Genomic DNA, 72,089 nt, shown 5'->3' with positions numbered 1-72,089 from the left:
GTTCCCAAATGCTAGATCCTCAGATGGTGACAATTTGGGAATTGGATCCTTCTGGAGGGAGTATATTGCTGGGGCCAGGCTTATGAGTGTTATAGCCAGCTCCCCATTGCGAGTGTTTAGCATACTCTCTTATTGGTGTTGTCCATCTGATGTTGGCCAGGATGTGATGTCTACCCTCTGCTCATGTCACTATTTTTTCTCTACCATCATGGAGCTTCCTCTCAAGTCTATAAGCCAGAATAAACTTTTTTCTCCCACTAGGTGCTCTTGGTCTGGTGTTTTCTGGCAGCAATATAAAGCTAACTGCAACAATAGTTATAAAGGTAGATACAGTTGTTAAAGTCATGAAGTACTTATGCATTCTACTACTGGTAAAATAACTTCAATACTGTAATTCTAGTATTACAAAAGCAGAGTGGTCCTTTTGGCTAGAATATCAGACAGTTGACAATCTAGAGATCTTAGTATAACAATAAAGGTTGTATTAAGGTGCATGAAAGCAATTGTCTATTTTTATTGTCTCCTGTTTTATATAAAGTACGAGACATGCCAATCTTCAAAAGGAGCAGGGATTGTATTTGTAAGAGGAAAGCTAAGAAGAGCAGGGATGTGGGAGGGGATTAGGACAAACTGATAAGATAAACCCTGTTCATTTTTTGTTTTTGCAAAGTTTCAATGACATTCATGTCATTTAAAATAAGCTGCATGAACTGATATGCTGCGTTGATTAGATTATGGATAAAATGAAACTCTTAGAAGTGAAGATTCAACTTGAAGGGAAACAAATTGGCAGATGAATAAATCGTGGTCTGTTTGACAATAGCTTCTTGTGTGTCCTCATTGTTTTTGCTAGGGATAATTCAGGCTGCTCTGCAGCGGTCCCCTTCTTCACAGGAGAAGCTTTGGCGCCCTGTCTTACTTCCATTTAGAGTACTGAATGTTGTCTTTAATTGGAGAGGGAAATGGGAAAAATGCTTTTCCTCCATCTTCACTGGCATGTTTTCAGTAGTACTTTTTAAAGTTAGCATTTCCTCAATGCGGAATACCAGCATATCAGAGTGTGGTAGAAGAAATTTAACAACAACAACAATGACAAAAAAAAAAAACAAAAACAAAAACAAAAAAACAAAAACAGATACAGATGATACTTTAAACAGTTTCTATTGTACAAGCCTTTACCAGCACAAACACCCCTGAACAAATGCCTTTCTATTTTACATTTGTACTTTCTTATCACTGATTTATTGTTAAAGTATTTTCTGTTTGTGCCCCAAATCATGTAACTTTAGAAACTTGTAACCCACCAATAGTGTAAAGAACTCAAGATAATGTCAGAATGCCTACCATACTGTCTATAAAACCTATGAGCTATCAAAGCTCAGGATTCAGGCTTTGGAAGTTTTTCCCCTGAGTCTATATTGATGTAAATATATTTTATGATTCTCCTGTGGAGCTGGGTAGATCTGTGTGCCTGTGTTGTTGTCATGGCTACTGTAGATTATGTGACTTCAATAATAAGTATTTTTCACAGCTCTAGACATTGGAAATCTGAGGTTAAGTTATCATCAATGAAGGAGTTTTGATTTACAAAGAATTGTCTTCCTGCTGTTCCCTCACTTGGTGAAGAGATAGCACAAGAAAAGAAGGAGAGAGGACGAATTCTCTGGTCTTTGCTCTGAAAGAGAACAATTCTGGTGCTGGGAAAATAGCTCAGCAGTTCAAGGAGCTTGCTTGCTTGTAAAGCCTGCCAACCCATTTTCAATTTCCAAGCTACCTAAGTAACCCAGAGGCAAAAAAGTGGCACAAATGTCTGGCATTCATTTGCAGAGGTATGGGCCTGGTCTGTCCCCCTGCCCCCACTCCACCAAGCACAAACATGTGCAAATAAATAAATAAAAATTAAAAAATAGAACACATTCCATTATGAGGAATCTACCCTTGGGTGATCTCACCCAAGCCTAAATAACTCCTGAAGGCTCCATATCCACATATCATCACTTATGAATTAGGGCTTCTGCATATAAATTTTAGGACATAAGCATCCAGTCCATTAATAGTTCCCTTTAGTAAAGCTGTCTTCAAATTCATTAGCTATAGGATGAAACTGTTCAGTAAATTACTTAGAGGGTTGTTTTGAGAATTATAAATGATACAGATAAAATTGCTGCTTGAGTACATGAAACCTTTACTATAATTACTAATTGTAAGTTTACTGACATTGTTTTACAACAATAAGGATTGGAAAGTATTCCTGTACTCTCTGGTCCTTTGATTCAATTTGGCTTTGGCAAATACTAAAGAGTATTTTATTATCCCTAGGAAGGCATTGCTTCTTGGGGAGGGCAATCAGGACATTGTAGACTCTGGAGCAGAAGTCAGCAGTCTTACTCTATGCCTTTACAGATGATTAATATTTTAGGTTTTGAAGACTCAGTGTCTGTGGCCTCCTCTCATCTCTGTCACTGCAACATATATGCCATCAGAGACTACATGCAAAGGGAATGGCTAGGCTCCAATGAAACGGACAAAACAAACACAGGCCAGACTTGCCAATGGCTTATGCTTTCTGATCCCTCAAGATCCTATCAGTTTCAGTATTAGATGATACCTTTCAATATGTTGTCTACCTCATAAAATTTTCTTTTAATGATTTAATGCTATGGATAAATCTGCTAATATTTATTATTTTTTATTAACAACTTCCATGACTGTAGACAATATCCCATGGTAATGCCCTCCATCCCCCCACTTTCCTCTTTGAAACTCCATTCTCCATCATATCCCCTCCCTCTCTCAATCAGTCTCTCTTTTATTTTGATGTCATCATCTTTTCTTCCTATTATGATGGTCTTGTATAGGTGGTTTCAGGCACTGTGAGGTCATGGATATCCAGGCCATTTTGTGTTTGGGGGGAGCACATTTTAAGAAGTCCTACCCTTCCTTTGGCTCTTACCTTCTTTCTGTCACCTCTTCCGCAATGGACCCTGAGCTTTGAGGCACTTAAAGCTATAAATTTCCCTCTTAGGACTGCCTTCATTGTGTCTGAAATGTTTTGGTATGTTGTGTTCTCATTATCATTTGACTCTGAATTTTTTGATTTCCTTCTTGATTTCTTCATTGACCCATTCATCATTTAGTAGTGTATTGTTTAGTTTCCATGATTTTGTGTATGCTCTATAGCTTTTCTTGCTATTGATTTGTAGTTTGATTCCATTGTGGTCAGATAGAATGCAAGGAATTATTTCAAATTTCCTGTATTTGTTAAGATTTTCTTTGTGTCCTAATATATGGTCTATTTTAGGGAATGATCCATGTGTTGCTGAAAAGAATGTGTATTCTGCAGCATTTGGATGCAAAGTCCTGTATATATCTGTTAGGTCCATTTCTTCTATGACCTAATTTAATCAAGATGCCTCTCTGTTTATTTTTTGTCAGGATGACCTGTCAATTGATGAGAGTGGGATGTTGAAGTCACCTACTACAACTGTGGTTGGGTTCCAAGTCAGCTTGTGACCAAATGAGACCCTTCCCTCATGAACAACAGAAAAGGAAACAAAGCCACTATAAATCAGGAAGCAACAAATAAGAAGCCCAAAATATAGCTTATTTAAGAATGGCAAATCTGACCATCCACCAGATTTAACATATAATTTATCCTGATATGGAAGGTGCAATTAGCACTTCTGGTTCAGGGCTAGATACCAGGTTTATTAGGTGGGTACTGACCTGGTGTAATCCCAGTTACCTTTTGGGATGATTTTGGTCTCAGTTATGCTACGCTCCTGCTTGGGTCCCTCTTTGGTGCACTGTGGGTTCAAATAGGCTGGCTGGATCATTGGATCACTGCTCTGGTCGCTGGTGCTGGGTGCTGTGAGCTCCCTTCCCTGGGTCTCTGGTGCTTGCTGGCAATTGCGCTGGTGGTGGGGATGGGGAGACTGTGGATGGTGGCTCTAGTTTTCCCACTGGTTCACGACCTCTTTGTTGGTCGCTGCAGTCCTTCCTTCATTGCTAATAATTTTTTTTATTTTAAAATATTATAAAATAATGGTCTATGAGTAATAGCTCTGCAAAAAGTTGTGTATAGGCCTGGGGAGATGGCTGAATGGTTAAGAAACTTGCCTTCAAAGCCAAAGGACTCAGGTTCTATTCCCCAGGATCCATGTAAGACAGATGTACAAGATAGCATGTGTCTGGAATTTTATTTTTTCAAGGTAGGGTCTCACTCTAGACCAGGCTGACCTGGAATTCACTATGTTATCTCAAGGTGGCCTTGAACTCATGGCAATCCTCCTACCTCTGCCTCCCAATTGTTGGGATTAAAGGCATATGCCACCACATCCAGCCACGTGTCTAGAATTTGTTTGCAGTGGCTAGAGGCCTTGGTGTGCCCATTCTCTCTTACTCTTCCTATCTGCCTCTCTCTCTCTGTCTCTCAAATAAATAAATTTTTAAAAAATCATTTAAAAAAGTTGTGTTTATATGAAATAGTGCATACATTTAAGTGTATATAGGCATTTAAGATTTTTCTCTCTTTAAGGATCATTAAGAGAGTTATTACTTTTTATAATGAAGGGTTTTTTATTTTTCTTTTTTAATATTTTATTTTTACTGATTTATTTATTTGACAGAGAAAGAGTGAGAGAATGATAGAGAGAGAGAAAGAGTGAGAGAATGAGTGCACCAGGGCCTCCAGCCCCTGCAAATGAATTCCAGATGTGTGTGCCCCCTTGTGCATCTGGCTAATGTGGCTCCTTAGGAATTGAACCTGGGTCCTTTGGCTTTGCAGGCAAACACCTTAACTACTAAGCCATCCCTCCAGCTCACTTATTACTTTTTAAATGAATGTTGGAGTTTTAATTTTATTTGTGTTAACCTGAGTCTTGAAAGTAGATTAGTGGCAGCTGAGGTGAGGTGAGGTGAGGTGAGGTGATGTAGTAGCCAGAGGCTATGACCAGCCCTGTCTGGCATCTCTAATTCCTTGAATTTCAGAAATTCTGGAAGATATGAATAGAATCCATAGTCAATCTGTCACCTTGTAGGATAGGCAGTCACTAAGAGACATTCATGAATAAGTGATGAGGGGGAATAATGACAAAGCTACACAGGAAGTAAGTGATGAAGGAGAATGATGACAAAGATACACAGGAATACCTTGTGTAGGCTATTGCTCTTTCCCCACAGTGATTCAATGATCAGTTTATTCCTTAGACAGTTGTGATTATTATACTGCTTATAATGAAATGCCCTTTAGGGCTTCCCTTTCATCATAGGATGATGAAAGTAAACAAACAGGTCCATGTGTTGGGTTGGTCAGGTTGGATTGTATAGATTGTCACCAACAGCTTTGTACAGTCACAGAAACCAACACTTGTCACTCCTCTTCCTTTGCATAGATTACCCAAGATTATGTCCTGTAATGGGTTTCTAAGGTTTATTTAGCTGAAGTGTCATTTATATCCTTTAATATAAAATTTGCTACTTGAATAGATATTTTTGTGTTCTCTTAGCAATTACTATAGTGTTGTGCAACCAATAGATCCTCCTGGTCTAATAATCTTTTTTTAATTTTTTTTAAATTTATTTGAGAGTGACAGACACAGAGAGAAAGACAGATAGAGAGAGAGAGAATGGGCACGCCAGGGCTTCCAGCCTCTGCAAACGAACTCCAGACGCGTGCACCCCCTTGTGCATCTGGCTAACGTGGGACCTGGGGAACCGAGCCTCGAACCGGGGTCCTTAGGCTTCACAGGCAAGCGCTTAACTGCTAAACCATCTCTCCAGCCCCTGGTCTAATAATCTTTAGGTCAAGATGACTAATGCTTAAATTGGACCTTGTGCTAACCTGTGTATTCAGTAGACTATCACTGACTTTAACATATGTCAGGTAAAAATCAAAGCTATTTATATAAAACTGTTGGTATATATTTTATGCACACACATATTGATGGTGACAACCATAAGACTCTGGTGAAAATATTTGTACAATAGTCACATGGGTGGTTTTATATTTATTTATTTATCTGACACACAGAGAGATTGAGAGTGATCATGGGCATTCTAGGGCCTCTTGCTACTGCAAACAAACTCCAGACACATGTGCCATGTTGTGCATCCTGGCTTTATGTGAGTACTGGGTACTTGAACTCAGGCCAGCAGGCTTTGAAAGCTAGCATCTTTAACTGTTGAGCCATCTCCCCAGCCTACAAGGGTAATTTTAATGTACCTTAAGCTTTCAAGATGTAGGTAGTGATTCCCAGGACAAGAAAATGTAGTTATTGATTTATTGGTGATGAAAACTGCAGGGGAGGCTGGGCCTTCTCAAGTTAGTATTAGGGGAGTAAGGGAGAGCAGGCACAGGGGCAAATGTCCCTTAAGTAAAGTCAGTTCTCTCCATATGTGTTCACATATCTTTTGTGTGCCAGCAGTGCAGTATTTGCTAGAGTTTGTGATCAAGACAGAAAACCAAGTTGTTGGCCCTCACGGAGCCCATGATCTTGTACGTGTGGTAGTGAGTGCCTGGGCGACTGAAGCACATGGGCAGCTGGCCTCATGGGGACAGGGAGGAACAAACAGTATGGAGAGAAAGTAATATTTAAGCTAGGATACAGATTTACAATCTCATGAAAATAAAATAAAAGATCTGAGGCAATCGTTGGAAACTGAATGAAAGCATAAATCCAGAGGATTAGACCTCGTATAAATAAACGGTGAGGTTTTCCTGTACTTTGGTCACTTTGCTATGTGTTTTACATCAGTTAGCCACTTACTCTTCACAAAATGCTCTGCAGAATGTCTGTTTATTCATATTTTATAGGTGAGGAAGCAGGCTGAGAGGCTGAGTAATTCAACACTCAAGTAACAGCTAGGACTGTAAGCAAATCTGCCTACCTCCAGCTGTGGTCACGAGCAGTCTGCAGCCAGGGGAGACATCCAAAGGAATAAATGCCTTTGTTTCAAACCAGACTGTTGAGTTCAGACTTTTAAAGGGGAACATATGCAACTAAAAGGATGCCAAGTCTGAGGGATACAGAGAAGATGAACTTTAATGAGATCCTGACCTTAATCCTCCAAGAAAGGCTAGTAAACAGAATGAACTGATGATTATATAAAAGGCCAGACTTTAGGTGCCATTAGAATGTCAGTCCTCCAGAATGTAGCCCCATGAGGGCAAGGGTTGTTGACACTTTAAAATTTTATTTATTTATTTATTTATAAATATTTTATTTATGAGAGAGAGAGAGAGAGAGAGAGAGAGAGAGGGAGGGAGAGAATGAGTATGTCAGGGCCTTTAGCCACTGCAAACATATTCCAGATGCATGTGCCACTTCATGCATCTGGCTTACTTGGGTCTTGGGAAGTCAAACCTGAGTCATTTGGCTTTGCAGGCAAGTGCCTTAACTGCTAAGCCATCTCTCTAGCCCAACACTATTTTTTTATTTTTTTGAGACAGGGTATTAGTCTATCCCGACTGACCTGGAACTCATTTTTGGCTCAAGCTGGCCTCAAACCTATGACAATCCTCCTATCACAGCCTCTGGCATGCTAGGATTAAAGACATGTGCCACTACATCCAGCTCTTGTCACTTTGAATAGTGCTGAATTCAACCAGATGGTGCCTTGTGCGTAGACAGTGGGGGCTACAAGCTTGGTGTCAATGCTGCTCACAGCTTCAGCTATTTTCTCTTGATAGCCTCATGAACCAGGTCAAGAAATGTTATTGGAGACATCAACATTCCATTGTAGTTGGTAGAGGAGAGCATGGGCTCCTCATCTCTTCCTGAGGAGTTGGCAGTTATGGTCACTGAAGGCCAGGGAGGCATTTTCTTCAGTGGTGTAGCCATGTGCTCCGGTAAACTGGCTTCCCACCTGAACTTAATCGAGCAACTCTAATTAAACTCAGCAGGACAATACTCATCAAAGCTGAAGAGGAACTAGTTGGGAAGAAGAAGGCTTAAGTGGGAAGGAGAGAAGAAGTGGGGCAACATTGGGTAATGGGAGGTGATTATGATCAAAATACATTATATAAATTTATAAAATAAATAAAATAAAAACAAATGTCACAAGAGAACTCAAAGCAAAGAAATTTGCTTAACGCATTGATATAAAAATGAATGTATTCTTTAGATCTTTCCTAGGGGGAACTGTTGGTTAACCTTTTCAGATTTTTTTTTTTCATAATGAAATGTAAAAACTCCTGGGCATTTTATTGCTTGTACTGGAATTTAGAACTCAGCTTAAATGCAGGGTGAAGGACATTTGTAGGAAGTTAGCCTTTTCATTCTATAGTTGCTTATAAAGCACCATTGGTTGCAATGGAATTAAGAAAAGGCATGTTATAAAATGTAGGTGATGCACATTTTGACAAGATGTACCAGCCAATCACTGTATTGACTTGAGTAAGTGTATTATGCATGGTTCTCTAGAGGAATAGAAACAGTAGACCATATGTGTGTGTGTGTGTATGTATTTATGAACATATATATATATATATATATATGTTCATATGTATATATATATGTATATATGTATATATATATATACACACACATATATATGATTTCTTACTAGCCCAACAATGGCCATCTGCAAATTAGAAAGGTAGCTACTCAGTCCATGGACGGATGGCATAGCAGTCCCAATCTGATGCTGAAGGTGTCCCCAGAGTCACTACAATTGAGTCATGTCAGAAGGCTAATGTGAGCAGCAGCAACAGACACACTCAGGATGCAGCAGCCAAGGAAGGCAGGAGTACATGGCCTTTTCTATGGATCTCTTCATGTCTGGGCTGCCCAGTTGGAGGTGCTTTGAGGATGGGTCTGCTCTACACAGTTATTTTTGGAAATGCATTGGTAGGTACACCCAGTGACATGAAATTCTAGGTAATTCTCAATCCTGTCAATTTGACAATTTATACCAACCACCACAATAAGGAAGCAAAAACACCACAAGAGCCTGGTAGGTTAGTCTGAAACCAATATATATATTAGTATGTATATATATATGTGTGTGTGTGTGTGTGTGTGTGTGTGTGTATGTGTGATCAAATCTGTTTTGGCAGTACTTCATAATTTCATATAAAATATCTTTGGGATTTAGTTGTGTAAACTCATTAGGAACATGTTGTAGTAAGTTAGTAACTACGTGCTCAAAGTAGTTTTTTTTAAAGTTGTGGAGATAGATATCAAATCTAGGATCTTGTGCATGCTTGGCAACTGTTCTAACAATTACACACACACACACACACACACACACACACACACACACACACTTATATATATATACCCAGTCGTAACAGAAAGCCAGGAAATCATACCCATGGTATTGTGATTCTGTGTCCATGTCAAGGTGTTCTATTTTAAGAGGGACATTAACCCTAAATGTGAACCTATCCTTGCGGGTAGTTTGCTATAGCTTAGGACTCAGTCACATCTTGCCTGGTTGTGTCAAAGTTGGTTCAGTCTTCTTTAGACTATTGCCTTCTCCAACACATGTACTAAAATAGAGTTTACATACTTCCTGCACCTGCGTACACACATCTTCCCCCACTCCCAGAATCCCCCACCAGAGTGGTATCTTTCTCATAATTAATGAACTTGCCAGTCACCTGGTTATCACTTCAAGCCCACAGTTTCTGTTAATGCTTAGTCTTGCTGTTGGCTATTCTAATGGGTTTTAAGAAATGCAGAATGACATGTGTCTACCATCATCATTTCATACAGAGTAGCTTCACTCTGAAAACCTCTTTGTTTTGCCATTCATCCCCACCCCCCACCAAGTTCTGGCAAACACGGCTCTTTTTTTCTGTCTCCATAGTTTTGCTTTTTCCAGAATCAATCCACGTTTCACACTGTGGCCCACTCACTCTTTCCAACATCATAACCTCATTCACTTCCTTGGCTCTGTGCTGCTTGAGGTTGAGTTTAAATATAGGGCTGATTTGGCAGTGAATGAGGTATTCTGCTACTCTTCTGTTATGAGGAGACACTGTGTATGGGATTGCAATCAATAAACCATGAAACTAACCAACAACAGGATGAGCTTATGCGCAGCTGGCTTCTCTTCTGAGAATGGGGAGATTGGGGTGAGATGGATGGGGAGTAGCTGGACAAGAGGGGATCTTGGGAATGAGCCCCCCAGCAGGAGGAGCAAGTGTCAAGGCCCTGAAGAGGCCCAATCTGGGCAGGTTTGAGGATCAGAAAGAACCAGTAAGAGTGGTGGTAGGGCAGACATTTTATAGGACCAACTATAGGAGGGGGAAGGGAAAGGGACATTCATTAAAACTTCTTGTTACTGCTTTTAATTTTGAAGGTATTACAGCCAGATGAAAACAACTCGCCCAGTAGTAGCAGAATTGGGATCTCAGCTGTTGTGTCTAATTTCACAAATCTCCCACATTTATAGAATTTCCTTGATAAAAGAATTTAGGACATTTAGCTCTGCCGAGAAGTCTATGAGGTGTCTTATTTTAGTTTACTTTGTTATCTTAATTTTTAAATGTAGCCCAGGCTGGCCCATAACTCTTTAACCTCCATCCTTAGCCTCCTAAGTTCTGGAATCCATGTGTGTGATCAGCACATATTCATTGTTATTTATATAGTAGTTGCCTCTTTTTATATTTTGGATTTCATTCTGCTTTTGAGAGTACACTGTCAGGAGTCATGAACTTTGTTAATCTTCCATCTTTCACAGTACTTCAGGCAATTTAAGTATAAAACCATCATAGCAGTGTTTCAGTGACATGCAAGGAGTCACTTGTGGCCCTCAGGACATGGGAGCAATGGGAGCTTGGAAGACTGGCCACATAGGATCTTTGCGTTTGTTATCTAGCATTTGTTGTTGATGTCAAAGAGGAATGTGAAAAGGACAGAAGTCTTAACACTTTTAAGAGATATCCATGTTCAAAAAATTTCTATTTACAGTTTTAGATGAAACATTAAGGTCTAAGCTAAACTGAGACAGCTTACACACCTGGAAATTACTCAGATATGCTGGTCTGTACAAATATAAAGGCACATAGAAAAAATGACAGACCCCCTACCCTGCCTCCTCCATCACTGAGAGTGCATTGTGTAGTGGTAATGGCATTTTGCCTGTGAAGCCTAAGAACCCAGGTTTGATTCCCCAGGACCCACATAAGCCAGATGCACAAGGGGGCACATGTGTCTGGAGTTCATATGCAGTGGCTAGTGGCCCTGGTGTGCCCATTCCCTTTTTCTGTCTGTCTGTTTCTCTCTCATAAATAAAATATTAACAAAAAAGTCAGGTCAGGTCCTATGTGCATTGTTTCTAAAGAAAATCCTATGTTTATCATATATCTGAATTGGTAAATGTTCAATGAAATGCATACCAGAACAATAGTTAATATAGTACTTCAGTCTCAGTGGTTGGGACATACAATTTGTTCTTACATGAAACTATCTGCTTCTGTTTTGTTACAAAGAGCCCAGTGTTTCTTTGTGATAGTCCAGAATCATTCAGAGATGTTCTGTGTTATGTTTAATTATGGATGGTCAGTTTCTGCCTCAATGGAGGGAGCCAGGCTTCATGCTGAAGGATCCAGTTGGAGTAGGGAAAGGGAGAACAGAAATTTGAGCTGGGAAAATGAGCTGTGGAGAGACGAAACCAATCTGGGACAGTCACTGAATGTTTGGTAGCAAGCTTGCGGACCATGTAGAAATATAATTCAAAGAATCACAGTAAATGTTTGGCAGAGGAAAAAACAGCAGTAAAGATTAACAATAACAGCAACAAAAATCCACCGAAAAAAAATGAGTGAAGGTAATTGAGGGCCTCAGGGCCAAAGGGCAAAGAAGACAACTGCTCAAGCAGTGTGGACTCAAAGGAAAAACAGTAAGCCAAGCGCAAGAGGCCAATCTGGAGGACCAAATAGCTGTGGAAACAGGTTGGAATTGGTGCAGGAAGACTGAGAACAAAGCCCAGAGCAGGAAGGGGTGGGGGGTAGATTGAAGTCGTGTCAACAGAGAGGAAGTAATAGCAGCTAGATCAAAGCAGCCTTCATGATGGAATGGCAGAGCCAGGGATGAAAAATAAGAGAAGCTAGGTGTGTGACCAATTTGTGATTTCTTGTCTCTGAATTTGTTTTGTTCTCGGTAACGGATCTAGCAATGAAAGTGAAACATTTCGATGCCTCTGTTTAAAACTGTAATTCCCAGGAGTCAGCCTCAACTCTCAGATGGGTAGTGGATGCTTCAAAGTAGGTCTCTGCGTGCATTAGCCAGAGCTTATAACCGATCATGAATTTGCTTCTTTTTCTTTTTCCTGGCCTCTATCGAGGCCTTAGCATTTTGTCAGATGCTGTATCATCAGGCTGCAAAGTACAGCAGAAACAGACTGGCTTGATCTGAGTGCTATAGCCTTTTGTTACTTAAAGTACTCAGGCGAGGCATTATTAGTTAGTCAGATTGATCCGGAGTGTTCGGGGGTGGGGGAAGGGTGGGAGGGTGAGAAGTGGTTCGTGCTTTAGGGCTGATTGCTGCCAAAGAGTCCTCTCTTTTCTCAAGGTTGCCTTTTTTTTGTTGTCCTTTGGCTTTTTCTTCTGCAGTAATAACCACAAAGCATGCAATCTGCCGGTGTGTCTCACTTTATTGCCTTGCAGATTAGAAGTGCTCCCGCAGTCTTGTGAATAAATCACTTATGCCTTTGTATGACATTTACTGTTTTCAAATTCAACATAAGTTGATGCATGACAAGATAATTGACAAACCTGCACTATACTGGCAAATGACTGCAACAGATACTGGCATACTCCACTCTGTCTTTCTCAGGCCTCCTGTTGCCAATCACTGTGCTATTTTGATGGGAAGAGCCACAGACAACAATGTTAATCACCACTGCCACATCTAGGAATAAATGCAGGGAGATCCTGACACTTGCTCTTGAACAGGCCAAATACCAGAGAGGAAAGTAACTTGGCATCTTATTTAATAAGGGAAGAATGATCGTGGGGGACAGATGGGGTTTTATGTCAGTGTGAAAAGGGTTTCATGCTGTTTTGTGTAGCATTGGATTCCTATGGTTAGTGGTGACCAGGTGTGCTCTCCCTCTTATTTCCCCACATTCCCTTGTTCATTGAACTGTACACAGGGGTAACGCTGGTCCCTGTTCCCCAGTACAGACCTGGACTCTCCATCACCAGGAGCCATGGATGGAAGGTTATAGTCATGTGGGGACATGGAGGGAGGGCGCTAAAAACATGAAACATCCTTTAAAAATGCAACCTTGGCTTTTCCAACATTCTTATATTTCCTTGCTAAAGCAGGATAAACCATATTTCAATAAGCAGCTCTTGCATTCCCTGGGGAGGAGACTTGTTTTGTGAACAAAACACCACGATAGACTAATGCCTGCCTTGAAAGGACAGTATTTGGGTTATGACCTGGAAAGGCTAACAATGAATTGGTGAGCTGCTCTGCTTAAAAGAGTTCAGATGGTTTGATGAAGTGAAGCGGGTTAACAGAGGAGGGAAGGAGGGCTGAGAGGAGCGGTGGAGGGGGAGGGTCCCTGTGCTGGCTTCAGAGGAAGATGTGAGTGAAAACTAAATGGAAAGGTGGCCAAAATATGTTAAGGATTGGAGCAAAACTAATAAATCCTTTGGTATCTATCAGGTATTGTTCTAGAATAGCCTCCCATCTGCCCCTGTAAATAGCAAAATCCAAGGATGCCCAAGTCCCTTATTTAAAATAGTTTATTTTCAGGTAGGCTGTGCCCATCCTCCAGTATGCTTTAAATCCTCTCTGTCTGAGTTCTTGCTACCATGCAAATGCTATGTAAGTGCTGTTCTCCTGTACTGCTTAGGGAGTACTGACAAGAACGAACATTTTTGTGTTTAGTGCAATGTTTTTCAAATTCTTTTCCATACACAGTAGGTTTATTCCTCAGGTGTGGAATTGGTAGATGCAGAGGGCTGACTGTGTTTCATATTAAGTGATTGACAGAGGCATAATATAAACTGTTTTTTTACTGCTTGAAATTCTTAAGACAAAATCTGTTCTATCTATACCTTTGTGTCAGTGGCATTTAGAGGGGACAAAGAGACTGAGTGTGGTGCCCAGTACTGGTGAGTCTCTGTGCAAAAACAACATTGTGGAAAGATAGTCCAAAAACTTAATGAACTGATAGGGTACAGAAACTTGGAGCCATGTGTCACATGGAGAAAAAAAAAGCCTTGCATTTCCCTCAGAACACTGAATTTCCTGCAGCGAGAGATATGGTTGTTCTAGCCCATTTATTTAACTCAAAGGGAAGGTGACATCAGAGAATGACTTGGCTTTCCATTTTCCACCTTGCCTCACTCTATCACAGTTCATCTCACCTAAAACTTGCAAGTGATATTTAATTTTTGTGATTCTTCAAAGGTAGGTGAACGTGTGGGGTACATTAACAGTAAGTGAGGATTTTGCAGATGAAGCCCAGGTAGTCCATCACCTGAGTGGGATATGGATGTATCTGGGTATGGCTGATATATAGGAGAGGGAAACATGATTATATGTTAAACCATGCAGTCTCATGGCTGAGATATCCTTACAGAAGAGAGCCAGGCAAGGCCGACTCAGGAACCAGTCTTCAGAGGTGAGGTTAGAGAACATTGCAGAGTGTAGCGCCACATTCTTTTCATGGTTGCCCATGATTTTCTTTCTGAGTCTAAGGGAGAGAAAGCAATCTGGAAGTAAATGCATTATAAGTTCTAAAAGGTTCTAAGGAACAATGATGCTCACTGTCTGTGTAACTCAAAGAATGTAAGTATCAAGGCAGGGCACAATGGCTCATGCTTTAGTCCCAACACTGTACTGGAGAAGCTGAAGTAGGAGGACCACTGCAAGTTCAAGACCAGCCTCAGCTGCACAGTGAATTCCAAATAAACATGGGCTAGAGTGAGATACTTCCTTGAAGAAAAGAATGTAGCAAAGTCAGAAAAAGATAGTCTTACTGCATTCAACTGAGAAGTCCGCAGATCTCTGGTCCTTTGAGGGCTTTAGGGTACTAGGGAGGCACTGCCTGCAAGGGCAAAGCATTGTTATCACGAAACTCATGGGAACTCATTTGGTGCTAGGCCCCAACGGCAGCTTCTTATGTAACAGTTAATCTTCATCTAACAGCCCTCAGTGGTAAATACCATTATTTCCTTCTCAGGGTTTCTGCAGAACTCACACAATGAGGAAACAGCCAGTCAAGTCAAGAGTCTGAGCTCTTGATAACCATATTAATGCTTCCTTCTGGGTGTCACACCTGGTAGGACGTTTATTGTGACCAGCACTGAACAATGTGTTGTGGGAGGGGTTAGGGCAGTAACAGAGAGGTTATATTGAATGTCGTTCTGTAAACATGATTGGGCTTTATTTATTCTGTCATAAGTCTTAACAGAAGCTTCTCTCAAAGAACTGAGTACAGATGAAAAGATATAGGAATGTACAAAGATCATAGACAAATCAGACAAGGGGCTCTTGAATATTTCACATGAGTACTGTTCTCAGTCAGGGTTAAATAAGACCTTCAGAGAGTGGAAGAGGGGTGATGATGGTGGGGGCTACAAAGTGTGTTTCACTAGGAGATTGAAGGAAGGCTCATGCTATTCACTTACCACAGTGTACAGGGTTACATTTTTTCTGCAACCTCTAGATTACTCATAGACTCTTTTGCAATTCCTACATGACCAGGAGTTGCTATTTGTAAGTCGCAAGTACTTACTGCCTTTCACAGCCTTCTCTTGGACTTATTTTAACTTTTTGGCAGTGGGATAATGGGGATTGAACCCAGGACCTTGCTAGGCAAGCCCTTTACCACTGTGCTATATCCTCAGCTGTTTTTGAATTTTGAGACAGAGTCTTATTAGGTTTGCAAGGCTGGTTTTAAATTCACTACATAGCCCAGGCAGGCCTTGAACTTGCAATGCTTGCAGCCTTCTAAGCAGCTAGGACTACAGGTGTGAGCCTCACCTGTCCTTCCTGTTCAATCCTATGGAATTCAGCCCCATGGTGTGTCCTCTTCTGGCCTACTGCATATGAAAGCCCTTCTGAGAACAGACAAAGAAGTGCTGAACCTTCCCTTTTCTTTATGGTCAGCCTGAGCACATGTGAGAGATGTGTTACAGCATACTAAAACCCTGCTGCATGCCAGGAGGCAAGGCAGGCTGCTTCCCTGGCTTAAAGCAACCATCTTGTCACCTGTGTTCTTTGTGGTCTCCTCGAAGGAATTTGATGCTTGGAATTCAACACTTTCTGAGAAGCATTTGCTACTTTAGGACTCCTGAGGTCAGCAGATCCCTCCCTCCAGTCTCCAGGCATCATAATGTTTATATTTCCCCCATGTATCACCATGTCAGAGATCTTACAGTTTCTGTCCCACCTTGTAGAAGAATTATGGCTTCCCATTTAACAAAAAAAATTTGCAGGTCAAGAGAGGGAGAGAGAGAGAGAAGGAGGAGGGAGGAACAGGAGGAGGAGGAGGAGGAGGAAAAAAGGCACTGTAAACCAACTTCAGATGCATGCACCACCTTGTACATCCAGTACTTGGGTAATGGGGAATCAAACCCTGGTCATTAGTCTTTTCAGGCAAGTGCCTTAAATTCCGAGCAATCTCTCCAACCCTCTAAGCCTTCATTGACTAAGAAGCTGAAAATCTTTTCTTGGTTTCTTGGCCAGGAAAACCTGGTTCTTTCTTTCTGCAAGCTTTCTAATTTCCCTTTCTTCTAGCTTGAGGCTCTGGACAGCTGACTTTATTTTCCCGAGTGGAGTGTACTTCTTGTATATCTCCCTTCTTCTCTCCTCCCCTTCTTCACTCTTCCTCTAATGTCCCTTTTATCTTGCCCTCAATCTCACCAACATTCTAGTAGGATGTATTCTATTTTTGATCAATAACTATTTTAAGTCCTGGGCACTCCATTCTGAGCTTACTCATCTTCGAACTTTTTAAAAGGAAAGATAAAATGTATTTAGAATACTGCAAAGACAGTAGCAACAGAACAGTTTGCCCCTGGAGCCCTTAGTTTCACAGAATATATTTTTTTGTTTTACCAAAATTTATCTTCTTGCCCCCTATGCATTGCAAACAATTAACCCCAAATTTCTATTTGTCAATGAGATGGCTTCCCTGGGATTGTGACTTTAGGGCACCATACCTACTTTCAGATAAAACAATAATTAGTTCAAGTCTAATAAATGCTTGTTGCATGAAGTAATTAATTAAAGTTAGGTATGGCTTGTTAATGACACAAAAATAATGTTACATTATTGGGTAAAAATAAACCATGCAATTTATAAAAGTGGATGTATGAGCTAAGTTTCATTTTTAAAAGTTTACACATGCACAAAGAGAAAATCATAAGCATATGTATAAGTAAACTTGCTGGGACAAAATACTTGACAAAAATCATTTTAAGGCAGGAAGGATTTACAGTTCCAGATTATAATCCTTCATGACAGGGAAGGTGGGGTGGCAGGAGCTTATAGAGCTGGTTTCATTCAGCACAGTGAGAAAGTAGAGTGCTAAATATGGCTGCTCAGCCAGCTCTCTCCTTTTAAAAAATTATTTTATTTTTTCTAACTTATTTGAGAGAGAGAATGATAACGAGTGCGCCTTGGTCTCCAGCTGCTGCAAATGAACTCCAGATGCATGGGCCACCTGTGCATCTGGTTTATGTGGGTCCTGGGAAATTGAACCTGGATCCTTTGGCTTTGCAGGCAAACGACGTAACTGCTAAGCCATCTCTCCAACTCTCTCCTTTTTATGTAGCCCAGGACCCCAGCACATAGTTAAGGCAGGTTTCCCCAGCTCAATGAACCTAATTAAGAGAATCCTTCAAGGTATGCCTAAAGGCTAATTCAATCTACACAATCTTTAGCAGGTGACTTTAGGTCCTGTCAAGTTGGCAATCCTTATAAACCATCACAACATAAATACCCATTTTTTTTTTTTTTGATTACTGACATACTTTGTAAGGAAACACCATGTGTTGGTGTCATCCCTTCCCTTGTTCCTACCCCCATTCTGCTGGGGGCCCTCCTCAGTGGGGTTGCAGATATTCCCCAAGGGGCTGTGGGTTATGCATTGTGGGAGCAGCAGTCAGTCCTTGGGGGAGGCAATGCCTCTGGGCATGATGTCTAAACCTGTGGCTCTTACAATCTTTCTGCCCCCCCCGCTTCTGCAAAATTCCCTAAGCCATGGTTGGTGAGCTTTAAGTCAACTTCAGTGACGAGCTCTTATGAGCCTTTGGATCTGTGCTTTGGTGTGTTGAGAATCGTCAGTGTCTGTCCCCTTCCCCCTGACACTGATTGACAGGCTCACCATGGAAGCTACATTCTTGCTCATCTCCCCAATTCCTGTGGTTTCAGTTGGGGGTTTGGTTGAAGTGTGAAGAATAGTTTATCTCCTCGTGTCTTGCTACCTTCTGCAAAAGAAAAACAGATTCTCCAATGGACAGTGAAGTCAGCATAGGTTCAATGGGATGAATGTTATTTATTTAGGGAGAATTTCATGTATGTAATCCCTCTTTTAGCCAAAGATTAGTGGCAGCCATAGGATTCTGACCTGGTTCCCAATACCAGAGTGGATCTCTTAGCCAATTAATAAGCAATTGGTTACTCGCCAAGGCTGTGTGCCACTATTCCACTGGTATGTACTTCTTGTCAGGGTGCTTGCTTCTGAGTAGCTTAGACCTCTGGTGGCTTAGACCATTGCTGGCTACTTTTCCCCAGTAGCTCATGTAGTGCCTTCCAGCACTACATGGGCTGTCTGGGGTCTGGCTGTGTTTCTCATTCTATCCAGGTCTCTCCTTCTGTGATAGCAGCATATGGTGTCATTAGCATTAAGGTCTTATCTTTTACCTAAGGTGGGTAGTCAAGTGTTTTGACAGAAACCTGTCTTGTTTTAGGGACCTTGTAGATCTCTCCAATCAACAACTCACTGTGGGTAGCCACCACTTCCTGGTACTGAAAGTTACAGGCCAGAGACAAAACAAACAAACAAAAAACCCACGAAAAACATACTTTTCAAAGCTTAGGCTTCATCCTACCCTATCCAGGGCCCTTCTCTTCAGGTGCTGTCCCCATACACCTGCTGAGGGTTCAATCTTTTATTCTATCTTCAAGGATAAAGGTTTCTATGGTACCAGTATATTTTGGGTTTAGTTTTGTGTTTTTTTTTCCCTCACCTACCTTTTCCCTTCCCCTCAAATTCTTCCATTCACTATGGTCTGTGCCACAAGCTGCCTACCAGGTATGTCAGCAGCTTGAGCTGATCCAAGTTAGGAACCACATGTGAGTGAGAACATACAGTGTTTGTTTTTCTGTGATTATGTGAGTTCACTGAATATGATCTATTCCAAGTCCATCCATTTTTCTACAAAATTCATTGTATCATTTTTTTCTGATTACTGAGTAGAATTTGATTGTGTAAATAAATGTACCACCACTTTATTATCCATTCATTCAATGATGGGCACCTGGGTTGATTCCAGATCTTAGCTATTATGCACTAAGCAGCTATAAACATGGTTGAGCAAATATCTATGTAGTGAAGCATGGGGCATTTAGGGTAAAGGCCCAGTAAGGGAATAACTGGGTCTGTAGGTAGGTAGCACTATATTCATCTTTTCAGGAATTTCCATATTGATTTCCATAGTGGTTTTACAAGTTTACATTCTTACCAACAGTGAATGAAAGTTCCTCTTTCCTTGCCAACATTTGTTGTCATTAGATTTTTTAATGATTACATCCTTACTGGAGTAAGGTGGATCTCATAGTTGTTTTAATTTGCATTTCCTTGATGGTTAGGGATGTTGAACATTTTCTTAAGTGTATGTTAGCCATTTGTATTTCTTGTTCTGAGAACTCCCTGTTCAGTTCTCTGCTCCATTTTTAAGTGGATTGTTTGATTTTTTTATTGTTTACTTTTTGAGTTCCTTGTTGATTCTAGATATTAGGCATCTGTCAGGGGTATAGCTGGCAAAACTTTTCTCTCATTCTGTGGGTAATATATTGGCTCTGCTTATGGCATATTTGCACAAAAGCTTTTTAGCTTCATGAGATCCCATTGGTTGAGTGATTGTTTACTTTGTTGGGCTGCTGGAGTTTTGTTCAGGAAGTCTTTGCCCACTCCTATATTGTGGAGAGTTTCCCCTATTTTTTCTTCCAGGAGAAGGGTTTCAGGTCTTATATTGAAGTATCTAATTCATCTGGGCTTGATTTTTGTGTTTGGTGAGATGAGTGGACCTAGTTTCATTTTTCTACATATGGTTATCCAATTTGTCCAGTACCATTTGTTGAAGATGCTGTCTTTACTCCAGTCTATGTTATTGTCACCTTTGTCAAAAATCAAGTAGCTGTATTTATTTGACCTAAAATTTAGGTATTCAATTCTGTTCCATTGGTCTATATTTCTGTTTTTATGCCAGTACCATGCTGTGCAATTTTTTTTTTTTACAACAGCTTTGTAGTATAACTTTAAAATGGGTATGGTGATACCTCCAGAGGTGTTTCTTTTGCAGAGGATATGTTTGTATATCTGAGGTCTGCTGCCATTCCATATGAGTTTTGCACTCATTTTTCTATCCCTGTGAAGAATGATACTGGAATTTTTATTGGCATTACATTAAATCTGCATATCGCTTTTGGTAGAATTTCCATTTTCACAACATTAATTCTACTATTCAGGAGTATGAGAGGTCTTTCCATCTTCTCAAGTCCTCCTCAATTTCTTTCTTGAGGTTTTTTACTTTCATTATATAGTTCACTCACAACCTTGGTTAGTGTTATTCCAAAGTATTTAATTTCTGTGTTGCTATTAAAAATTGGACAGCCTTGTAGATTCTTTCTTAGTATATTTGTCCATTGCATATATAAAGGTTACTGGTTTTTGTGTGTTGATTTTTGTATCCTGTCAGTTTACTGAAGGAATTAATTACCTTTAGAAGTTTTTTTAAAAAATTATTTATTTATTTATTTGAGAGCGACAGACACAGAGAGAAAGACAGATAGAGGGAGAGAGAGAGAATGGGCGCGCCAGGGCTTCCAGCCTCTGCAAACGAACTTCAGACACGTGTGCCCCCTTGTGCATCTGGCTAACTTGGGACCTGGGGAACCGAGCCTTGAACTGGGGTCCTTAGGCTTCACAGGCAAGCACCTAACCACTAAACCATCTCTTCAGCCCTACCTTTAGAAGTTTTGAGGTGGAGACTTCTGGGTTACTTATGTATCTGATCATGTCATCTGCAAATAGAGGTAATTTGACTTCTTCCTTTCCAATTTGTATCCCTTTTGTTTCTTTCTTCTGTCTTATTGCTTGGGCTAGTACTTCTAGTACTTGTTGAAGAGCAGTGGTGAGAGTAGGCATCCCTGTCTTGTTCCTGATCTCAGTGGGAACTCTTTGAGTTTTTCCCCATTAAGTATTATTTGGGCTTTACATACTTTATATATAGCCTTTATTGTGTTGAGATAGAAACTCTTGATGCTTATTCTCTCCAGTGTTTTGATCATAAAGTGATGCATTTTGTTAGATCTTTCTCTGCAACTGTTGAAATGATCATGTGGTTCTTAGTATTAAGTTATTATGTGGTACATTATGTTGACTGATTTCCATATGTTGAAACATCCCCGTGATAAAGCCTACTTGATCAAGGTGGATTTTTTAATTATTAAATTATTATATTTATTGAGGGAAGTATAAAGCCAAGGAAAGGCACACACGTAGCTAGAGATCCCACATGGAGGACCTGGAAAAAAGCATGGAACAAAAGAGAAAAGAAAGTTTAAGGAGTTCCTGCCATGTGGGTAGCTGGAAGGGATAATGAACCCATGTGGAGAGTAAGGGCTAGTGGGCATCTTGGCTGGGCCTGGGCAGAGCCATCCCAGGCCCAGCCAAAGGGAAAACTCACCAACAGCTGGAATTCCCAAGTTAACAGACAGAAACTGCCTTCCCAATTGCAAAGGTATTTATGATCTTATTGGGGTGGGCTGTCTTCTGGTTCAGATGAACCAGAGGCCAGCTGGTTGGTTAGGGCTAGGGGCTATCTCAGGAAGAGGTTAGCTCTGGCATCAAGTTCCAAGCACAATGTTTAAATCCTATGAAAGACCTCCCTTCCAGGAGGGGTCCTGATTGTTGAAACACAGTTCTTTGGAACTAACTAGGCAAGAGAGATAAGAAATCAGATCATCTTAAATTTCTAGGAAATGCAAACTTTCCTTCCCTTTTTACCTTCAGGGGTCCAGTCAACATAACTCTATCGCCTTCTCATTTCCCCTTCTCATGAGAAGACATTCTAACTCCTGTTAGAGGACAAGGGATGATGACATCAGATTGTTAATTATTTCCTGCTGAATGGGGCATGAATTTGTGGCAGTTAGAGAGTCTCTCCCAGAGAGGGAAACTACTGTAAAGGAACCCTGAAAATGTACTGATGGAGTGCAGGAAGATAGTCTTGGATGAGAATGTTGGGGAGAAAGAATAAAAGTATGGAATTAATGAGAAGTGAGCACACAGCATACTGGTTGCCTTCAGGGTTGTCCTTCTTAATTAATGAGAAGTGAGCATACAGCAAACTGGTCACCTTCAGGCTTGTCTTTCTTATGGACCTGTAGGCCTCAGGGAGCATTTGAGGGAACTGGGGTAGATGGAGTTAGATTGTCTCAGGACCATCTGAGTATGAGGTGGCTGAGATTTTCTTCCAGAACTGTTTATCAAGTGGCATTGTAGTATCTGACATGGTCTGAATCTGCTTCTATATGGCGTGTAAAACAGACGAGACATTAGCAGAGTTATCAGAAACATATGCACAACATTTAACTTTGATAATAGCTTTCCAGTATGTACCTTGTAAAATTTTTCCTGGGGGTAGCCAGGGTCAAAGGTTGGTGCCATAGGATCACTGGGTGCCACTAAAGGCTGTACAAATATATTTTTGGTCTCAGGACTTACTTAAAGATGTCCTGGCACATGTTAGAAGAGATTCACCATTGTTCCCAGTATAAGGAAGTCTTTTAAATTAAGTGACCCTTGGCCAGAGTCATCCATATATATTCTAGATTTGAAAATAACCCTTTTGACATCTATGGTTGTTTTTTCTTATTATAGAATTAGAACTATTAGAGATGGGGACAACATGTCCTAAGGCCTTGTTTGTTTCTGCTCTTGAAAAGCTCTTACTATATTACTTGATACGCCATTCATATATTTGAGGTATCCCTTTATCTTTGGTTATACATTTCAATCTTAGTGTTTACCAAGAAGATAGCCAAAATTTAATCAAGGATTAATTTTGGAGGTCACTAGTGGCTCTCCCAAGGAGACTTTAGGGACCCAAGAGTAGCTTCTCCAATACTGGTATTTTCTGTCTGTTAGGATGAGTCAGGGCCATGCTGGCCAACTAGTTTTCCCTTCTTTGGGAAGCCAGGAGGACTGAGGACTGATTACTCCTAATTGTGACTCTCCTGTTTCAGACTGTAAACTGATTTTTGTTTCTAGGTTTCCATATCTTTCTTGATCAGGAAGACAAATGACTTACCAGGGGGCCAGTGTAGAAGTGTCCCATCATCTCCAGGGGCCTCATGACCTAGGAGCAGGGTCCAAAATATTGGCCTTTTAGCTCCAGTTGGCTTGGGCTTGTACACTTAGAAAGGAAGCTACACCAACCTGGATGTATGTATATGTAGAGCATATTTGTTTACTGAAATATATTTAAAGAATGGTACAAGAGCTTAAAGTCATTTTGTCCAACCTTTTAAAATTTGGTTGTCCTGTGGCAGCTTAGGCCACATCTGAGGCATAGAAAGTAGGCATATCTTACCCTTTAACTAAATATCTAATAGTTATAAATACAGGCAGAGCATGTTACTAGTCTTGAAGACAATAAATTTCTAAACCAATTAATGTAACCTAGAAGTTTCCAGAAAAGGACAAGTGAGAAAGTATAAAGTCTTAGCACCTGTGTTTGAAAACATCTTTGATTCATCCAGGTACCAGTGTGGGTAGCAATTACCCAGCAAACATTGGAAACAGAACCACAGAGCTTGAAATTTTATCTCTCAGATGAGGACCATCTGTTTGAGCATGATGTTGTACCCTTAAGTAAGGAATGTCTTAAGAGTTAATTTTGTTATAAGCACTAGACTTGAGATGCCAAAAATTAGACAGTTGCTTTACATATAAAGGAGCAGAATCTGGCCATTGTTGAGCCAAAGCAGCTAAGCTCTAATATAACCCTTGACAAATCTGTTTCTTTTAAATTTTTATTTATTTATTTATTTGAGAGAGAGAGAGAGAGAGAGAGAGAGAGAGAGAGGGAGGGAGAGAATGGGCACACCAGGGCCACCAGCCACTGCAAATGAACTCCAGATGCGTACACTCCCTTGTGCATCTGGCTAACGTGGGTCCTGGGGAATGGAGCCTCAAACCAGGGTCCTTAGGCTTCACAGGCAAGTGCTTAACCACTAAACCATCTCTCCAGCCCAATATCTGATTTTAATAGTATCTCTCTGATTGAGGTAATTTATGGGTAATTTTTATTGTCTTCTCTAAGTTATAAATTGTCCAGACTTTTCTTATAGAAATACACTTTTGTAAATGGAGCAAAAGCTTATATAGGTGATGTATTTGTTGCTGAAAGGAAGTAACTATATGGTGGTAGGGTTTATTTTAGCTCACATTCAAAGGGAAGGAGAAGCCATGATGATGAGCAACTCCATGGTGGGAATACTGTGCAGCTGACACTATCACCTTGGGTGCTGGTGGAAAAGAAGCATAGAGGGATGCTGGTAGCAGCTTGTTTTCCCCTTTTTATTCAGTTCCACACCCCTACCATATTACTTTTGGGTCTCCCTACTTCAGATATACACTGGAAACACTCTCAGTCATAGTCACACCCAGAGGTGTGTTTCCATAGTTATTTTAAATTCAGTGGTGATGACAATGAATATTAACCATCACAGGCAGTAACAAACATGCCTAAAACTCCACTTGTATATTTCACCACATCTTTCTTTGTCTTCTGCTGTTAATTCACAAGCACTTCTTTTTTTTAAAAAATTTAATTTATTAGTTTTCTTTTCAGCAAATACAGGCAGTTTGGTACCATTGTTTAGGCTCATCCATGATCTACCCCCTCCCATTGGACCCTCCTTGTTGATGTAAATGGGTCGTGCATTGTGGAGTTAGCCCTCAGTTATTGGTATGACAAATGTCCCTGCATGTCATGACCCAACATGTGACTCTGACATTCTTTCCGCCCCCTTTTCCACAAAATTTCCCTGAGCCATGTTGGGTTCATTTTTGGTCTGCTTCAGTGCTGAGGTGTTGGGGGCCTCTGAGGCTCTGGCTCTCTGATTTGGTAGGAGTTGATTTTTCTCTGTGTTGGTCTCCTTCCCCTTTGTGCTGGTATCCGGTTCATCAGGAAAACATCACCCTTGCTTGTTTCGCCAATTGTCCTTAGTTTCAGTCGGTCCCCTTTTGAGGTATGTTGGGGCAGCTCTCTCCTTAGGATCTGCATCTATCTGAAAAAGAGAAGCAGATTCTCCAATGGAGAGTAAGTTGGCACCCGGAAAATTGAGATAACAATTACTTTTTTGATAGAGAGTTTGATAGGTGTAGGCCCTCTTGTACCCCATGATTGATGGTAGCTTCACAAGCACTTCTTAGAAAAGGATATGCTTATAATTTCAAAACTTAAGTATATCCCCCTAAAGGGCAGGGGCCCTTTCCCAAATGACATGTTGTGGGGTCCCCTATACCATGAAGAGGGAGAATGACATGGAGAGGTTGATGAAATTTTGGAAGGGTGGTGTGTGGTGGTGCACACCTTTAATCCCAGCACTGAGGAGGCAGAAGTAGAAGGATCACTGTGAGTTCAAGGCTACCCTGAGACTCCATAGTGAATTCCAGGTCAGCCTGGGCTAGAGTGAGACCCTACCTCAAAACCCCCCCCCCCCAAAAAAAAAAGACATTTTGGAAGGTTAGAAGCTAACTTACAGATTAGGAAAGTGACCTAAAAACAGAGAGCCTTATGTAGACCCCCTTTCCCTCCATTGAAATGACACTTATTTCCAGTGCTTACACACTTACTGTGCATTTGCTGTGTATAAGAACTGTTCTTGTGTCTTATCTCCCTCTCTCTCTCTCTCTCCCTCCCTGCCTTCCTAAAACTTATATTTCAACAGGACAAAGTAATTGTTCGGAAGAAAGCAGTGGAAGGAGCTCATAGTGAGTCTCCAAGAGAACCTTTGCTGGAGGTTGACATCTCCACAAGGACACCTGGAATGGAGAGAAATGAGCTCTGGAGGGAGGAAAGTTGCAGAGGTGAAGGTCTTGAGGTTCGAATAACATTGGGACAGCAGAAAAGGCTGGTGTGAGGAGGACCAGTGAATGGGTTGTAATGATGAGTAGTTAGAGAGGAAAGCAGGAAGGGGCCAGCTCATGCAGGGCCTTAGGCTGCATGAAGTTTGACATTTTTCCTAAGCATGTTGGATAGCAACGGAATGCCTTTATGCAACGGAATGACAAACTGACTTAAAGAAAAAAAATAAGAAAAGGAGTTTTCAAATTGCCACCGTCATTATCTCACCTTCCCTTAACTTTCAAAATTTTCCATATAGGAAAAGATAAAAATTTCTTGATGATTTTGTGATAATTCTAGCTATTAAACTCACCAATAGAAAAAAATAATTTCTGTCATTCCTATTTCTACCCTTTCTTACACTAAGGTAAAAGATGCTGTATAGTATAAAACGAGGCTCTCCCTGAATAATTTCTGAGATGCAATCTTTTTTCTCTTTTATTCCTTGAGTGGTGTGGGATGTTTGGTGTGTATCAAAGTGCTTCATAGGACACTCTATGGGACTTTGCCACCTGAAGGGAACAGAACCGAGACTCCATAAATAACCGTTTCATCTTGAAGTAGAAGAGCAAGTTTGTTTGGGAGCAGTTATTATTTATAAAGTGGTGTTACAAAGTTGGATGATAGTATGGTCTCTGTTTTCAGAAGTTCCTATACTGGGGCTCAGGGTCTTCAGAAAACAAGGATTTGTACTCAGATTGAAGGGGAACCTGATTCTAGGGATTGTACTACAATTTTCACTTTTGAACCTCTCAAATAGTTTGAAAACCTTATATGATTTAGAAATGAGAAACATTGATTTTTAAATTTGATTTAACAATTATTATGAGAAGTAAAATAGTTTACATTTGTTTGAAAATTTCAATTTATTTTCTTTATATCTAAAAACTCAGAATTTGGACTGTATAAACTAGCCTTTTGATACATTTTGTCTGGTTTCTTATCCTTAGGCATAAAAAGAATGAATTTATATTTCAACAAAAATGCCTAACAGCTAACTAACTTTTGTATTAAGAATAAAAAGAGTCTTGGGGGCTGGAGAGATGGCTTAGCGGTTAAGCGCTTGCCTATGAAGCCTAAGGACCCCGGTTCTAGGCTCGGTTCCCCAGGTCCCACATTAGCCAGATGCACAAGGGGGCGCACGTGTCTGGAGTTCGTTTGCAGAGGCTGGAAGCCCTGGCGCGCCCATTCTCTCTCTCTCCCTCTATCTGTCTTTTTCTCTGTGTCTGTCGCTCTCAAATTAAAAAAAAAAAAAAAAAAAAAAAAGTCTTGGGAAAGTTATTCCACTGCTCTTAGAGGTTTATTAAGTACTAATTTCAATGTCCATGGCCTGTTTAAGGGACTCAACTTTCCAGTTGTAGAACACCCCACTTCTACAGTGTTGCATGTGGCTTAAACAAAAGAAGCCTACTCTGATTTTGACACACCATTTTCTACTATTTTCTTTGCCTTTTACCTTTTCTTTCTGATTTTTTTTTTTTTTTTGGCTAAGGATTTAGAATATTGATGTTCCCCAAGTTTTTGACCTTTGTTCTTTCATCTATACACTTTAATGTTAACGAGCTTAATTTTACCCTACTATCTTTCTCCTATATACTCTGAAATGGGCATCTTCAGCTCTTTGACAACAACTATATCTGCTTGTTTGACCTATAAGCATCTTCCAAATTTGTCCCACATTAAGCATATTTTGTACAACAAGTAAACGATATCTACTATATGCCCAAGGCATACAATTTCCTAGAGAGATGGAGCATATAGTCAACATTTTCTTGTTTACATTTTAAAAAATATTGTTATTTATAAGAGACAGAGATTGATAGAGAGAGGGAGAGAAAATGGGCACACCAGGGCCTTTAGCCACTGTAAATGAACTCCAGATGCATAAGCCACCTTGTGTATCTTGCTTTTGTGGGTACTGGAGAATTGAACCTGTGTCCTTTGGCTTCACAGGCAAATACCTTAACCACTAAGCCATCCCTCCAGTACTCTTGTTTACATTTTTAATTTAAATCAATAAATAGTGATTGAACTTATTTATGGGATGCAGTGTGATATTTCAACATAATTATATAATGTGATTATGTATGATCAGATTATTTGGTTGTTCTCTGCCATTAGACCTATATAGTTCCTTTGTGTTGGGAACAATCGAAATCCTCTCTATTGTGTAATATTCAATTATGTCTTCATCTTATTACACAGAAAAAGTTCATGTTTGTTCTGTGTTTCTTATTCTGGAGAGATGGACCATATTATCTATCCATTTACCACACCAAAACTTGAAGCTTTTCTGTAGACAACAAATTCCCCTTAAACTTTTGTTTTGAAATCTTGTCATTTCTACCTTGTTCTTTTTATTTTTTCTTTCCCCTTTGGTTTGCTGGGTCACTGCTGTGGTTCAGACACTTTTTATTTCTTACTAGGATGAAAACAGCACCTCTTAACTAGTTTTCTTTTTTTCCCACCTCTCCCCTGCAATGCTCAATATTACAGTCCCCTTAACACTGTGACATTTCAAATCTTGCCAAGGCTTTCTCTTGCCTTAGATTGATACACAGGCTATCCATGTTTTATCAGGGGCGGGGGAAGGGGGGATGCTAGGAAAGTAGGGTCTAGTTCCTGTCTCACTTATCCAGTATATACCCCCTTGTGTCAGTATCAGGCTTGTTGAGAAATTACATTTTGTATTTGTATAAACATAAGTACTTGATTTTAAAAATGTTATCATTTCCTTGTTGCCATTGAAAATCATTCCTTTAAATTTTTATTAAAATTTGGGCTTTCTGATTATCTACTCTATAACAGCTCATTTTCAGCATTTGAGACTCAATTTGGTTTATTTCAGTATGTATAGTCTCTGTTAAAAGCTTGTTTCCTATTTTTTTCAAGCCAGCTAGAGACAGGTGTTATGGGCTAACTCTGGGATATCTGCTCCCTCTATTTCCTTAAGCTCTAAGTGCTGTAGTATATACAGTAATGGCGAGGAGTTAGGGAGACAGAGGTCAGTCTGATTTAGTTCTACCAAAGTGGACTGTACTGAAGTTATTTCCATGTAGGTTTCAGCTGACCTTTCAGTACTGTAGGATCATTGTTGGAAGAATAGCTTTGTGTTGGACATTGTATCTGTGGTGGTTTGATTCACGTGTCCCCCATAAACTTGTGTATTCTGAGTTAATGGTCTCCAGCTGGTGCCAATTTGGGAATTGGTGCCTCCTGGAGGTGATGTATTGTTAGGGGTGGGCTTAGGAGTGTTATAGTCAGCTTTCCCTTGTCCTTTTGGCATATTGTCCTGTTGTTGTCTACCTGGTGCTGGCCAGGAGGTGATGTCCATCCTCTGATCATGGCATTATTTCCCCTGCCATCATGGAGCCTCCCCTCAAGTCTGGAAGCCAAAATAAACCCTTCCCTCCCATAAACTGCTCTTGGGTGTTTTCTGCCAGCAACCCAAGGCTGACTCCAACTGTAGAATTGATACTGTGAAGTGGGGTTGTTACTGTTAGAAATATGACTGTGGCTTTGGTCATTTGGGACTTATATGAGGGAGAAATGTAAAAGGATTTGAAACTTTGGCCTAAGAAACATCTTACAGTGCCACAAATACAGCTTTATGGACCATTCTGGTCAGAGATGAAAGACTTGGATGTAGTAAGAATTATGGACTGTGAGGTTTGGTTTATGATAGTGAGAAAGTGAGAAAGAACTTTGTTGTGATTGGGCTAGAAACAGTTTGCGTGAGAGGCTTGTTGCTTTCTGCCTGACTGTGTCCTGAGTTCTTGTGCAGTATTGCATTGCATGGAAATGGACTGCTGTAAGCTGATGGACATGTCACAGGAGGAAATGAAGCCTTTGGGCAGAAACTGCTGCCCATTCAGCTGCAATTGTTTGAGAGATTACAACCATGGAGACTGGGCCAGCTGATCTGCATTGGGACAATAGGAAGAATGCAGGCTCCTTTGAAGGGCCTTGAATGCTGAAGGAGTGTCCTGTTCTTCAAAGTCTGCTCCCTTCTCCGTATTAACAAGGTGGTAGCCCACATGGTATTATGGAATATAAAAAATGCAGAAAAGAGAGGATCATTGCATTTGCAACACGGTTTTATATTTTGGAAATGGCCATGGTCAGTGTGAAACTGACTTGTTAGATTAACTGCATGGAGGCCTGATGGAGCCATGAGGATGAACCATGGATTGTAGTGGAGACCCAGTGGAGATGCCAGGACTATGGGATGGATGCCACAGAAAGTGGCTTGCACTGAATGAAGTTTTCCAGTTCTGTGTATAACCTAGCTGGTGGGGTGGAATTGGAACCCAGAGACTTGTCACTGGCTAGAATTATCCAACTTGGAGACTTTTCACTGGCTAGAGTTGTTGTACTTGGAGCTACAGACTTTGATGTTTGACCTGTTTATTTTTTTAATATTGTATTGGTTGAATATTTCTTTGCTTTGCCCAATGCCATCTTCTGAAGTATGAATGTTTATTCTGTGCCATTATGAAGTCTATCTTTTTTCTTTTTGGTATTATGGCTCAGTTAAAAGATCTTGGACTATGGAGATGTTTGAACATCATTAGGACTGATAAAAACTATGGGGACTTTTAAAGTTGGACTGAATGCATTGCATTTTATATCAGTTATGGTTATCAGTTTATGGGACCAGTGTCAGAATGTGGTGGTTTGATTCAGGTGTCCCCCATAAACTTATGTGTTCTGTATGCTAGGTCCCCAGCTGGTGGCAATTTGGGAATTGAAGCCTCCTGAAGGCCAAGTATTGTTGAGGATGGACTTATGGGTGTTATAGCCAGCTTTCCCTTGCCAGTGTTTGGCATACTCTCCTGCTGCTGTTGTCTACCTGATGTTGTCCAGGAGGTGATGTCTACCCTCTGTCCATGGTATCATTTCCCTGCCATCAAGGAGCTTCCCCTCGAGTATGTAAACCAAAATAAACTCTGTCCTTTCACAAGCTGATCCTGGTCAGGGGTTTTCTGCCGGTACCCCGAGGCTGACTACAAGAGTCTCAAATGCTTTTTCTGGGTTGGGTACACAGTTGTCTGGTTGTACGGCTGCACAAATGGCTTCAAGATTTCTGTCTCTCTAGTAGTCTCCATGTTTCCTCACAGGGAGAAACCAAAATTCTGGGTTCTCTTTTATGTCTTTCTGATTTTATAGAGAAATTTCCCGACCTCAATCTTCCCAGTCATACTTCCGGCCTTTCCAAAGTGGACTACTCCAACAGGCATATGGTCCTCAGGGAGCTCTACCAAAGAACTCAGCTTTCACCTATTTATTCAACTTTTTCTTAAGCTTGAGGGCACTCATTGAAAGAACCAACAACTGTAAAGGACATCCAATATACAGGGTCAAGGGACCCAAAGGATCATTTTTAAATATAACGATATTGGTAATGTTTGCGGAACAGTATGCCACAGAGCTATGCCACAAAAATGATAGCTTTATGTTTTACCACAACAAAAATAAATCCAGGGCTGGAGAGATGGCTTAGCAGTCAAGGCACTTGCCTGCAAAGCCTAAGGGCTCAGAATCCATTACCCAGTACCCACATAAGCCAGATGCACAAGGTGGCACATGCATCTGGAGTTTGTTTATAGTGGTTGGAGATCCTGGTGTGCCCATTCTCTCTATCTGCCTCTCTCTTGGTCTCTCTAATAAATAAAAATGTTTAAAAAATAAGTTCAATATTTAAATGGGAAACAGCACAATGATTGGATGTGTCCTATAGCTGAGCAGGCTTCTAGTCATGGAATGATACCACATTTTTCTTTCTTTTTTTGTTTATTTATAATTTACTTGAGAGCAAGAGAGAGAAAGAGAGAGAGAGAAAAGGAGAGAATGGGCGCACCAGGGCCTTCAGCCACTGCAAATGAATTCCTGATGCATGCACCACTGTGCATCTGGCTTACATGGGTACTGGGGAGTCGAGCCTTGAACCTGTGTCCTTAGGCTTCACAGGCAAGTGCCTAACCACTAAGCAATCTCCCCTAGCCCCCCTTTTTCCTTTCTTAAAGTTTCCTGATCAAGTTCTCTCAGAACCTTCTTTACCTAACTTGGGGTGAGAGAATACACCTGAGTTTTATTTCCAAGTAGGGGCCATAGGAACTAATAGCCTTTCTCAACAGTAACTGAATGCCTACAAGGCCAATCAATGACTTATTTCTCTCTAAGACCCCTTGTCCATTACTGGGTGGGGAGAATTTGTCCCTTGGCTGGACTGTTCTCACATGCTCATGCTCAGTAAGTGCTGTGGGGGCAAGTAGCTAACCTGTTGTGATGAGGGCTATGTGGAATGTGAGGCACTTATTAATTATGCTTTGGGCCTTTACCTCAATTCCAGGATAAGATAATCTTTGACATTCTGTTACTTGAATTTATGCAGATATATTACACTACAAGATGGAGAACACTATATAGACTACAAGAAAGTAAAGAGACAGAAATGTAAGGTTTTATCACATCATCTTGCCTTTTGAGAAATTTACTTCAGATTTTCATTTTGAAGTGTAAAGGAAGACATCTGGAAGCATGCATGAATGTGGTTCTCACTGTGTGTGTTTGTCTCCACTTCAAGTGCTTCCCAATTTACTATGCAGAGGCTTAAGATGCCAGGCTAAAATTTAAAGGTGGACTAGGACTCCAACACTAGTCTGTGCTGCTGAACTTCAGATGCTGAAAGTAAGGAAGGGATACTCCCTACCATAGTGCGCATCCACGTGTCTCCTCTTCCGGTGTGCTCTGCACCTTTACTCTTGCAATGTAAGGTTCCAAGAAAGATCACTTAGACAGACAATAGGGTAATTCAGTAGTGATTAAGTGGCACAGGCAAAGTCCTAGGATATTTAACTTAGGTCCTGTGAGTGTTTAAGTGACTAAGTCTTTGTCTGTCAATTTGGTAAAGTAGCCATATCTCGATATCATATCCCAACCTTAGTAGGTCCTAGTAACTGCACATCCTTTCTTCGATAATCCCAAATAAGGGACATTCTTTTTTGTTAACTTTTTAATAGCAACTTCCATAAGTATAGACAATATACCACATTCATAATCCCCTCCCAACAATCCCCTTTCTCCTGTGCCATTCCAAATCTCCCCTCCATCAAAACCCTTCTTCTTTCCAACCTGTCTCTAGTCTATTTTGATGTACTTTTTTTTTTTTCCTCCTGTTATTCAGGTTTTGTGTAGGTAGCATCAACCACTGTGTGGTCATGGATACCATGGCCCCTTTGTGTCTATAAGACAATATTGTAAACAGTTCTTCTCTTCCTTTGGCTCTTCCATTCTTTCTGACATCTGCTCTGCAATGGAAGGGACATTCTTGATCATAGACCACAAGACCCCAGCCCCGAGGGCCTCCATGGATCATGATGTGAACCTAAAGCACAGAGTTGCCTTGGAGCCTGTGAACTTTGCAAGCTGATGAAGTTCCTGGTGTTGCAACTCCAGCATGGCCCACATTTGACCGTTTGGAGAAAGTGGTTATTAAGAGCCCTGTGTGAGCTCTGCCAGCTGTGTGTAATTTTTAGAATATGGCTTTAGTTCTCTATTTCAGAGAACATTTATTCAGTTTCCAGTTGGTCAGCATTCCTGAGACACTCAATTCATTAGAAGTTACTTATGGGGAAAGCCCAGTAGATAGGAGGTGCAGTGGTTCCAAGGCGTGGTGAGCCAGGTCCTCTCAAGGAAAGGAGAACCTTGAGAGTAAAGTAGCTTCACTTCCACTCAAGATGCTGCCATGTTCTGCTAGACAGCAGCTGCCATCCCACAGCTCAGATTCCTCTACACATGATGAGAGACAGGCTAGGGAATTATCAAAGCATAATGAGTTCTTTCATATACGTTTGTAACAATGCATCTGGTGTTCCAGAAGCTTGCATGGTGAATATAGTTGTGTATTCTGATGAAAGATATTGGATTCAAAGTGGACCCATACAGTAACTTGCAGCAAAAGAAAATTTTCTTTCCTATCATCTCAGGAATTGGGAGGAATAGAAATACTATTGAACAAACTTTCTCGAGTGACAGAAATGTTTTGTGTCTTCATTGTAATGATGGTTGCATGTGAATACATAGTTATTAAAACTCAATGAATTATACATACAATTAAGATCTGTACATTTCACTGTACAGACCTTAGTAAAAATGGAATATAAGGCTGGAAAGATGGCTTAGAGGTTGAGGAGCTTGCCTGTGAAACCTGGGGACCCAGGCTTGATTCCCCATGTAGGCCAGATGCTCATTGTGACACATGTGTCTGGAGTTTGTTTGCAGTGGCTAGAGGCCCTTGTGTGCTTATTCTATCCCTCTCCTTCCCTCTTTCTCTCTTGTCTTTCTTCTCTCTCCTTGCAAATAAATAAATATTAAAAAAACCAATATAAAAAAGAAACTTGGGCTGAAGAGATGGCTTAGTGGTTGAGGTACTTGTTTGCACAGCCCCAGTACCCATGTAAGCCAGATGCAGAAGGTGGCACATGCATCCGGAGTTTGCAGTGGTTGGAGGACCTGGCATATCCATTTTCTCTGCCTCTTCCTCTTCCTCTCCCTCCCTTGCTTTTTCCACATTCAATTTTATGCTAAAAATGTGTCTATAGACATGTTGAGTGTAGACACTAGCACCTCTTATCTCCACCTCCCAGTGATGAGATTACAAGTGGGTATCACCACACCTAGCTTTTCATGTGTGAGCTGGGGATCCAAACTCAGGTTCTCATGCTTGTGCACCAAGCATGTACTAAGCTTTGTAACCCTCTCTTTTTCTGAGAATCCAATGGCATGTGATTAGGACAGGATATTGACCTGTATGCCATTGAAGTTCTGCTTAATTTGTATACATTTTTCCCTCTTTCCCGAGAGTGAGTTTGTATTGGTATATCTTCAAGTGTATTAGCTTAACTGCTTTTACATTCCTCCAGTGAAACCTTATTTTATATTTTTATATTTGGCATATTATGTTAAAGAGAATCCATGCTTTATTATCTTTATCTCAGGGGTACAGGCTGATTTCGTAAATACTTCAGTGACAGGCTTTCTACCTTTCTATTTGGTATGCTTGCCTTATGCTTTATTTTAACATAATTCTGGGAAGTCCTTGCTATTTCCAAAACTCTCAAATTTGGTAGATCTCAGATCCCAAAGTGTCTTCTATATGTGCAGCCAATAAATTCCTCTCTCTTTTTCTCTCTATTGCTCCTTTTTTGCTCTCTCTCTTTCAATCTCCTTCCCTTTCTTCATTTTCTTTTTTCCTTCCTTTCTCTTCCTCTCTCCCTCTCTCTCTTTTCTTTGGATAGGGTTCTATGTATCCTGGCTTTGAACTTTCTATTTAGCAGAAAATAACCTTGAACTTCTGGTCTGCCTCCAAGTTCCAAGTGCTAGGATTACAGGTTATGTATCACTATGCGCAGCTTTAAATAGTTTTCATTTCTAACTTCATTGAGAGAGATGAATTGTCTTTCAGGGGTTAATCAAATACAAAGTACTTCATAATTACTAAACCTGGACGGTGAGTTTTAAAATGAATACCTACCATAGGGCACATAATTAAGTATAAGATTTTGCGATGATCAAATAAATATTTAGTCATTTTTTTCTTCCTCCTTGGCCTCATCTTAGTTGCTCTCCCCCGAGACACTTTTCTGGAGTTCTTAGTTTTCTGTGCAGTGCAGCTTTTTGAATGTGAAGTATTTTTCCTTCCAACACTTCTATTCATTCCCCAGCACATTTCCTGATTACAATTATGTTTCTTGATTTTTAAGCCCATCATAAGTTTAAAGTATCAGGGCAGAAAATGCACTTAGTATACTTAACCTACCCAACATCCTAGCCTGGAAATCCAGCACACTAGAGACTGGTTGCCATGTGGCTAACTGGGAATTATGACTGGCCCAAAAAATATTGTTCTATAAGCAGGTAGTTCATGAAAAACAATCAAGATTCAAAATTTGACTTATGGTTTTACTGAGTGCATATTGTTTCCATGCCATTATACAGATGAAAGATTATAAATTGAGCTATGGGGGGTTGCCTTGTTACTTTTCTGTCACTGTGACTAAATATCTAAGATAAAAGGATGAAAGGGAGTTGGGGGCTCATAGTCTTGTTGCCTTGGGCTGGTGGGGAGGCAGCATATCATGGCAGGAGAGAAGCTTAGTTAATTTCGCAGCAGGCAGGAAACAGGAAGAGGGGATGGCCTGAGATCCTCACATCTAGCCGCAGTCCCACTCTAAGACCTAACTTTCTTTCCCAAGGGTCACCCAAATGTTCTGACTCCTGCAGGTGGTAAGCAACCGCCTGTGATTGAGCTTTTAGTTGGGATTACAAGCATTCACCACTATGCCAGCCTTAAAATATTTTAGACTTTTCTTTATAGAAATTGCCTTCAGAATAATTAGCAAATTATTTTGCATATTTTCAACAAGTTTTCATCATTTATTGGAGGGTTTGATCTTTGGAGTTAGAAGTTACCTGGTGTGAACTCCAGTGAATAAAGAGGCTGATCAGACTAGATATTAAAATCTTGAAGAAGGAAGTAAAATTGAATGTGATGAAAAAATGAGCTTTTCATATATAACTCAAGCTGGTTGCCTCAGATCTTTCTCTTCTTATCTACATAGCAGAAGGAATGACTGTCTGACTATCACCTTCATACTGCAAAGTGCCTAAAGCTTTGGCAACTTACTTCTAAACCACAAGTTGTTCACTTTTAAGTTTCTGAGGAAGAAGTGAGAAAAACACCTTATCTTTACAGGATGCTTTATGGTAGCTCCTACTGTGAGACTCAACACCTGGTGCAAGGGAGGGTAGTGTCTTTTGTTCACTTTTGTATATTGAGATCATACACCATGCACTATGTAGCACATAGTGGTGTAGTCAATAGATAATTGCTGAGTTAACAGAAGGTAAACCCATCAGCTTCCCTTGTCAGTCAATATTGACCATGCCATTGGTGAAATCGCTTAGCAACTGATTTTCCTATACAAGTAGAGGTATTCTCCTTGTGTTAGTATATTTTAAAAGATGATGAAAGTTGTTGCATAATTGTCTTCTAAGATTGTTTACATTTTGCTCTGGTCGCAGTGAGCAATATGTAACAAGGTTTTTAAAAAATATTTCATTTTTATTTACTTATTTATTTGACAGAGGAAGGAGAGAGACTGAGAGAATGGGCATGCCAAGGCCTCCTGCCAACTCAAATGAATTCCAGATGCGTGTGCTCCCTTGTACATCTGGCTAATGTAGGTCCTGGGGAATCTAACTTGGTTCCTTTGGCTTTGCAGGCAAATGCCTTAACTGCTAAGCCATCCTTCCAGCCCTGTAAAAAGTTTTCACAGATATTTTGATGATTTCTAAGAGTGCTTTTGCTCTTGTGCATAATGGGAAGAATGGTTCTGCTAAATTTTGTTTGGAAGTGCTCATTATTTGCCCTAAAGGTACCACTGGCTCCATGTCTACTAAAATCAGCTCTCTTCAAAGGGCATTCACTGGGCTGTAGTATCTTACTGCCTAGGATCCTATTCTCTCAGAAAGTTGCATGGCCAAACTCTATTGTTTCCAAGTCATAGGTACAAAGTATTGGATTCTAGAAGATACCTTTTCTTTCTTTTTATTTTTAAAAGATTTTTATATTTTATTTATTTTCATTTATTTATGTGAGAGAGGGAATGGGGGAGAGAGAGAACAAAAGAGAATGTCAGGCCAGGGCTTCCAGCCACTGCAAACAAACTCCAGACACATATTCCACCTTGTACATCTGGCTTATGTGGGTCCTGGGGAATCGAACCAAGGTCCTTTAGTTTGCAAGCAAGTGCCTTAAGCACTAAGTCTCTCCAGCCCAAGATTCCTTTTCTAATTGTCATTAATTAAATGAATTTTGCTTTCAGGAAAAATTAGGTTCCATTTTGAAGTAACATGATTTGAAAAAAATTCAACCTTAAAAATTCAGAAATGGTAATCCATTTAAATCATCATTGGTAGATTTAAAGGCCTTCTTTTCCTAGAATTTCTCTTCTTTTCAATAAAAGAGAAGTAGATACAGAAATAAGACAATTAGTGTTTATACATTATCAGGTGTATTACTTTTCTTGGTGCTGTAATAATATACTTGACAAAAACAACTTAAAAAAAACCAACAATAACTTAAGACAGGGAATGTATGAAGGTACAGTCCATCATGGTGGGGAAATTATGGCAAAAGGAGCAAGTGGTGCTCTTCACAGTGTGTCCTCAGTCAGATGAATTTTGGCTCTTCTTCTTTTTAAAAAATATTCTATTTATTTATTTGAGGGAAGGAAAGAGGTAGAGAGAGAATAGGTGCACTAGGGCTTCCAGCCACTGCAAACGAACTCCAGATGTATGTGCCACCTTGTGCATCTGGCTTATGTGGATACTGGGGAATCAAACCGAGGTCTTTTGGCTTTGCAGGCAAGCACCTTAACTGCTAAACCATCTCTCCAGCCCCTTGGCTCTTCTTAATCAGTCTGGGCTCTCAGTGCAGGGAATGATACCACTCACATTTGAAGTGGTTCTTCTCACCTCTCGGGAAACACACTAACAGATACTTCAGAGGTGTGTCTCCTAGGTGATCCTTAATCCTATGATGTTAACAATCAGGGATAAACATCACATCAATCATCTTTATTTTGTTTTAAATATTTTTATTTATTTATTTGACAGAGAAAGAGAGAGCAAGCAAGTGAGAGAGAGAAAGAGAGAGAGAGAGAGACAGAGAGAGCAAGAGAGAGAGAGAATGGGTGTACCAGGGCCTCCAGCTACTGCAAAAAACCTCCAGAAGTATGCACCCCCTTGTGCGTCTGGCTAACATGGGTTCTGGGGAATCGAACCTGGGTCCTTTGGCTTTGCAGGCAAATGCCTTAACCATTAAGCTATCCCTCCAGCCCATATTTTATGTTTTAATTTTAAAAGAAAGAGATAGAGAAGGAATTGGTGTGGCAGGTCCTTAGCCACTGCAAACAAACTCTAGACACTTTGTGGGCCACCTTGTGCACATATGACACCTGTGCATGTGTCACCTGTGTATGTGGTTTATGTGGGTTCTGGGGAGTCAAACCTGGGTCCTTAGGATATTCAGGCAAGCACCTTAACTATAAGCCATCTCTCCAGCCCAAACATATTTATTTTAAAGTCTATTAATATTATGAAGTGACAGACTAATAGTCCTGAAAATTGTTGTTGCTTCTCAATATTGTTGTGATGAATTTGGCATGTATTCTACTCCAAATCCCTTGAGCTTAATACAACTATTTCTCAGAACAGTGCTTCAAAATTATTTTAGCATTGGTATAGTTAGCCCAGTGGTAGGGCAAATAATACCACAATCTCAGTAGCTACAGCTAAAAATTGGAAAATGCAGAGATGTTTGCCAAATAGCAAGCATTTGGTAGAAAGAAAATATCTTATTTTCTGGCTGTATCTGAGAATATCAGGAAAATAGGAAAGCTGTACAAAAGAGAATGTGGATGATATCTGGTTGACAATTAAAAAAACCATTTTTTACTAAAGAAAGAAAGAGAGAGAGAAGGGACAGGTAGGGAGAGATTGGGTATGCCATGGCCTCTAGCCACTGCAAATGAATTCCAGCTGCATGTGCCACTTTGTGCATCTGGTTTTACGTGGGTACTAGGGAGCTGAATCTGGATCTTTAGGCTTTACAGGCGAGTGCCTTAACTGCTAAGTCATCTCCCCAAACCCTGGTTGATATTTTAAGAAAAATATAAAATTCACAATGAAGTTACAAATGTTTCCTTAAGCGTAAATTTTACTTTACAAAGGTATACAATCTTAGTTAAATGGAAAATTTGAGTTTATTTAATTCGTTTGTGCTCTCCTTTGATCGCACTCCATTTCCAATCAAGTTATGAGAACAGCTGCTATTATAATGACCTAAATCTGATTCTGATTTCTTTAATCCATGTGTCTAATTTGGATTTAGCTGTGGGAAACCTGTACCAAATAGGGGATATGTCATAGTACAGTTTTATAAGAGAAGCTTTCATGATGAGAACTGGAATAGGGGCTGTTTCAATATACTTTAATTTAATTTAAAAAAAATTTTTTTGTTTATTATTTATTTATTTGAGAGTGACAGACAGAGAAAGAGGGAGGGAGAGAGAGAGAGAGAGAGAGAGAGAGAGAGAGAGAGAGAGAGAGAGAGAGAGAGAGAGAATGGGCGCGCCAGGGCTTCCAGCCACTGCAAACGAACTCCAGATGCATGTACCCCCTTGTGCATCTGGCTAATGTGGGTCCTGGGGAATCGAGACTCGAACTGGGGTCCTTAGGCTTCACGGGCAAGTGCTTAACTGCTAAGCCATCTCTCCAGCCCTTAATTTAATTTTTGACAAGAAAGATTGATTTCTGTGACTTTGGTTTTAGAGTTGAGCTATAGCTGATAGGCAGTGATTTTTTTTTTCTAGTGTTTTAGCAGGAGAAAGATTTGTACAGGATTAGTAATTTCAGAAGAGCTTTTTTTTTGAATTCACTGTGCAGAGACATTCCTCCAAGAAACTTTGGAGGAGGCTCATAATGTTAGCTTTCTTTAATATTACAATTTTTATTTGTCCTAACAAATATTTGTTGCCTATCAAACAGAAATCTCACAGTAAAGCTTTCTTTGTTATATGATACAGAATGTTATTCTTCTAGCTGAAGCTCATAGTAAAAATGTGATTTCGCAGTCCCAGTGTTCTAATACTCAGCTATAGTTCTTCCTGAGGTAGATGAGATGTAAGGCTCTGATTTGTATTAGCATCCATAGGATTGGTTTTCCTCTGACTTTCTTCTTTGACTTTGTAAAATCAGCTGCCAAGGTTGGCTGGAGACCTTTTATGACTTCTCTCACTCATAGTCTCAAACTCTTTTAGTGCTGACCTTTGTCCTTCTCTTGGGGATGGAAATAACTCAATACTACCAGTCACAGAGAAGGAAATTGAACATCAAGGAGACAGAGAGAAGTAAACTGGAGAGAAGCAATATCAGTGAATTTTAAAGCAAAAAGAAGAATGAAAATCCCCCTGGGTATTTTCACGCCAAATAAGGTTATAAAAGCAGATAAAAGTGTTTTATTGTTTTAGTTTCTTTGTCTAGAAGCATAGAAATAGCTGACGAGATGGTGGCCATAAAGTCATACTTGAGAAAAAGTCCCTGGTAATCTTGTTAGGCTGAATTTAGACTCTTGCAAAATGTCTTCTTTCTTTTTCTCTCTTACATGCAAATATATTTCTGAGTTCTTTTGGAATTTTGAACATTTGTGTTTCACCTGAAGGCCTGTACCTTGGAACTTTGAACAAATTGCTAATTCTTTTATTGCCAGAACAGTAGTTCTTCTTTCATATTCCCTCCAGAGTTTGGAGAATCCAGGTCCGTTCACACTAACGTGCGTGCTTATGGAGCCCCATCATGTGTGCTGCCGTGACGTAATTTTTGGGCCTATGATTTTTTACTTGCTCATATATTACTTGGGTCCTTTCATGAGCCATAAACTTAAATTTATGTTACCTTAAATCTATATTCCGTTTCTTATGTAGTGTCACAAGTACAGTAGGTGTTAGGTGTTGGTTGAGTAAGTTATATAGGCACTCTAGACAATACCTTCTCAATGAAACAGTGTCCTTTCTTGACTTTGCAGAAATTTCCAGCACTTTGGAGTGTCATACCTCTGTGTCTAACTGCTTACCTGACGTTTCCACTAGAATACCTAATAGGAATCTTACATGGAATATCCCCAATATGCCTCCTAATATTTCAAACCAAATCTACTTAATCAAATACATGTGTGTCATCTTATGTTACTCAATCCTTTCTGCTTCACCCTTTCATATAGTAGTCACTCTTATCCATGGAAGAAAACATTCTTAGACACCTAGTGGAAGCCTGAAGCTACATAGTACCCAATCCTGTAAATATATTATACACACTATGATTTTTCTTATATATACATATCTATGTAAACTTTAATTTATTAATTATGCAAGTTGAGTAACAGTAATAAGTAATAAAAAAATCAAGCATTTATAACATACTATAAATGCTGGGCATAGTATGTGCTCATAATTCCAGCACTCAGAAGGGGAGACAGGTGGATTTCTGAAGCAAGCTGGCTAGTTAGACTTTAGCTAAATTTGTGAGCTCTGGGTTCCATAAGAGACCTTGTCTCAATGAAAAAAGTTGGACAGCAACTGAACAATTGAGGAAGACATCTGTCTGATGTCAACCCCTCACCTACACACACACACACACACACACACACACACATATATACACAGACAGACACACATGCACTTGCACCCACACATGTGTACCCATACATATAGCAACATACATATATATGCATGCATACTGCACAAACCTATACACTCCAAAAAACTAAAAAAACAAAAACAAAAACAAAAAACACTTCAGTGAGCTTTGCGTCTACCGTTAGAAAAAAAAATCCAAATACCTTATTCTATTATGGTTTTAACAACTTTCATATTCTCGTTTCTGCCTCTTCTACTTCATCTTGTTTTACTTTTCTCACTAACCTCCAGTCCCAGTGACTTTCCTGTGCATCAGCCAGGCCATTGTTATATCTAAAGCCAAGGCTGGCTGAAGTTGCTATATAGTTTTGATCTTTTCCTTGCTAGTTTATGTTTTTATTAAACTGTTTTCATTGACAATCTTCATACATGTATATAATGTATTGTTTTAAATGGACTTTACCTTAGGTTTATTTTTATTTATTTATTTGAGATAGAGAAAGAGAGAGAATGGGCATACCAAGGCCTCCAGCCATTGCAAACAAACTCCATAAGCATGTACCACCATGTGCATCTGGGTTAAGTGGGTACTGGGGAATTGAACCTTGGTCTGTAGCCTTTGCAGGCAAGTGCCTTAACCACTAAGCCATCTCTCTAGCATCTATAATGTACTTTTATCACAGTCCCTCTCATTACATTATTTCCTCCCCATTTCACTTTCACTGAAGCCCTTCTTTCTATCTAGTCTTACTTTGATGTACTTTCCCCCCTTCTTCAGAAGAGAAGGTCGATGACTATAATATTGTGTAAGTCTTATATGGGCAATGGCAGTTACTGTGAGATCATGAAGGCAATGGCCACCAGCATTTTAAAGCAGTCTTCCCCATCATCTGGCTCTTAGATCTTTTCACAGCATATATCCCAGTTAGCACAGAACACTCAACATTCACTTATTGTAAGCACTTTGTGTGTCCCCAGTAGTTATCAAAAGAAGTTTCTCTGACTAAAGGTAAGGGTAACAGTAATCTATGTGCACATACATCAATACTTACAGCTCAATTTGGTGGGTATAACATATCCATTTAGTAACAACAGTAGTGGCTTCCCCTCAGGGCCTATGACCTTTACAGCCATAGGCTTTTGAGCAGGTTTTCAGTACCTGTCATAAATTCCCTCCTATGGAGTGGGCCTCAAATACAATCAGAGAGCAGTTGGTTACCTCTGTAATAGTCATGCCACTATTGCACACTGCTGAGTTGTTGATGACTTTTCTTCCTCTGCAGCCTGCATAATACCTTCCAGCACTATGCCCAGAGAGCCAGGAAGTAGGAGGCTGACAGCTCAGTTCCAGCTGGACTTCTCAGCATCCAGAAACTGAGGCATTTGATACCCTCAGCAATAGGATCATACCATTTAGTTCTGGTGGGCAGCCAAGCCTTGCTAGTTCATTTAGTCATTCAGATACTAACTTTGAAAATTAACAGACCTGGCCCACAGTCATGCTGAATCATATTCTCTAATTTGTTGTCTTTCTGGAACTTGAAATATATAAAATGATCAAATGAGCTTTATTTCCCTAGAACTAGAAGGAAGCCTGTGTGAGTGGTTTTGTTATTAGTATAGACATGCCTTTCTCCTGATCACTCTGCCTTTCTTCCTACTGCTGTTTCTCTGAGGCATTGCAGTATCAACTTGAAAACGCTGTTCCATAAATCTTACTTAAGTGACAATCAATGCTTTTTCCTCAAAAAAGTGAGAATTTCAATTAGGTTTTAGAAAGTAAGGTTATCTTTGAGATGTAAATAATATGTTAACATTGTGCTAGATTCTAAAACTGAGTACATTAGCTTGGAATGTGCTGAGCTGGTGGTAAATTGATATCAAGCCTGCAGTTGCCAGAGGATTTTTGTCTTGTCTTCAAGTAGAAAGGAAAATGCAAGGGAGTCTGGGTCAATTAATTGCCTGCCTGGGTACTGCCCTATCTATTTCAGGCACGGAAAACTGAAGAGGACCAAGTGATTTACTATGTAAGTAGCTTCTTGCTTGGGGAAGCTCAGTTTCAAAATCCTAGAAACCATATGTGTTAGTTTAATCAGAGTTTGGCCCCAAGGAGAATTAAAATAAAGGAAATTCTACAATTAGAAGGTGTAGAAGCAGAAAGCTGACTAAATCGAGCCTTCAGAGAGTCAGTGTGGGTTGGAGAGATTACATTCTTAGAGTGGATAATGGGCTACTGTTTGAATTTCCAGGCTTGTGAGATTCTGAGTCTGGATTCTAGTGCAGTGAAGGCCTGTCTCTGGTCTGCTTCCCCTCCTTTATTAGGCCTTTCCTTTGGAGTTCCTACCGGGACCTGAAAAAGGGGATGGTCCCATATTTGTGAGAGATCTGAATGGTGTTTATAGTGTAGGGTTAGCAGAGAGGTTTAGCTTTTCACATAAGCTCTTTCTCCTTTCTCAGTATTCTATTTCCTGTTCTGACAGGTTGGCTCTTTACTTGTTTATACATTATGAATTGTCTCTTGTTGGTTAATGCTGACCTCTTACTACTGTGGGAAATGGTCAGATGGAATGGGGTTGAGGCAGAAGTTGGCTGCTTTCCCAGTGTGATGGAAATTCAGGAATTCAGAAACTGAGTTTAGAAGTTCCAAGGAATGAGTGGAGGAGAAACCCAGCACCAAAAGCCTTGAAGTAGGAGGTGCACATTAAAAAACAACAACAGCACAAAGATAAACAATAGCCTTCCAGAGAAGAGTTTGAAAATGGTCTGAACATGATTGTCATTCACATGTCTATTGGCTTCCTCTACTTCCCTCCCAGGAACTCCATTCTGGTAGTTCCTTTGTACCTTCCCTGTCCTAAGCATATAGGATTCAATTTACACATGATGTGAAGTGTACCATTTGCAAAGACCTGGGGATACAGAGATAAATATAGTGGAAACTTTGTATGGACAAATCATCCTCCCTGGCCCCATTCCACTGAGGACCCTCCTCAGTGGAGTTACTGGTATTCACCATAGCGTTATGGGTCATGAGTTGTGAGAGCAGCAGTCAGTCACTGCCAGGGGAGGGATGGAGGGCAATGCCTCCGGATACTTTTTACCACCGTGTGGCTCTTACAATCTTTTTGCCTCTTTTCTACAATGCCTTCTGAGCCTTGGCGGGTATAAGTCTACTTTAGTGTTAAACTTTCAGCAATTTCTGGATTTGTGTTTTGATATGTTTTGAAAGTCCTCATTATCTATCACCTTCACCCTGGGCAGGTTGTCAGGCGAGTGTGAGAGCAGCACTCATGCTTAACTTGCCAATCTCTCTGTGGCTGACGGTGCAACAATCGGCTTATCTCATGCTAGGGAGTCAGTTATCTTTTCTTGTCATGATGATAGATTTGGGTCTTCCCAGTTTTTGCTGCCTTCTGTAAGACCAAAACAGATTCTCCACTGGAGAGTGAGAGCAGCAGAGGTTAAAGGGGATAGGCATAGTAAATTAAGAGATTTTGATGAGAGTAGCCGCTTTTTAGGCAAAAGACTAGTGGGAGTTTTTCACGGGAGTTCAAGACTCTCGTCCCCACAGGGTTCTGACCTGGTTCCTAGTACCAGCTATGAGTTCTTTCCTAATGAGTGGGTCTCTTAGCTAATCAGAGAGCCATTAGATACCTGTTTAGGCTGAGTGCCACTATTGCACAGGAGTGCACATCTTGTCCAGCTGGCGGATTTTGTATAGCAGAATACTCTGCTTGTTTACAGTGTTGGTGGCCATTTTCCCACAGCAGCTTATGTAGCAGTTTCCAGCACTTTACAGGCTGCTTTCAGAAAACCGACTTTCTCCCCAATTATCTCTTGATGTTCTGTGTTGGCAGCATGTGGTGTCTTCAGCAATAGAGTATATACCTTTTACCTCAGGAAAGTAATTGTGCTTTGACAGAAAGCTGTTATGTTTTGGGGACCTTGTAGGTCTCTCCAACCAATAGCTTAATGTGGGTTGTAACTGATTTCTGGCACTGGGAATTACAAGCCAGAGCCAATGCTATTAGAATTAGACTTCATCCCAACCTCTCCAGGGTGCTACTGTCCAGACCAACCCTCCACACTCCTACTGAGGGTTATATCTTTTAGTCTTCTATCTAGGAGAAAGGTTTCTATGGTATTAATTCATTTTGTCTCAGTTTTGTGTATACCTGACCTGCCCTTGTCCTTCCCCCAAGACCCTTTCATTCTTATTATTTCCCACTTGAATTGCCTGTCAAGTATGACTGCAACTTAAGCTCTTTCAGGTTAGGAGCCACTTATGAGGGAGAACATGTGGTGTTTGTCTTTCCATGCTTGTGTGAGTTCACTTAGTTTTTTTTTCCAAGTCCAAATTGCCATTATTTTATTTTTCCTTATTGCTGAATAGAATTCTTTTATGTATACATACCAAATATTTACTATCCATTTTTTCAGACAATGGCATTTTTGTGATTCCAATTCATACCTATTGTGAATAGAGCAGCTATAAACATGGTTGAGAAAGTGTCTCTGAAGTGGAGTGGAGGATTAGCGGGGACTGATGGTAGATCTATTTTCTTTTTTTCAGGAGTCTCCTTTCTGGTTTCCTTGGTGGTTGTACAAATTTGGATCCCCTCTAGCAGTGAATAAGGGCTCCTCTTTCCCCACATTCTCACCAACATTTATTATTGTTAGATTTTAAAAAATTTTTATTTTATTTTTATTTATTTATTTGACAGAGAAAGAGGGGAAGATACATAGATAGATAGATAGATAGATAGACAGACAGATAGATTAGAGAGAAAATTGGCATGCCAGGCCCTCTAGCCACTGGAAACGAACTCCAGATGCATGTGCCCCCTTGTGCATCTGGCTAATGTGGGTCCTGGGGAATTAAACCTGGGTCCTTTGGCTTTGCAGGCAAGTGCATTAACTGCTAAGCAATCCCTCCAGCCCCTTGTTTGATTTTTTAAAATATTTTATTTGTCATGTATTTATTTATTTGAGAGAGAGAGAGAGAGAGAGAGAGAGAGAGAGAGAGAGAGAGAGAAAGAGAGAGAAAGAGAGACAGACAGAAAGAAAGAGAGGGAGAGATAATGGGTGCTCTAGGTCTTTCAGCCACTGCAGATGAACTCCAGAAGCATGTGCCACCTTGTGCATCTGGCTTATGTGGGTCCTAGAGAATTGAACCAAAGACCTTTGGCTTTGTAGGCAAACTCCTTAGCCTCTAGGCCATCTCTCCAGCCTCTTGTTTGAATTTTTAATGATTGCCTTCCTGACTGGAATAAGGTAGAATCTCATAGTTGTTAAGGATGTTGAACATTTCTTTAAGAGAGTACTGGCAATTTGTATTTCTTCATTTGAGAATTCTCTAATAATTTTTCTTCCCTATTTTTTGAGTGGAATGTTTGTTTTTATAAAAATATTTTATTTTTATTTATTTATTTGAGAGAGGGAAAGAGGCAGAATGAGAGAGACAGAGACAGAGAGAGAGAAAGAGAGAGAGAGAGAGAGAATGGGCACACCAGGGCTTCCAGCCACTGTAAATGAACTCCAGATGCATGCACCACCTTGTGCACCTGGCTTACGTGGGTCCTGGGGAATAGAACTGAGGTCCTTTGGCTTTGCAGGAAAGCACTACGCCATCTCTCCAGCATGGAACATTTGATTTTTTTTAATTGCTTAGTTTTTTGAGATCATTGTAGATTCTAGATGTTAGGCCTCTGTTGGTATATAGCTGGTAATCATTTTTTGTAAGGAAAATTGAATAGTATGTAAAAGTCCAAAAATTTTCTTCTCAGTATCTCTTTGGAACTTCCAAATATATAATGGGGTTTTCAGGGCTCAGTAAGTCCTTAAATTCCAAACACTGAGTTTGTATCTATTTTGAATTAGTTAATTAACTAATTAATTAATTTGCAAGGACACATAGAAAGAACCATGAGGCAATGGAAGTGCCAGAGCCTCTAGCCACTGTGAATGAACTCCAGATGCATGTGCTGGCTTTACATGGTCTCTAGGGAATCAAACCTAGTTGTTAGGCTTTTCAGGCAAACACCCTAACCACTGATCAATCTGTATCTGTTTTCTTTTTTTAAATCAGTAATAGGAATAAAACAGATTCAAAAGGATAGTTATTAAACTATTACATTTATTCAAGGAGGCATCAAACCAAGGGAGGGGTGTGGATGCATCCATGTGCTCTGACAGCCCATGTGGAAGTTGAGCATGGGCCTGGAAAAACCATGAGAAGAAAAGTACAGAAAGTCCCTGCTATGTGGAAGACAGGATGGTATGGGAGTAGGGATCAGGGTTTCCCCCATCTCAGCCCACCTAGGCTAAGATGGGGGGGCTTACCAAAGCGGAGACCTATTTGGAAGTTCAAGAGAAGTGAAATGCCCACAAAACTTGCTCATCTGATAAGCATCTGTTTTGACCATGAGATCTTGAACCACATTCATATAAGGATTTCAAAATGCTAACCAACTGATGGCTGCATTCTTTTTGGTGTGATTCTCTTTATTAGAGGCTGTCTCAGTCTAGTTCTGTTCTAATTGTTTCTTAGATACAGTCTTCTTGATAATACAGTATTTATGTAACTCTGACAAATTAACTAGAACACATGCTTTTACCTAAGATTGTCAGAGCTATAGCAGAGACTTTTTTTTTTCTTTTATTTTTTTGGAAGAGACTTTTTTGATACAGTAAATAAAAAATGGTAGTCCACTTGGTTCTTGGCAGGCTTCAGTTCTTACTTGTACCTGAGTCTTTGATACCGAATCAGACTGTGTTTTAGAAAAGAAACGTAACATTGTGTGATAAAAATTTATTTTTAAAGTAGATATAAACTAGGTCCTGTCTTAGGTAGGTTCATTCAGGCTACGCCACTTTGAACTCTAACTTCTCTGTAGTACTTTGGCTGTGTAAACATGGAGTTAGCTGAGCTTGGTGCAATGAACCAAAATAGTTATTAGATTACTTTAAATCAAAACCTGTGATAATTCATGTTGAAATTAGAAGAATTGGAAGCAAGTTATTCTTTCCCTTTTTATGCTGTAATGGCTTCAGTTTAAATTATGTTATTCAAAGGGTACTGGAGCTTTCATAAATTATTCATTTGCAGAGATTTAGCTATTTCAAGCCACATCCCCTGAAACAGAATGGGTTGAGTAAAATGGTTTTATTTTGCCAAAGCATTCATAAATATTCCTTTGCCTTCCACAACTAATTTGGGTGTCTGTTTGTTTAAGGGACTTTTTTCCCCCCTACAACAAGGTTATTTTATCTAATAGTTATTCTTCTTGAATAACTTGAGAATGATTTTTTTTTTCTTCTCATTCCAATGGCCACAGTAAATTCACAGCAGAGAGAAATGAAGACCTTAGGGATTTTAGTGACCTTGGGATCTCCTTGTCCAAACCATTCTCTTCTTTAGCATGTCTGATCTCATGCCTTTCAGAAGCAGACACTGATTCCTTGTATGTGTCTTTCGTCTTTCCCTCTGTGGCTCTCTGGAGTAATGGGCTTAAGCCTCTGAGCTGCTCCTGTTCATCTATTTTTGTCACAACCAGGATGACTATCATCAATTAGGGCTATTTCTAATTTTGGTATTCTCTGCATAGATTTTTCCTATCTAGACCAGCTTTCTCCATTATTGGACACAGATGCTCATCTGGTAATCAATCATCTGTAATAATGCATTGGAAAAAAAAAAACCCAACCTTATGAGCAAACACACTCTGCTTTTAGTCACAGCTATAAGAAATATTTACAAAATTTATATTCTGCAAGCTCTTTGAAAGATGAATTCAGTGATTCAGAGATTGACCTTCTGCCTGGAGCAAGTGTCATGATTATACCTGGGGCTCTTAGTGCCTCACTTCCAGGCTTTGTTGATTTCCAGTTCTGAGCCTCTTATCCTTTTCTCTCTCTTCCATGCTGTCCTTTTCTGGATTCTGCCCTTGAATAACCGTAAAGTAAGTGAAAACTAGAAGCAGGGCAGGGTGGAAAATCAGCCTGTGGTTGTTTCCACAAGAATGGGTTGTGTGTGCCCCAAAAGGAAAAAGCAGGATCAAATAAGGGAAATCAAATGTAGTCAGTAATACAAAGTAAGGAGGAGCAAACCAATTTTGCAAGGAACATGGTGACGAAGTACAGGTAATTAGACAGTGACAGCTCAAATGTATTGAGTGAGAGGTTACATTCAAAGGGAGGGCACTCTTGGCCATGTTCACTGAGAGGGAGGAGTGACAGTGGAGAGATATGGAATAACAGTGAAAAATTCTTAAAGGAAATAGAATTGGAGATTTCCCTTGTTTGCAAAGAGGTAATTCTGCTCATTATTATTGTTGTTTCTACCAAGAAGAATGGTAAGGCAGACTTCAGTGCATGATTAACTTTCCAAATGATGTCCACTCTTTTTAAATTTTTAAAAATTTTATTGACAACTTCCATAATTGTAAAGAATATCCCATAGTAATCCCCCCTCCCTCCATTTTCCCCTCTCCCTCTCAATCAGTCTTTTATTTTAATGTCATCATCTTTTCCTCCTCTTATGATGGTCCTGTGTATGTAGTGTCAGGCACTGTGAGGTCATGGATATCCAGGCCATTTTATGTCTGGAGGAGCAAGTTGTAAGGAGTCCTACCCTTCCTTTGGCCCTTACATTCTTTCTGCCACCTCTTTCGCAATGAACCCTGAGCCTTGAAAGGTGTGACAGAGGCATTTCAGTGCTGAGAACTCCTCTGTCACTTCTTCTCAGCACCATGGTGCCTTCTGAGTCATTTAAAGGTCACTGTCATCTGAAAAGAGAAGGTTCTCTAACCAAAAGTGAGAGTAGCATTAATATGTGGGTATGAACATTAAGAGAAATGCTTACTGGAAAGTTTGGTGAGCATAGTATATACATTTAGCTAGCAGATGTTATACCCCTAGGGCTCATGGCCCGCTCCATGGGAGGAAATATGTCCCTGATACTGAAAACCTACAACAGAGGTAGTCCACTCTAGTCCATAATCTTGACAACACTATTTGGTGTATCATGATAACCTCCTCCATGGTCTGTGTGCTGCCTGTCTTACTTTTACTAAGTCACTCTCTTTTGAAGGCCGTGCTGTCTTTTTATTCCCATAGAATAAAATCCAAACTCTGCTGTGTGAGTCATTAAGGCCTGGAAAAGACCTGGTTCCCTGCTCCATCTGGTTCTTCCCTGCATCACACTTTCATCTGTTCACTGTGTTCTGGCCTCTTGGCTGACACTTCTTTCCAGCACGCCGTGATCTTTCCTGCCTCAGGCACTCACCCCAGTATTATCTGTCCTGGAGAACTGTGGGGATTGGCATGGCTGGCTCACTTGTATCTCTTGGCACTAGACACAAATGTTATCTATGCTGAGAACCTTTCCCAGCCGCCCTTTCTAAGCAGCAGGTCATGTTTCCAGCTCTTCTCTATGGTATCACCTCTGTATTTTCTTCTTAGCAGTTAAGAAACTTTGAAAGAGCTGGGGTATCTCTCTCTGACAGAGTATTTGCCTAGCATGTGTGAGACTCTGTGTTCCATTCCCAGCACTGAAAACGAAGGCCAAAAGTTTACAGACACTTCCTAAGCCATTAATTTAGATGAGCTTTTGTAGTTTTTGTATTTTCAATGTTAATAAACTATACAATTAAGTCTCACACTTTTATGTACTACAACAGTACAACAAATATTTCCTTATACACATACACACACACACACACACACACCAGCATCATCACTTTAGTTTGGTTAGGAGAACTTTTTTTTTTTCTGGTTTTTGAAGGTAGGGTCTTGCTCTAGCCCAGGCTGACCTGGAATTCACTATGTAGTCTCAGGGTGGCCTCACACTCATGGCAATCCTCCTACCTCTGCCTCCTGAGTGCTGGGATTAAAGGCGTGTACCACCATGACCGGCTAGGAGTATATATATATATTTAACTTAGGGAAAATAATTCCTTCATTGTTTATGGTAATGCTATGTGGAAAATTTATTTGTTTACTTATTAATTGATTGGTTGTGCTTTCATTAGATAACAACCTTAGGAGGGAGATTTTTTTTTTTTTTTAGACTTTGGCACCAAAAAAAGAGCTCAACAAATGTATGAAAAGAGTAGCTACATGTATTGGATGTCTTTTACACATCATATGTTGCCCATAGTAGGAAAACTACTATCTATGATTTTCCTCCCAGAGCTTTATCTCTGACTTGGGTATAGTACATATCACTTTTAACCCATTGACTCATCAACCTTGGCTGATGTTTGAGGTTTTACCATTTTCCTGTATAGTAGATTTCTTCCCTAATTTATGTTCATACCCTGATATCCACACCCCAATGAATGTTACTTTAATTGGAAAAATTATCTTTGCAGATATAATGAAGTAAAACATCTGGAAAAGAGAGAACCATGGATTGACATGGTGGTTCTTTTTTTGTTGTTCTTTTAATATTTTATTTTAATTTATTTGAGAGAGGGAGAGAGAGGGAGAGAGAGATCCAGAAATAGACAGGTAAAGAGAGAGAGAGAGTGACAGAGACACACAGAGAGAATGGACACAGCAGGGCCTCCAGCCACCAAAAACAAACTCCAGATGTGTGCACCTATTTGTGCAACTGGCTAATGTGGGTCCTGGGGAGTAGAACCTGGGTCCTTTGGCATTGCAAGCAAGCGCATTAACTGCTAAGCCATCTCTCCAGCCCTGATATGGTGGTTCTTAAATCCAATGACAGGCGTCTTGGAACCTACTGAGAGACATTTGAGACTCACAGGACAGCCCCAGGTGAAGAGGGAACAAAGTCTGGAGTTATGCAGCCACCCATCAAGAAGCCACAAGGGCCAGGTTTCCTTTGACACCTTTGAAGTGAGCCTAGCTCTGTGACTTTATCCCAGACTTCCAACTTCTCAAACTACAAAAGAAATATATTTCTGTTAACTTAAGCACCTGAATATCTTTTAGTATAAGTATGGCCCAAGCATTATAGGGTCTATATTTATACTCGTAGGTGATTTGTTGTTTACCTGAAATTTTAATTTAACATCTTTCTCTTTAAAAAAAATTATTTACTTGCAATGAGGGGGGCACAGGAATGGGTATGCCAGGATCTCTTGATGTTTTAAATAAACTGCAGATGCATGCACCATTTTGTGCATCTGGCTTTATGTGGCTACTGGGGAAATCAAGGCCAGGCTGGCTACAGCCAGCAAACTTTATAAACCAGTGCCTTTAACCACTGAGCAATCTTCCTAGCCCAAATTTTGTCTTTTTTTATTTGCTAAATTTTATCATTTTGCTTTAATCTCAAGATCATTTGAAAATGAGGAATAATAAGTTTGTCTGTCATATAAGAAGGAATTATTTTTTTTCATGTGTGTGGTGTAGTGTGTGATGTTTACATGTATGTGTTAATGTGGTGCACAGTGGGCTCACCTGAGGTGACTGGAGGAGAACGGTGTGTGTAACCCACCATTATTCACTGTTTTTTTTTTTTCTTGTTATAGATGGAATCTCTTACTGATACTGTAGTTTGCCATTTGTGAGCCCCAGTGATTTTCCTGGTTTCTGTTCCCCACAGGACTGGTATTATAGGTGTGTATGGCCATGCCTAACTGTTTACATGGGTACTGGAGATTCAAACTTGTGTGGTCTCAGGTCTCCTCAAGCTATCATGATTGTACAAGAAGCCCATGAAACCATTGCAATCTCTCTAGCCCTGGCATGAAATTAAGGAGAAAATCAGTCTAAGCAAAGAGAAAGTAGAATTTGTGCCATTGGAGTTTTAAATAGGCTACAAAAATTTAAAATTTACCCAGAAAAGTAAGCAAAATTACAAAAGATGTTTCACATCTGGAACTGTTAAAGAGTTTTATATTTTAAAATCTGTCTAAATCTGTTTTAGAAGAGGCAAATTTCTTTCTTGTGGCTATTAAAAAAATAGGTAAGCTCCACCCAATCCTAACTAAATCTTTTGAGGAGTTCCTAATGAATTAAGAGCCCATTTGGGACTGCTTATTATTTCTACTATCAATACTTAATAGAGGAAACAGGCAAATTACAACCCAGAAATTACAAAATATAAAAAGAAATAAGAATAGAAAAGAGCTCGAAAGCAGCTTTCATTGAAGCACATTAAAAGGCAGTCTTCCCCAAGGGCCTGCAGGTGCCTTTGGAAACTAGCCAGGCACCTACACAAGGATTTTGTTCCTCTGCAGGCCACAGGAGAAACTAATGCCACTCATGAGACCAAAGTCTGTGTCTCTTATTTAATGTTCCCATTTTTAACATGTATAATCATCTTTTCCTCCCATTGTGAGTTTTTAAGCACACATATCATGCAGGCTATTAAATAAGTAATTAAATCAATTGAACAAGCAAATGGACTAGAGGTGGGAGGGGGAGAGAGTGAGAAGAGAAACAAAAGTAAAATCGGTATGTTTACTTAAGAGAAGACTAAAAGAATTGATGGACTTCATATTATATCATATGAATAAGACATCAAGGTGGGGGTGATGGCTCATGTCTCTAATCCCAGTACTGGGAAGGCAAAGGTAGGAGGATTGCTGTGAGTTTGAGGCCACCCTGAGACTATATAGTGAATTCCAGGTCAGCCAAGGCTACAGAGAGACCCTACCTAAACAAACAAACAGACAGACAGACAAACAAACAAACAAACAAACAAATAAATAAGACATCATGTGCCCTTGGTGGGAAAACCAGGAGAAAAGAACTAAATGCAAAGATATTTTTACTTTATGAAATTTATTTATAACATGGGTATACTGAATATCATACCTGAACGAAAATCAACCTACCAGGGTTGTAGAGATGGTTTAGTCAGTGAAGTGCTTGCCATGAAAACATGGGGACCTGAGTTCAGATCCTCAGCACTCACATACGTGACAGCTGTAATGGCGCACTCTGTAATGCCAGCCCTGGAGAAGTGGAGACAATATGCTCAGAGCTTACTGGACGGCTAGTCTAGTTTAATATATTGGTGAGCTACACAGGGTCTGGGAGAAAGCCACAGATTTAGTGTTTCAAACAATAAGGTAGAGTAAGGTAGAGAGTGATTGAAGAGACACCCAATGCCAGCCTCTGAACTCCACATGCATGTGCACACACATATACTCCCACTCAAATATGTGTGCCCATATGCATGCAAACACATACACATGTGCACATACCCTTACATACATACATACATTTGCAAAAATAAAAACCTCTTTGCCCAGTGAGTGATTTAAACTCAGTAGAGGTGGGAGCAATAGAGATGTTAGTAGGCTTGGGTGTGAACTAGGGGATGGGTGCATCTGAAGACAGTGGGGGAAGTGAAAGAGGCAGAGGCTTCCCAAAGAACTGTTAAAGGAGAAATATAAGTGATGATTTTCCACCGAAGACAAAGCAATAGTGAGTCACTGATCAGTGCCAAAGGAAGTTTCTGGATGACTTGATATTTATTCGTGAGCTTATTTGTCAGTCATGTATTGACCACTTATCATGTGTCAGGAATTATGGGAATACTGAGGTTTCTCCAAAGAAAAAGTGTGTCCTGATTTTAAAGTGTGGATTGTCTATAGACAGAAGAAAGAAATGTTACAAAAGAGTCAATGTTAATTCTGCCAAAAGCAATATACAGATTCAATGCACTACCAATAAAAATTTCAGCATTATTCTTCACAGAGATGGAAAAATAATTTTAAAATTCATGCAGAATGACAGAAGGCCTCAGATATCCAAAAATATCAGCAAAAAAAAAAAAAAAAAAAAAAAAAAAAACCTCTAGAGGTAGCACCATACCTGATCTAAAGCTTTGCTACAAAGCCATTGTAACCAAAACAGTATGGTACTGGCCCAAGAACAGAAATATAAACAAATGCAACAGAATTGAGGACAAAGCTCTTAGTTCAAGTAGCTACAGCTACTTGATCTGTGACAAAGGAGCCAACAACCTACACTGGAGAAAAGACAGCATCTTCAACAAATGGTGTCAAAAAAATTGTATAGTCACATGTAGAAAAATTCAACTAGACACACTCCACTCACCATGCACAAAAATCAACTCCAAATAGATTAAAGACTTCAATATAAGACCTAGAACTCTTAAACAACTAGAAGAAAAAGTAGGGTGAACTGTCCATGATATAGAAATGGGAAAAGACTTCCTGAACAATACCCCAGTAACCCAAGAAATTAAACAATCACTCAACCAGGGGAGCTCATGAATCTTAAAAGCTTTTGCACAGACAAACATACCATAAGCAGAGCCAATAGATTACCTACAGAATTGGAGAAAATATTTGCCAGCTACACCACTGACAGAAGTCTTATATCTAGAATCTATAAAGAACTCAAATACTATGCAATAAAAATTATATAATCTACTCAAAAAATGGGGCAGAGAACTAAATAGGGAATTCTCAAAGGAAGAAATACAAATGGCTAATATTAACTTGACAAGATGTTCAACATCATTAATTATCAGGGAAATTCAAATTAAAACATTAGATTTCCCCTTACTCCAAGCAGGATGGCAATAATTAAAAAAAAAATCAAATGACATGTTGGCAATGATGTGGAGAAAGAGGAAACTTTATTCACTGCTGGCAGGAGTGCAAACTTGCACAACCACTATAGAAATCAATATGGAAACTCCTGAAAAAGATGAAAATAGAGCTACCCACTGACCCAGCTGTTCCTTTACTGGGCATCTGCCCTAAAGGCTTCACTCTTTACTGCCAAGATATTTGCTCAACCACATTTATAGTTGCTCAATTCATAATAGCTAAGAACTAGAATCAACCCAGATGGCCATCATTTGATGAATAGATAATGAAGATGTGGTACATTTACATACTGGAATTCTATTCAGCAGTAAGGAAAAATGAAATAATTAAATTTGTAGGAAAATGGCTGGACTTGGAACAGATCATAGTGAATGAACTCACACAAGCACAAAAAGGCAGACAATTTATCTTCTCCCTCATCTGTGGTTCTTAACCTGGACCAGCTTGAGTTGCAGGCATAGCCTGACAGACAATTCAATGGGTGGATAATAGGGATAGAGGGCTTGGGGGAAGGGGAAAGGGAGGTTGGCGGTAATACACACAAAACTAAATCCAAATGAATTGGTACCATAGAAACCTTCCTCCTGGAGAGTAGACTAAAAGTTTTAACTCTCATAGGAGTATGAGGGCATCATTCAGTAAGAAGGGCCCTGGAGAGGATGGGATGAAGGGCTAAGATATCCACTCAGTGGAAAGGAACCCATAGCTGGAACTGGGAACCTAATCAGAAACATGGAGACTGAGATTATGGATGCCAGTGAGAAGCTTCCACTAATTTTTGGCTAAAAGTGAGCTACACCCATCAAAATCTCTCTAAATTATTAATGTTTATCCTCCTTAACCCATAGTGACCTCATTCTCCATTGGAGAATCTGTTTTTCTTTTTCAGAAGGCAGTTAGAACTGAGGGCTACCAAACTCTATCAACAAGACAAAAGATAGCTGATTCCCTGATGTGAGATGAACTACTTCTTGCACATCAGCCAGGGCCCAGGTGAAACCACAGAGGAATTGGCGAGATGAGCAAGAGAGCTGCTTGCATGGTGACCCTGACAAAGTGCACCAGGGTGATGGAGACAAACGCCGAGGACACTCAAAATGCACCCAAGCAGAAATCCAGAAGCTTCTGAGAGCTCAACACTAATGTAGACTTAAAACAGATTCACCATGGTTCAGGGCATTTTGGGGAAGGTGGGGCCGAAAATTTGTAAAAGCCACAGGATGGGAGGGAACATCCAGGGGCATTCCCCACCCTCATAACTGACTACTGCTCTCACATCTCATAACCTACAATCCCATGGTGAATACTAGCAACCCCACTGAGGAGGGCCTTAAATGGAATGAGGGTAGGGAGGAGGGAAATGATGGCACCAATACATGACGTGTCCATACAAAGTTCCTACTTAATAAAAAATGTACCATAAAAAGCAAGTGCTATGGGGAAGAATGGGAGGGGGGAGGGAGGGATGTGAAAATGGGTTATTAAAATCCCTGTAAGGTTGTTGCCCAGGTTAAACATCACTGATTTATCAGAGTGAGCTATTTTCTGAGATTAGACATACATTTTAAAGGAACTGATGAAGACTTTGATAATATTAAATAATATGTTTATATTTATGAAGAACTACCTATATATTTACGAAGAGCTACCAACTGTGCCTTTAGGGAAGTGGAGGTTGGGAGAAGGATTTAAGACAGAATCACATAGCAATAGATTGCATGTGGGGAGGGAAGAAGAGTAAATGATAACTTCTAGGTTTCTGGTTTGACTGTTGAACCCTATTGACTAAATAGAGTCACACACATTCCCACACAGGTGGGAGATTCTGGAGTGGGAAGTGAGGCTATTACCTCTTGATTTAAGAATTGAGGTTTCAGGATAGAATCCTGGAATGTCAACACCAGGAAAACCTCATTCGGTCTTGCCAGGCCCTGTAACTTCAATTGCCTCATATTTTTCCATATTCTTTGTCATATCAATTCTTAGCAAAGAAAGGCTCATGATGTGGAAAGTTTGAGCTGCAAACTCTGTTGGGATCTAGGAGTAGAAATTAGTGAAAGCACTAAGAATAGTTTAGTTTACTTGAGGACTAAGGGTTTTTGGAGACTCTTGTTAGAATTTTCTTAAGTCTAAAAATTTCCAATTACATTTTCAGTGATCAAAATAAATAGACTTCTTTTGCTCTAAAGAGTTCTTGCTCATGTAACAGGTACCTGGCTTTTTACTCACTGTATGTAATAAGATGAAAGAAGAATCCAACGTTGGCTTTACCTGGTAAAATTAAGATAAAAGATCAAATGTCTTTTGATGTATAAATAGAATATTCATTTTTTATTTGTGTTCATTGCAAATCCATTATGTTTTAGAAAGTTTTCACACACTCATTGGATGAAGCACAATTTAAGCTTAGTCTTGTGTTGGTCTTTTCTTCATTTTAAATACTTAACACATTCAGTACCTTAACTTTGCTCTTGCAACTCAATTTTCTACTCATACTCATTTTTTTTACAGATTTAGGGCAGAAGCTCAGGAGTATTGTTAGCATGCTAACAAATTAAATGATACCAATAACCAGGAGAGGAAAGAGGGTTTTCTCCCAATAATTGCCTGTCTGCAGTGCTTAATTAGTGTCCAAATACTGTGTTTCTAGGATGGCTATTTGTCCTTATATTGGTAATTATTTTAGTTTTGTACTGCTGTATAGAAAATTACTCCCAAACCTAGTGGTAGAAAACAAGCAGTTATCTCTTTAGGAAGTCTTAGTCTTTTAGGAGCTTCCTCTGAATTAAAGGACCTAAAAATACAAGATGTAAACCTTATTGTCTTCTGTGATCTACACTTAAAATCACATTGTATCATTCATGTGTCTTCTTATCAATTATGCAAATCTACCCTGTGCACTGTGGGGTGTTAGACAAGGAAATAGCAGGAGGCATAGCAGAGGCCAAGACTGTTGGGGCCATGATGGACATTAGCTTCCATAATAATGAAAACTACTTTTCCAAATAGACATTCTTCTGGAGAAGTGACATTATAGATCTATTAAAGCCATTACTACCATTCTGACCTCTGTCAATCACTCTGCTTTAGATTCATGCCAAAGAATAATGCAATCATGGTGACATGTCTAGGACTATATGCATTGTCAGTTAACATCACTTCAGCCATGACAGCAAGCGTACACATGAGTTTTCACTTCCGTTTTTAACATAGCTAGTGGTTCTAAATTGAAAACCTTAGGTCTTATTGTGACTCAGCCTTAATGGGTGGGAAGAAGAGCTGAAGTTGGGGTTTAGCAAAATATTTAATGGATATATATATATATATATATATATATATATATATATATATATTTTAGTAGTTTGAACTTGGGAAGGTACCAGTTGCACTTACACTTAGTCAAGAATTTCTCCCCATGAGAAAAAAGACCTGATTCATAGACGACAATTACTCATCTCTTCCTATTCCCTACTATTTATGAAAAGCTACCCTAGGAGAAGTATTCATGCATTAGGAGTTTTATAGTTTTAAACAATCTTTCTTTGCTTCCTTTCTTTCCTAATGGATCCTCCAGAAACATCATTCTTTTTTTCCCCTTAAGAGAACATACATAAAATTGGAAATTTAGATTTAGTGTAACCACTGTATGGTCTCTTTCTGGCAGCTCTGGTGGGCTATGTGGATGGGAGTTATTCCATTTTGTAAACACAAGCGTCTTGCCAGGCAATAGGGAAACACACGGATACTATTCAAACAGGTATATGCATCCTCCTTGATCCAGAGAAAGCAGCTGGCCTGGAATTACATGGGGAGAGGCGCTTCCTTGATATCACAGAAGCCTTTATGATACTGGGGATCAAGGAGCATGCTTTTGAAATTTAAAAAGGAACCCTGTATATCATCTTAGTGTAGCTTTCTGTTCTTTCAAAAAGCTTAAGTGTTAGTTATGTTATAGAGCAATTTGGTTTGACCAACCACCTGAGGGATAAATTTTTAAAAAGTAGAAGTTTAAATGGGTGGGTGGGGGTTCTAGTGGGATAGCAGGTTTAACTAAATCACCAACACTGCTAGTTATTCTTTTACATTGATTCTGTAGAGGAACAAGAAAATTCTACTTAGCTTCAAATCCTTACATAGAAATTCTTACCTGTGTTTATACTTCTATTGACAAAAAATGCAAATTTGCACCTTAAATTCTAATAAAAACTTGACTTTGTTTTTGAAGGATTTACTGCCCATTTTGTAGCTAGGATTTTTTTGTATGAATAAAATAAAACATTGGCTTTGCAATTCTTGGGGGACTACTGATAAAACAAAAAAGTACCAAGCAGAATTATTCCCATCTACACTTTCAGGTAATTTAATATATATCATATATTATCTGAAGGAAGACAGGATATGAAGTTAATGATTACCCTTGATATTATCCCTAGTGCCAGTTTTCTCTATAACATCAGATTGGCCATTCAGTCATTGCAAAAACAAGATAATGGTATTGCCTGTGTTGCTTATCAGAATAGTGTAGGTAGTGCAACAGTGACAACCCCACCCCCATCTCATTGATTGGAGAAAACAAGTGGCTTAGCCATATGTTCTTTATAGGTCTATTTGACATCAAATCCTTGTGACCTTTCTCTACCAGATAAAGTGTCAGACTTCCTTCTTTCTCAGACACTGCCTGTCGAGAGAGGGAAATGTAGGCTGTAGAAACCTCCATGAGTAGGCTTTTAAAGTTTCTTCTTGGGAATGTGTCGCCTCACACCATGTTTCACTATCCAGAGGAAGTCACATGGCCAATCTGAACTTTGGAAATCAAAATATACAATTCTTATTCCAAGCGGGATATAGAAAGTGATCTGAACAATTTTATTATTCCTTGAATGGGGAAGGCTAATACTTAGGGAGAGATTGTAAATAGAAGAGAAAAGCAATATAACTTACTAAACAAAAGTGGTAGTTGTAATGAGACTAGAATGAGATAAATGTGATTAGCACTTGTAAATTTGTAAGAACACAATGCAGAGCCCTATGTTTATGCCATTATTATTGCTGACAGTAAAAGGTACAAGACTTAGCTGACCCAGAGAAGACCAGAGTATCCTGGTAATCCAATACTGATACTAATAACAAAGCATGTATGAGTTAAATATGTGCTGAATGAAGGAAGGGATAGGACTATAACATAAAGGAGACTATTTTCTAAAAAGGGAGAAAAATATGTACAAGGATATTTTAATATGCCAAAAGAGACTTCTACCACTCTATGATAATTACACAGAAGAAAACAGTTCTGCTGGAGACTTTGGGAATGATGTAAATGACTTGGGCAAGTGAAGCCATTTTCTGGCAATGTGTCATGACTAAGGTTGGGCAACAGGTGTGTCCACGTGATTTTATACATCCTTATTTTTTTAGAATCCAGGTCCTTTGCTAGGGTTGGATAAAGCCAGGGAGGTGAGACCTGCAGGTTTCAGAAAGCTCATTAAGGCATCACTGAAATGGCTGGCATCCATGGGGGACAAGGAGAGGAGCTGTTCTAGGCGTTGGTAGAGGGGTAATGAGATGATACTATACTAGTAAGCCCCTTGGCCTCCATGCAGTGTTTCATCTATCAATTGCAGCTGATGAACATGATATATGTGGAAGTGTCTTTATAACATTCATCAGTTGTGATGTTTGATATATACAAAAATAAATTAGAGGGTCTGGGCTGGAGAGATGGCTTAGCGGTTAAGCACTTGCCTGTGAAGCCTAAGGACCCCGGTTCGAGGCTCAGTTCCCCAGGTCCCACGTTAGCCAGATGCACAAGGGGGCACACGCGTCTGGAGTTCGTTTGCAGAGGCTGGAAGCCCTGGCGCGCCCATTCTCTCTCTCTCCCTCTATCTGTCTTTCTCTCTGTGTCTGTCGCTCTCAAATAAATAAATAAAAACAACAATAAATTAGACGGTCTTAGTCAATGTTGAGTGAATGTGAATCTGGAAGAGGGCTGATAGAGGGAGTAAAGAGAAAAGGGCCAAGGGTGAGCCTGACAATCTGCAGCAGGGTGATGGAGACAGATGCTGAGGATACTCAACACATACCAAAGCAAAAATTCAGAAGCTCCTGAGAGCTTAGCACTGAAGTAGACTACCACAGCTCAGGGAATTTTGCAAAGGGGGGCCAGAAAGATTGCAAGAGCCACAGGTTGGGAAGGTATACCCAGAAGCATTCCCCTCCCCCGCCCCCCCCCCTCAGAGACTGACTTTTGCTCTCACAACATAACCCCCAACCTCTTAGGGAATACCACCAACCCCATAGAGGAGGGCCCTCAGAGGACTGGAGTCAGGGAGGAGGAAAATGATGGTACCAACACATGATGTGTCCATAGAAAGCATACTCTTAATAAAAAAAGGAGGAGGAGGAGGAGGGAAAAAAAGAGAAAAGGGACAAAGAAACAAGTATCATTTGGATGAGAACAGAGCTTCTGGAATGGAGCCAGGGAGAAATACCAATGGAAGGTTGTGTTCACTGTAGGCTTTTCCCCTTTTACACATCAGGACATTTCTTAACCTTGCTTCCCCTGTTTCACTGATATTTTTCCTTTTCTCAATAAATGTTGCACATAGAGTGTGCACTGACTGCATGCTCATGCTAGAAAACAGCTGTGGCACATTGGCTTTGGCTTTCCCATTGGAGCTGTGTGATTACAGAGAGCATGGTGTTTTCCTTCAAATCTATGCATGCCAATTGCACCTGAAATGATGTAACTTGTTTAAATATACATAAACTGATCAAATATAAATGAAAAAGGAAGAGAAGATTGCTTCCCCAAAAAACCATGTCAAATATGTGTAGAGGTACAATAAAATTTAACTGCTAAAAAAGATTGCTTTCTAAGTAGATGTGGATGAGAGAAACAGGACTGAAAAACCCCTGCACGGATTCTGTACTGGGAGCTTTCCTTTATTTCCCACATGGATAGGACAGTGAGCTCTGTAACCAGACCTGCCTGAGGTGACGTGTGGCTTCATTGACTTGGCACCTGGGTAAGTCTCAGTACCTTAGTTTCCTCATCTGTGAAAGAAGGATGGCCAGTAGCTCTTAACATCTCAATGGTTTGCTAAGTGGCTACAGTGATGTCTGATAGTCAATACCCAGCCAGAAGTCACAAGTGCAAAGGCACAGTCCTCCATCATCCACTTCAAACACCAGCCTCAAGTTTGAAGTCCCTGGTTAGGAGCTACAAATGAGAGATTGCTACTGCTCTCTAAAGCTTGATGATTTGCTAGAATGACTCATCAGTCTCAGGTAGGAGCCACACTAACATGAAAACTAAGTCAAATAGGTATAGAGGTACAATAATATTTAACTGCTAAAAAGGATTGCTCTCTTGTTTACAACAACTGCCACCAGAGAGGCAGTCATTGGGAGAGAGGCCCAGGGAGAGGTCTGGTAGGGTCCCCAGTGTAAGGTTGACCATCACTCTTTCCCTCTGCAGGTCTGGACCCTATGACTACCACCTGCCCCATCCTTTTGTGATAATGTTCAAAAGTACTGCCAAGAAGCTCAGCAGAGCAGCCTTGGTGTCCAGAGTTCTCGCTGGGTTTCATCACATAGGCATGAATGAGTAACATTCCAACCCAGTCTGCAGCATCTCCTGACATGCCTCAGACTTCCCCCTCAAACCACATGGGTAGTTTTTGTGATGTACCAAATCTTTCCTTTCTTGGATGAAGAATGTATTCTTTTCCTATCTTCCTTTCTTTTTTCCTGCTACTTACCTATTGTGTTTTAAATTTTAACTTTATTTTAAAATAATGAAATTCACTCAGATAAGAGCTAAGCAATTGTCTTATGGGCAAGCCGATATTCTAATTCTAATTTATTTTTGGTTATTATCCAAACCATTGTTATTATGGTTATTCAGCTCACGGAGATCTGCAGAATCACAACCACAGCGCCACAATGATAATGGTGAGTATTCAAAGAGATGGTCAAAGTGTTGTGAGTTGACACAATATGATGTCTAGTAAATGTTTTTGTTTGTTTGTTTTTAGAGGTAGGGTCTCACTAGCTCAGGCTGACCTGTAATTTACTATGTAGTCTCAGGGTGGCCTCGAACCCACAGTGATCCTCCTACCTCTGCCTCCCGAGTGCTAGGATTACAGGCATGCAGCACCACACCCAGCTTCTAGTAAATGTTTTAATCTTGTTTTCAAAAGTAATTAGTCAATGTCATTTCATATAAGTGTATAGTATCGTTTACTATAAGATACAAATTGAACTTGATTGTTAAGACAGAAACCCTATATCCATAACTGTATCTACATCTATATCTGTATCAATCACTTACTTAGCTTAGAGAGCAAGTGCAAGCAATACTGAGGCATTTTCACAGCTTAAAAAACTGTTTTGTGATTATCCTAGGCTATGGAATAACGTGGTATTTTCTAAAATGCACTTGCCTATGCAATCAGTTGTTAGTGGGATATCTATTAATGACCCAATCCTTTTTAAATGTAATATCCACTAATGCCCTGAGGAACACTGAGTAGGGTTGGCATGAGGGTAAAACCAAAACCCAAAAAACTGACCAAAGACAAACTCAGTATTATTGATGTTCTCACACAGAAATCTTTTTTTTTTTTTTTTAATTTTTCAAGTAGTTCTTAATCTTTTAGCTATTTGAAGTACTGGTATAGACCTAACGAAAGTCTAATTTTGAACAAGGAGACCAAAAGGAGCAGAAAGTAGGCATAGAACTTGATTATTGAACAACTATACTAATTATTAGTAGCATGACTTATGTTTAGGAGATACTAAATTCTGTTTCAAATCCTTAAAAACACATTTTTGGAATAGTTCTTGTAACAGATGATTTAAAAATTCTTTTTTAAACATTTTGTTTTTTGGTAAACCTGAGTTCTGTGAAAAATAACTCCTATAAGGCATCTCATTTCTTACCAGGTTAGTGACTAGGGTTGGGGGAGGAAAGGGCTTAGTGATTGGGGACCTAGGGACACTTGGCTGCGTTACATTGGATTCCGTTTTCCATTTCACTCAACCTTACTTTTCTCATGGGAATGTCTGCTTGACAGGATTGCTGCCAAAATAAAATGAAACCAAATACATGGAGTCATCTAGAATCATCTAGAAGGTGCTTTAAGAGTCATATATTATTGCAATTCAGAGTAGAAAGTAACTGAATAGTTGAATTCTTCTAAGCCTTCATCTACTGGTGATATAGCCAGCTTTAGTTTATTTATTTTTATTTTAAGTGAACATATAGTTAACATAGCCAAGCATTGATGGAGGGTGGACCAGTGAGGTCTGAAAAATATAGTTGAATTTTTTCAGTTATTGTCAATTTTCAAGAGAGCAAGTTTGAGTGGTGAGTGGGCGTCTAATTGTAGGGATGCTGCATGCCAAGGACGTCCTTTGAGTAGCTGGGTGGGTAAAATAAAGGATTTCGTCAGGAAGCTAAAGAGCATTGGCTCAACGATGTTTTGTTGTTCGTGCTATTGTTTTCTACCAGAGTAGGAGATGACATACTGACATTTGTTTTGTTTGTGTCTTTTGTGTGTGTATGTGTGCATATCTGTGGATGTGAGTGTGAGTACATGTGTGCTATGGAATGTCTGTGAAGGTCACAGGGCAACCTTGGATGTTGTTCCTCACCTTCCACCTTGTTTGAGACAGTGTCTCTCACTGTTTGCAGTTTGCTGAGCTCACTGTCCTATGGGCTTATAATGGATTCTTCTGCCTCCACTTACTTTCTTTGGGTATGAGCTGGAAATACAGAATCTCATTACAGTGTTTGGCTTTAAATGGTTTCTGGGGATCTGAACTCAGATACTTGTGCTTGCCCACAGCAGTTGCTTTATCTACTGAGCCATCACCCAGGCCTGATTTGTGTTTTTGAGATTTCTCTGTGTAGCTCAGGCTGGGTTTGAACTCACAATCTTCCTGCCTCTGTCTCTCAAGTGTGCAGATTATAGGCATACGCCATCATGCCTGCTGACATCCTTACTTTTTTTTTTTGTTGTTGTTCTTTGAGGTAGGGTCTTACTCTGGCCCAGGCTTACCTGGAATTCACTATGTAGTCTCAGGGTGGCCTCGAACTCATGGCAATCCTCCTACCTCTGCCTCCCAAGTGCTGGGATTAAAGGCGTGTGCCACCACACCCAGCTTTTTCTTACATTTTTTTTTTTTTAAGGTCAGCATAAATACAGAGAAGTGAAGGGACATGAAGAGATCAGAGCTGTTTTAAGTTCAGGCTCAATCACTAGCTGACATTGTGACCTTTGGGCACGATTTCTGTCAAGGAGAGGTGCTCTAACTTGCCTTGTCTTCCTTGACTTTAGGGGGAAGATAACTTCAAACAAGGTTGATAAAAACACCATGAAAATTATAGACTATAAGATACAAAATGAGAAGAAAACAAGCTTTTCCGAAAATAGTTTCTCCTTGTCCAAGATGGTTATGCTTCTAGCTGGTGCTATGAAAATGCTGCCTATTTATGAAGAACAAGTTCAGTTCTTAAAGAAGCATTTACTGGACTGATGGTCTGGTTAGAGCAAACAACAAATGCACTTTCAGATTCTCAGGCCCAATCACTGCTCAGCGTTTATAAGCTGAGTCCTTACAGCTCTCCTTGGACCTTCTCTCCTTTCTTGCTTTCATTACTTACCAACTGCTGTGCAGCTTGTCAGGCCTGTGCTCTTCATCTCACACCATTTAACCGTACTTCTTGGTAATTTTCTGACTGACAAAATTGCCTACCCTTTGTTTTCATGGCGGTAAGCGGCACCCACTTAAGGCCCATTTACACAGGAGAAAGAAGGGCTGTTTAGAAAGTCAGTGTCAAACATGGCTCTTTCAGACTGTGTTGTGTTTTGAACACTGTGCTATAAACACAGTCAAAAGTTTGCTTTTTTTTTTTTTTTTCATTTTGAGCTGAGAGATTCTGAAAGAGCTTCTGGAGTCTGAGGTTTAAATGCAATCCTGTAGATTCTGATTTAATCTCTTCGTCATATTTCCAACTTATTTTTAGCACAGTTTTTATTAGATGAGGTTGAGAGAAAAACATGAGACATTTTCTAAGAACTGTTAACTCCCCATCAGTTTTCCAGGGAAAAATTTCACTGAGACGACAACATCAAATTCTCTAACTTGGTGCTTTATTACTTAGCCAAACACCATGCTAGACCAACATGGAATGACATCATTCTCCATGGTCTTTGGCATGTAAGAAAATAGTTGTAGTTCAGATGGCGAATGGTGCCACAAGTGTGTATACAATCAAGTGGGGGCTAAAATACAGGAGTGTCAGGGAGCAGAGATGGCCTGTTGGTAGTCCGTGCTACGAACATAAGTGTGAGGCCTAGCTCCTACTATACACAAAGGACTCCATATTCTCCTAGAGATACATCACATCCATTTTCATTGCTGTTGTCTTTCCAATAGCTAGGAAGTGGAGTCAGCCTAGATACTCATCCACAGATGAAGAGATAATGACCTTGTGGTACATGCACACAGTGGAATTTTACTCAACCATAAAATAAATAATTTTCGGGAAAATGAATGGATCTGGAAAGAATTCTATTAAGCAAGGTGACCCAAACTCATAAATCCCAAAAACAACATGTTCTCGCCCATATGTGGATTCTAATTTGTAATCTTTATATGTATGAATATAAAGGGGGAAACATGGGTAAAACCTATAAAACTAGAAAGGTGACCAAAAGAGTGAAAAGAAAAAAAAAAAAAGATGATGAGGAATGATCGGGGAAGAGCAGAAATTCACATGTGATGTGAAGGCAGAAAGGAGAGGCGAGGAGACAAATGAGGTTGGGAGAAGAAGGTTGACCAAGAGGGTGGTGAATCGCCTAAAACTGCATTTGAAAATGCTGTAGTGAGACCAATACGCTGTATGCAAATAAATAAATTAAATATATAAATGTGAGCTTAGAAGGGCAGTATGACTAGGAAAAGGGCCTAGAAGGCCAGGGGAACCAGGATGACTTTTGTTTTGTTTGGGAGCATTATTAATTATTTTATTTTTTTTTATTATTATATATTTTGGTGCTAGGGCTCTTTCACTGAGCTAAATCCCTAATTTATTAGGGCTTTTATATTTGTGTTTATTATTTTTAACAATTTGACCAAGATACAATAAACATATAATGTCCATATATATTTAGATAGATACATTTACCTGAAAAATTACCACTACAATCAAGGTGGTAAGTACATCCATCACTCTAAGTATCTCCTCATGTCCTCTCTCTCTTTCATCCTTGTTTTCCCTCTTGCCAAGTTACCAAAGAACTGCTTCTTATTGCTACATAGTACTTTTCATTTTCTAGAATTTCACACAAGCAGAGAATGCAGCACAGCATTCATTTTACCTCTGCTTTCTATCAAAGAGCATATTTATTCTGAGATTGATCTATATTCTCATGAGTACCAGTACCTTATTCCTTTTCATTGCTGGGGAATGTTCCACTGTGTGGATATGTTATACTTATTTATTTGTGATGGACCTTGGGATTGTGTTCAGTCTTTCACTATTAAACCAAAGTTGCAATGAACATTCCTGTAAAAGCTTTTTATAAAGGTGTGTGTAGACATAATCCAGTTTGAAAAATGGTTGTGCTATTTTACATTCTCACATTCACTTCCTCTGCATCCTTATCAACATTTGTCATAGTTAATATTTTTTAAACTTTTCATTTTTCTTCTTGAAAATTTTATACTTGTGTATAATTCATTTGGATCCCTGTACTTACCTGCTCTCTTCCTCCCCCAACAACTACAATTTTTCTTCCTATTAGATCCCCATCTCACTTCCATACCTTGTTTATTTATTTTTGACCTACTGGTTTAAGTGAGGGTCACTTGCATAATCCTGGGTGGAAGGTTATTTACTGGATAATGGGCAACCCCCCAGTGGCTACCCCTCCCAAAGCACATGACTTATCCTCTCTCTGCAATCGTCAGTTTCCAGTATTTACTCTGGAGTACAGCTGGGGTCTTGGACCTTTCCCTTGTCTATGATGAAATTCTGAAAGGCTCAATCATGTTCAGTACAACCAACTGCTGTGAGTCTAACAGCGCAGTGGATTTGCCATGCACAGGAGAAAGGATTTTGCAGTCCTACTCTTCATTCTTTGGCTTTTATAGTCTCTTTGCCCCCTGTTCTGTGAGTTTGCTTGAAACCTGGGAAGGTGTGGTTTAGATGTTATGTTTAGGGCTGTTGTACTTAACTTCTAGTTGCTGGGATAAGACACCTGACCAAAAGCAGCTAATTTGGAGAAAATGGTTAATTTCAGTTTACAGTCTCCAGGGGAAACTTCATCATGGCAGAACAGGACCCAGGCTCTGCTTGTGTGGCAGTAGTGGGGGAAGGAAGTAGTCTGAGTGAGCCATCACATATATAGGTGGAAGTTGTCTAAGTACTGGGCTTGAGGCTGGCCTAATAAACCTCGAGGTCACCCCCAGTTACACACCTCCTCCAGCAAAGCTCCACCTCCTAAACTGCCACCAGTTGGAAATGGAGTATAAGGCCAAATCAAAAACATATGAGGATATGGATAGGAGACATCTCATTCAAAGAACCACAAGGGCTGAGCACAAATTATTTCCTTATTCTTGGTAACTTTTTCATGTGTGGATCTCTATAATCACCTTTACCTTGTACCTACAGAAACTTCTGTGTTTGAGGCTGCAAACAGTAGCAACCTATGGAAGCATTCATAGAAGGTAGTTTGACTAGCTGTCCTGTTAGCATAACCACAGTATTCGGTTGCCCCCTAAAGCCTAGATCCCTAGTCATAGACTTTTGGCTAGATTTATATTACCAGTCATGATTTCTCTCCTATAGAGTGGGTCTCAAATCAAATCTGAGAGTATTTGTTTACTTCCATAACTATCCTGCCACTATTGCACCGGAGGACACATCTTGTCTTGCAGGTGGGTTGTGAAGTACACAGGTCTACAGCTGGGTAGGATTTTAAACACATTGGACTTCAGACAGGTATATAGTGATGTTTCATTGTGGTTCTAAGCCTTGCATTTATGTGATGGAAAATAATGCTTAGACATCAGACACATGTAGTGGTGTTTCATTGTGGTCCTAAGCCTGGCATTTATGTGATGACAAGTGATTCTTGGACATCAGACATGTATGTAGTTAGGGTTTCATTATGGTTTCAAGCCTTGCATTTATGTGATGCCTAATGAGACTTAGCATCTTCTCACGTTCTCATTTTCAGCCATACATTCTCTTTGGCTAAGTAATTATTCAATTCTTTTACCCATTTAAGATGGCTAGTGTTTTTTTCTTATTATTGATTTCTATTATGGCTGTGTGTATGTGTGTGTGTCTTCACTTTTCTATGTGAAGACCAGAGAGCAACCTTGGGTGTTATTCCTCAGTTGCAGTCCACCTTTATTTTTTAATTGAGACAGGGTCTGGAAGTGACCAAGTAAGCTAGACAAGCAGGACAGCAAGTTCCAGGAATCTGTCTGTCTTTACCTCTCACATTCTAGGATTACAGCTGAATAATATCATGCCCATTTTTTTTTAAAGGAATGTGGCTTCTAGGGATGAACTCAGGGTTTCATGCTTGCAAGGCAAGTGTTGTATCAACTGAGCTATTTCTCCAATCTCTTGTTGATTTCTAAGAACTTTTTACATGTTCTGTATGTATATCTTACCAGACAGATGATTTGTACATAGTTTTTCCTTGTGATGTTTTGTTTACCAGTGTCTTTCAAAGAGGAGAAATTAATAATTTCTATGAAATAGATTATATTGTCTTGTTCCTTTAGGGATGTGATTTCTGTGGATATAAGAAAGCTGTACCTTTGTCAAGATTTCAGAGGCATATGCTCATATGCATTCCCCTAGAAGTCTTAGATATGTTGACTATACATTCAAGTTTATGA

This window comes from Jaculus jaculus, chromosome 1, assembly GCF_020740685.1.
Source record: "Jaculus jaculus isolate mJacJac1 chromosome 1, mJacJac1.mat.Y.cur, whole genome shotgun sequence".
NCBI classification, from domain to species: Eukaryota; Metazoa; Chordata; class Mammalia; order Rodentia; family Dipodidae; genus Jaculus; species Jaculus jaculus.
Note: the sequence above shows the minus strand (reverse complement) of the source record.